Raw genomic sequence first — 65873 nt, forward strand, 5'->3', positions numbered from 1 at the left:
ATCAGAAGTAGAAGGGGTCTTAAAGACCTTGTTCCCTGACCCTTTCCCAGAGAGGGGATGGTCTTGGCCTGTGGTCACACAGTGAATGGCAGCTGAACCCTCCCCACTTGGTCTGAGTCCCAAGAGCAGGAATGGGCCACCTAACCAATGTCACCTCTGGTTCTCCCCACTCTCCCTCACCCGCCAACACTCTGCCCCTGGGGCCACCCTGCAGTCATACGGGAGGTGAGCAGCTCCCGGAGTCTGGGGAGAACTCCACCCTGCCCCTCTCCAAAGAAACTGGACCACAACTCCTTCATGCGAGGCCAAGCCTGGCAGGCGGGATACTTTCTAGGGATGCTTCCAGATGTAACCAGGAGTGAAATCTCCTTTTGTGCTTTACACACTGGAGTGTTTCAGTGGGGTGCGGTGTAAACACAACAGCTTTTACTGTAGTGAGAGCAAAATGCTTCAATAATTTATATTGTTATAATGTTAATCTTATATACTGCAACAATTATGAAAAGGTTCAGACAGATAAATAAGAAAAAAAATGGACAGTTAATATGATCTTAAGAGAGGCAACAACAGCATGATAACTTTAGGAGGAAAGCTAGTTCCTTTTTGAGTCTACAAGTGCATGTAATAATTTAAATGACAGGACGAAAAAATAGATTCCATCCTAATTGTGATTTTTTAGGACTGTTTGTTCGACTAGCATTTAAAGCCTTAGTCTAAATAGTATTTAAGTTTTGTTTATTTAAGGCCATTTAGGTGATGATTAAAAGGAGAAAGCCAACTTCGTCACCTCCAAATTTCACAAGAAGAAAATCCAACATCAGACATCCACATTCGTGATAATCATCATCAATCCAGGTGTAACAAAGAACACGGAGAAAATCAGAAGTGACTGGGGGAAATGCTGAGGTTCGGGGTTGTCTGTGGCTCCCCTGGTCTCTGTGGAAGGTGTCTCTGGAGAGGGCACCTGTGCCGTGGGTGGCCTAGGAAGCACCTAGCAATGAGAACTTACTGGTTGCACATGCTGAAGTTAAGCTTTCCTATTTGATTACTTCCTTTGCAATCAAGGCCAGAGAGCCCTTGTGGGCCAGCATGGGCCTACACAGAGCAGGCACCTGCCCACTGTCTGCTGAATTCACTAATTCAACAAGTATCTATTGAGCAACTACTATATGCTACTCTATGTTCTGTGCTAGGTTCCAGGCAGGCAGGGGACTTCAAAGCAGAGTCCTGCTCTCAGGAAGCCCACAGTCCACTGTGATGGGGTGGGGCTGGGGGCAGACCATCCCTGAAGAAACACAAAGGGTGACTTTTGCTCAATGCTAAGTGCCAGGAAGACCACAAGAGGTTGCCTGGAGAGGGAGTCAGGGCAGGCCTTGCTGAGGACGGAACATCTCTCCTGATGCCCAAGCAAGAAGCCAAGGCTGACCCTGAGGCATTTGGGGATGGTGTTCCAGAGAGAGGGAAAGGCCTGGAGGTGGGACCAAGCCGAGCAGTTTGAGGAACAAGAAGGCCTGTGAGGCCCAGCAACGTGCTCAGGGGCGCAGGCTGAGGTCAGGCCAAGCGGGGCTTCCTCCTGCAGGCCTTGGAGGCCGCGATGGAGTTTCCGGATTTTATTTTAGATCCCATCAACGGGGGGCGCCATCTTCTCCCCTTTAGGATGGCAAACGAGGCCCAGAGACCGCCAGCGTCCCACCCGAGGCCACACAGCGGGTCAGAGCCCCGCCGCAGGCTACCGGGGCGACTGCGCCGGCGGCCGGCCTCGCGTTCTAACGGCTCCTCTCCCTTCAACCCTCTCCCCGCGGACGGAAGCGGGCGGGGCGGGGCGGAGCCGGGCCTCGAGCTCGGCCTCCCGCCCCCGCGCCCCGACTGGGCCGCGCTCGGGTCCGCCCCTCCTTCTCGGTGACGCGGCCGGGGGGCTGGCTCCGGGCGCGGCGGTCTTGGCGGCGGCGGCGGAGCGAGCGCAGAGCGGCGCCACCATGGGGGCCCAGCTGAGCACGGTAGGCGGGGAGGGGACGCCGGCTGCCGCGGGCCCGGGGCGTCGCTGCGGACCGGCGGGCGCCGGACCCCCGTCTCGGGCAGCGCCGACTGCGCCCGGCCGCTAGGGGCGGGGGGGCCGGGTTTGGACGCGGGGCGCAGGACCCCACCCGGCCCCGCCCCACCCCACCCCGCCCGCCCGCCCGCCCGCCCGCCGCGCCCGCCGCGCCCCGGTGGTCCCCGTGCGGCCGTGATTCACGCCCGGGCCTCTGCCCCCGGGCCCAGCCCTCCCGGCCGAGGGGCGTCACCCGGAGGCGGGCGGCCACGCGTTCGGGGCGCCCCGCCCGCCGCCGCCGCCGCCGCCGCCGCCGCCCCCCCCCTCAGCCCGGCGGCCGAGGAGTGCGGATGTGTGCGCGAGTGCTGAGCGAGTGCGGGCGTGAACGTGGCCGGTGCCCCCGCGTGTGAGTTAGTGTGAGTGCGACTGAACACGTGTGAAGTGTGAAGGAGGGAGCGCGTATGTGTGAGTGTGAGTTTGTGAGGGCGTGTGTGTGACCGGGTGTGTGGGTGTGACGTGTGCGTGTGCAGGAGTGTGTATGGGGGTGAGTGACAGTGAAAGTGAGCAGGTGTGCGGGAGTGTGACCGTGAGTACCTGCGAGTGTGTGCGTGTGGAGTGTGTGTGTGCGTGTGGAGTGGGTGTGAGTTGTGTGTGTGTGCGTGTGGAGTGTGTGTGAGTTGTGTGTGCGCGCGTGGAGTGTGCACGTGGAGTGAGTGTGCATCTGGAGTGAGTGTGTGAGTGTGTGTGCGCGCGCGTGGGTGAGTGTGTACGTGTGGAATGAGTGGGTGAGTGTGTGTGCGCACGCACGTGCAGTGTTGCTGGATCGCAGAGTTTTTACCGACAACAGCCCCTGAACCCTCTTGTGGGCTGCAAGCTAGGCTCTGGTCTCTCTTAACCCAGCAAACTTGAGAGGCCCCAGCCGTTGGCCCCATTTTACAGATGAAGAAATGCCACTCAGACTTGGCCACGGGCCGGGCTGGCGGAGTCTGAACTTGTGGAGCTGCAAAGTCCATTGTCATGCTGTCACTTTGGTTCGGCCCAGGGCCGCCCTCCCTCGCCCTCGGGCCTTTTGGATTTCTCAGAAGCCACAGTGGTGGTGCGTGGCTTGCGCTCCACGTTGAGGCTGTGGCCAGAGGGCGGTCCCCACCCACACACGCGGGTGCCTGCCTGGGCGCTGGCTGGGGGCACTTGGGGAGGGCTGCCACTGGGAGGATTTGGCCCAGAACCTCTTGCCTGGCGTCCTCCTCCACCTCCTCCCTCTGGCTCTGTGGGGCTCCCCCTTGGGGACTCGGCAGAAGGCCTCTTGGCCTGGGTGTTGGCTTGTGAATGTGTGGCCCAGCCCAGGACTCTGGGTGACGTTCAGTCCAGGGGGCAGCTTTGCCCAGGGCAAGCCTGGGGGCATCACCCCAGCTCAGCGTACGTCCTGACTGTGTTCCCAGAAATCCCCTTCCTCCCTCACTGCTCAGCCTCCAGACTGGAACCCAGACCCCCGCCCCTGCTGTTTTCCCACAGTGCTTCTCACCTTCTAGCCCTGTTGGTTAGGTTTGTCTCTGTGTCCCCAGGATATGGCTGCTCAGTGTTTTTGCCGAGTAGCCAAGGACTCCTTGTAGCCCCTCTATGAGGGGCAGAGCCCCGTCTGAGCGTCAGGAGACCTTCACCAACTCCTAAGCCTCCTCTATCCAAAGGGTGGCAGGATTGCCCTTTCCTCGTGGGCCCTGCCGGGGTCCCCACTTGAGCCCAAATACCTGGAGCAGACCCCAGGCAGGCCCTCCTGGCACAGCGGCTCCACGCCGTCTGCGGGAGGCCAGCCCGGGCTCTGGGCACCAGGCGTCTTATCTGAGACGTGCAGGCCCTGAGAGAGGCCTCCTCCCACACACCGGAAGGGGGGACGTCGAGGGGTTGGCACTTGAACCTGCCAGCCACCTGGGGGTATGTTGGGGGCTTAGCCTGCCATCCCCGACTCTGGCTCCCCTTCCCCCAGCACAGTTGTGAGTGCTCAGTGGACCCTGACAGGCCGCCACCACAGGTAGAGTCCAAGGCTTTTCCCCTGCCCCTGGCAGCTCTGTGCCTAGTCCGTGGTCCAGACCCCCAGCCCCTGGGAAGCAGGGCTGGGTCTCCCCTGTGGAGGGCAGCTCCACTGGCCACCTGCCCCTCCTCCTGGGTTCCCTTTCCCAGAAGCGCCGAGCCAGGAGCCCCTCGCTGCAGAGCTTCCTGCACTCCCTCCCACTTGCTCCTACTTCCCGAGAAGGGGGCCATGAGGGAGGTGGACACGCAGATCCCAGCCGGACAGCTGGAGGGCAGGCAGCAGGCAGGTAAGCCTCAGCACAGGGGCCTGGCACCTGGGGAGGAACGGGCCTGCCAGCTGGGGGGTCCTGGCAGGTCCCTTTGCCCACCCAGACCTGACCTGGGTAGAGTGGATGGCAGGGTCCCGGTGGGGAGTTCCAGGGGGTGAGCAGCTGGCTGGGTGCCACACGGGGGTAGTAGGGCTACCCAGCCCCTCGGCTGCGGTGGGTGAGCTGGGGGCTCCCTGGAGACATCCTGGGACTCTGGCACCCTGTTTCCCTCTCCCCTTCCTGTGTTATCAGAGGTGGGGAAAGGCAGGTGGTGGGTTCCCTGGTGGGCACAGTGTGGCACCAGGTCAAGGCCTGGAGAAGCAGCTGTCCCCTAGCTCCCCTGGGGAGCTGGGGTGACGTGCTCTGTGTGTGTGTGTGTGTGTGTGTGTGTGAGCAGCAGAGCTGAGGAGGAGCTGGGTGGGACCTTGGCTTTGGCCGCCTGCCTCCTGTTTACTCTGCCCACTGCTTGCAGGGGTGGGAGTGGTGCCTTGGACGGGAAACAGGGCATCGCAACCCCTTGTGAGTCTGGTAAAGCCTCCAGTTTTCCAGAGCCGAAGCTTCGCCTTTCCATGGCACCCTTTTCTCTGCCCACGTCCATCTCCCACACTGGCTTGAGCTCCCCAGGGACGGGGTCCCCTGACCTGTGTCTGCCGCATCCCACACGGGCCCTGGCAGCTGTGCCCACTGGGGTTTGTGACCTGAAGGACTGACTGACAGTTAGGGTCGGCTCACAGCTGCCTCCCAGAGAGGAATTTGTACAAAGTGCACCCTTGCTCTCTCAGTGGCCAGACTGTCCGCAGATGCAGAGGGACCGTGCAGGGCTGGGGCTCAGTGCACGGACCGAGCTGGATGCCAGCTCTCACCCTGCCTCAGTGTCCTCACTGAAGTGGAGTGGCCATAGCGCCCGCGTCCCGGGCCCAAGGACTGTGTGAGATACGAGAGTGTCGCGTCTGGGCACGGGGACTGGAAGGAAGGCCGCTCACATTATCCACCGCTCACTGGCACAGCTCCTTCCAGCAGCGGCTCCAGTCCCACCACACCTCCGGGAGGTAGGTGTGCCCAGCAGGTGTGGAAACAGCCAGGAATTCAGGATCCAACCCCTCAGCCCTGTGCTCCATGGAGGGCCGAGCCCAGCCCTCCCCCTGGAGGCATCTGGTCTCTTGTCCTGGTTGCTGAAACTTTCAGACAAAGTAAGAAAAGTCAGAGAGAGACTGCAGTGCAGGGGCTTGTTCTTGTCCCTTCGAGAATTTATCCACGAATATTTACTGAGTGTCTCTGCTCTGAGTGCTAGAGGTGAGACACCAGGTCCCCCGCCTCCCTGGGTCTGCCATCGTGCATTGTCTGTGACCTCACGTGGGGGACCTGGCCCAGCCCTTTGAGCCCAGGGCTGGCATCCAGGGAACACGAAGCTGGCGCCTGGGATCTGCAAGTTCTGTGTAAGGGCCAAGGCCAGTGTTGAGGACTCATCTTCAGAACTGTTGACAAATGAGTCTTTTTCATGGCTCAGCATGTAACCATGGGCTGGCATTTGGGGCAGGTGAGAGATTTGGGGTGAGCGACAGAACATTGGGAACCGAAGCCCAGACTCCACCCTGGGCTTCCCTGAGCCACAGTTTCCTCGTTTGTCAAATGAAAAATGCAGTTGGCCTGTCTCCCAGTGCTGTGGGTCAGTGAGGAAATGGAAGGGAAGGTGCTTTGCAGGCTGTGAAGCGAGCTACAGGCCCGGGGGTCTTAGTTATTAAACTTGGCTGAGCACTTAAACGGCTGTGCTGGAGGGGAAATAAAACTCCAGAGAACATAATAACCAAACATAACTCCACCTGGGCTCTTAATGTCATTTAAGTTTGTTTCCAGGACTCCCAACAATGGTGATTTCCTGCAAATGTAACTTCACTCAACTTTTTCCCTAAACAATGTTCTCCATGGATATGGCCTCCCTGATTGATGTGGGAGAGTCCTGGAGCAGAGGGACCATCAGAGTCGCCCTCATCCCCGTGGAGTTTGCAGAGGTTGGGCGGGGGCTCCGGAAGTCCGCTGAGGGCTTGCTTAGCTAGAGGGTAAGAGTTGAGCTGGGCTCTGGAAGTGGAATAGGAGTGGTTGGATGAGGGAAGAGAAAGGGCATTCAGGGCAGAAGGGAGAGTGTGCAAAGGCCTAAGGCAAGAAAGGCTTGTGACTGGATAGTGGGGACCTTGGGTGTTGGCAGTGGGGAGCCGTGGTGGGTGTTTGGGGGTGGCGGAGCAGCCTGTTAGTCTGGGCAGCTGGGGCCTCACTGCGGGAGCCAGGAGATTGGACTGCTGGAGCAAGGGGATTTGGGCTGTGGGCTCCAGGGCATCTGTCCTGGGAGATGGCTTGGGAAGAGCCACACTTTGGGCTATACAGGCCTGGGTTGCGTGGCCACGGGCGAGTCACTTAACCTCTCTGAGAAATGGGTGTGGGTCCTCTGAGGATTGGCTTTCCTTATCTGTAACTTGATGACAATCACAGTACCTATAGCCTAGGATTGAAGTGAGGATTATGCCAGAGAATTCACGTCCCATTCTTGGAGCAGTGCCAGCTCGGGGACACTGGCCAGTTTTGCTCCATGCATGGCCTTTTGCAGCCTCGATTCCTCCCCAGCCCCAGGTGGGACTGTCCTCGTGAACTTGAGGAAGATGGAGCATGGAGAGGTGAAGATTCTTTCCTGGAGTCCTGAGCTGGGTCTCAAACCCAAGTCTCCTGACCCCAGAGTCCAGGGCTGCCAACGGGCCTTAAATGCAACCCAGGGTGGGTGAAATACCACTTGGTGGCCAGGACCTGGTAGGTACTGGTTAAGTGGGCAGGTGGCCAGAGACCCTTTGTGTGGCCCTGTGCCGGCCGGAGGGGTGCGCTGGGGCCAGCTCCCTCAGGCCTTCTATTTAGACCCATTGGTTACAGACCAGGGGCCCCGTGGGGCGAGACCGTGGCTGCAGCCAGCCTGGAGGCTCTGCCTGCGGGAGAGGCACGGTGTTCTGAGCCCAACAAAAGGCCTGTAACCAAAGCTGCAGCTGGGCATCTTGAAGCAGCTGGGCCGGTTTGGGGAGCAGGGCCAGGCCCCGTGTGGGATCTTGGTGCCTCTGCCCTTCCTTCATTTGGGTATTCCATCTCCTGGGTGATGGTGTCCCCATGAGGGTGGTAGAAAAACCTGTGTGCGTGCCCACATTCCCCAGGTTATAGACCCTTCGGTGACCTCAGCCCCCCATCTCATCTCATATCCCAGCTCCCCTGGGCTGTTGGCCAGGCGGTGGCCCTCACCTTCCTTCTACAGCCAAGAATACCGAGGCTCAGAGAGGCCTCAAGTACTCAGCCAGAGTGTCCTCCCCAGTTGATAGAGTAGGGGGTTCTGGCAGGGCTTCCGGGAAGGGAGGGAGCAGTGAGGCTGGGCCTTGAGAGGTGAGGATCTTCTCACCTGACCCTCCATAGGGCAGGGGCCCATTCCAGGTCTGTTCTCTGCAGAACATGCTACCTCAAGAGGCCTGCAAAGGAAGCAGAGAGGCCTCCATGCAAGCAAGGAATTTGACTCTGAGCTTCCTGGCAGCCAAGGCAAAAAGGGGAATTTGTAGTGTTATGATAAGAAGAATACACACGGTCATCTGGTGTGAGAACTAAAGTCAGGGAGGTACACTAGGGAGGGTGAGTGAACAAGCTGTGAAACAATTTTCTTGAGAACCAGTATTTTGGGAGAACTTTAGGTTGTTGACCCCACTATGTGAACCACTAGTGTGGACTCCCTTCTTCACTTTTTATTTTGAAATCATTTCAGACTTACAGTAAAGTTGAAAGAATGTATAAAGAGCCCTTATATACTCTTCACTAAGATATACCAGATATTAACATTTGCTATATTTACTTTATTGTGTGTGTGTGTATTTTAAACTATTTGAGAGTAAACAACAGATATGATGGTTCTTTGCCCCTAAATACTTCAGCATCTATCTCCTAAGAACGAGGACATTCTTTTGCGTAATCACAGGACGATGATCAAATCAGGAATGTAACACTGATACAGTGCTGTTGTCTAATCTATGGGCCTTCATGCATATGCTACCTTTTGTCTCAGGATTGTGTTTTACAACTGTTTTTTTTTTCCCCCCCCGTGGCCCAGAATCAAATTCAGAACCACACATTGTATTCAGTTGTTCTGTCTCTTTGGCCTCTGTACAGTAAGTCCCCTACAAGTTGCAAACTTTCAAAGGTGTGAACGTGTGAGTGAAAGACGTCAACGTGAGGTGTGAGTGAGATTGCAACTTGCCCTCCGTCTCCTATTGCTGGCGATCCCTCAGCTCTACCATCTCCCTCCTCCAGTCAGTAGCTCTTCTTGCCTGTTCACTCGATGCCAGCCCCTGTATGCTAGCTGTTGTATTGTACTACTGAACTTTTCAAGGTACTGTACTGCAAGAATTAAAATGTTTTCTTTATTTTTTGTTTGTTTTTTGTGTATTATTTGTGTGAAAATTATTATAAACCTATTACAGTACAGCTGATTGTGTTAGTCGGGTCCCTAGGCTAACTTTGCTGGACTTAACGAACAAATTGGACTTAACGAACGTGCTCTCAGAACAGAACTCGTTCACATGTAGGGGACTTACTGTATTTGTTTCCTACGGCTGCATATAAATTACCACAAACTAGGTAGCATAAAACAGTGGAAATTCATTCTTGCATAGTCTGGAGGCCAGAAGTCTGAAATCAAGGTAGTGGCAGGGCATGCTCTCTGGAGGCCATGGGGAGGGTTCTTCCTCCTCGTCCTGCTTCTGGTGGCTTCCAGCAGTCCTTGGCCTCCTTGGCGTGTCACCACATCACTCCAGTCTCTGTCTTCACACAACCTTCTCCTCTGAGTCTTCTCCTCTGTCTTAGAAGGACACTTGTCATGGGATCTGGGGCCCACCGGGGGGATCCAAGAGGATCTCATCTCAAGATCCTTAGTTTAATTACACGTGCAAAAACCCTTTTCTATCCCCAGGATCTGGGTGGACATGCGTTTTAGGGGAGCACCCTCCAACCCACCAGAGCCTCCTTTAATCTGGACCCGTTCCTCGGCCTTCGTTTCTCATGGCTTTGACTTTTTTTTTTTTTTTTGCTGTACGTGGGCCTCTCACCGTTGTGGCCTCTCCCGTTGCGGAGCACAGGCTCCGGACGCGCAGGCTTAGCGGCCATGGCTCACGGGCCCAGCCGCTCCGCGGCATGTGCGATCTTCCCGGACTGGGGCTCGAACCCGTGTCCCCTGCATCGGCAGGCGGACTCTCAACCACTGTGCCACCAGGGAAGCCCTGGCTTTGACATTTTTGAAGAGTGGTGCCAGTTATCGCGGAGAAAAGCCCTTGGTGTTTCCTTGTGTTAGAGGCAGGTTGTGTGCTCCTGAAGGAAGGCACAGAGCCGTGCTGGGCCCTTCTTGCTTCGTGTCAGGAGGTGCACGGTGTCAGCTGGCCCCTTTCCTGTGCTGCTCCCTGGTTAGGGTGGGGTCTGCCAGGTTCTCCACTGTAGGGTTGGTCTGAGGGGTCTTGAGGCCGTTGTTGTTTTCTTCCTGAGTCTCACTTGTGGTCCAGATAGTGGAGGCTGCCCAGGACTTGACTTCCGGATGGCCAAGGGTAGCTGCTGCACACAGATACCCAGTGAGGTCAAGTGCCTGCTGGGGGACGGCCTGGGTTAGCCATTTTCCATGGCTGATCTCCATCTTCACAGCCAGACGGTGTAGCTTATGACCCCCATTTCACAGGTGGAGAAACAGGGCAGAGAGGCTAAGTGCTTTTCCCAGGGACAAAAATAGCTAGAAAGAGCAGCAGGCTGGTTGTCTTTCTTTGCAAGGGTGTCCTCTCCAGGTAAACCTAAGCAGTTTTATTTGGCCATGGGATTTGGGTTTTCTCTGTTTTTAAAAAATCCAAACTGCCTCTAGGGTCTTTGTGAGGCTGCGATATGGGGGGCAGGGGGCTGGCAAGGAAGAGGTTCTCAGAGCCGCGCAAGAGGGTGAGTGATGATGAGGGTGAGGCCTGATGTTTAAGAGTGTGACTGGGGAGGCAGGTGGACTCAGGTTTGAGTTGCAGCTCCCCACCTGCCTGCTGTGTGACTGTGGGTGAGTTGCTTCACCTCTCTGAGCTGTTTCCTCATCTGTAAAGTGGTGGTGATGACAGTGCCTACTTCATAGGGTTGTCATGCGGTTAACCCCTGTGCAGGACTCTGCATGATGCTGAGCAGTAGACTCTCAGAGCTTCAGGGGACCTTGCAGATCACCTGGTCCAGTTCATTTCAGAGAGGGGAAGGGACTTGTCCAGAGTCACACAGCCAGCAAGGAGCAGAGTTTCCTAGTGTCTGGCTCAGTGCCTCGGCTGCCCCTCGCACCTGAAGGCAGAACCCCAGAGCTCAGGGGTTTGTCTGTTTGTCTAAATAGAGCTAGCACTTGACATCACTTAATAGGGCCAGGGAAACTGACTAGAGGGAGGGAGGGAGGGAGGGAGCACAGATACACAGTGCTCAAGATTAAGCGCAGGTACTTGGGAACTTTATGCTGAGCTTCCTGGCAGCCAAAGTGAAAAGGGCTACATGCTCAGTTATGTAGCTTTCTTTGTCCCCATTCCTCAGGGAAAATGGAGCTTTCCCAACCACTCAGTAACACAGTGATAGGTTTCATGAGTCTGATTTTTGTAACTTCTCCCAGCTGGCACCAAAATGGAGCTGGGGTTCCCTGGATGAACATGATGGGGAGAGGGCGTTCCTGGTAGGGGAGAGGCCCGGAGGTGTGTTTGGAGGAAGGGCAGGGGGCAGGCTGACCTCGTGGGTGTGTCCTGTCGTTTCAGTTGGGCCACGTGGTCCTCTCCCCAGTCTGGTTCCTGTATAGCCTGCTCATGAAGCTGTTCCAGCGCTCCACCCCAGCCATCACCCTCGAGAACCCGGACATCAAGTACCCGCTGCGGCTGATTGACAAGGAGGTCAGTGTGGGGCCTGAGGGGGGTCGTGGGACATGGGCACCTCTCTGTCCTTGTCAGCATCACAGCATTTCACAGGCATCTACTATGTGCTCAGGGCGCGGCCCCTTGTGAAGTAGGTCCCATTATCTGCCCGTTTTACAGATGGGGAAAGCAAGGTGGTCCCTTTCTAAGGCTACCAGTAAGCGACAGAGGGGTTTGAACTCAGGTCTTTGCCCACAGAGCTGGTTCTTTGAACCACACTCACTGTTCCCCAGAAGGTCAGAGTGGGAGGGATCCCGTAAGGACTCTTGGGTCCAAGTAACCATTTAATGGCTGTGAAAACAGAGGACAAGAGGGGAGTAACTGAGGTCACACTGTGAGTTAGGGGCAGGACCAGGACTCAGGCCCAGGCCTCGTAGTCATCCCAGCTGCCTCCCATCCCAGTGCCCCTTCCTTAAAGATAAGGTTTCCTCCCCTCCTCCTTCCCCGCCCGCAGGGTCACCCACTCAGGGCCCCTAGAGTCTTTTGCATCTGTCAGATTCCCTTCCTGATCTCGTGATCTCATGGGCGGGGCAGCTCCATCTGCTCCTCCCACAGGCTTGCTCCTGCCCTCCCCACTTGATGCTTTTCCTTTTCAAACCTCTGATTGTCATTTAAAACCATCCTCTCCCTCCTTTGCCCAGCCGCCCACCCTGTAAAGCTGTTTCCCTCCTTACTCTCTCTCATCAGAGCCCCTCCCATGTGCTATTTCTGGCCACCGCAGCTGCCTCAGGAGGGGTGTGACAGGGAAAACTGAGTCATGGGGCAGAGAAAGTCAGTCACTTGCCCGAAGCCTGAGTCCTGGGCTCTAGTCTGCACCCGGGCTCCACATGAGAGCTGGGGCTCCTGTGACTGTACTTGTACCAGGATTTCATAGAAGTTGAAAACCAGAGAGAGGCAAAACGAAAAGAAAAAGAAAAAAAAATGACTGCTTCCCAGATGAGACCACACTTAATCCTCTCAATATATCTTATACACAATTTTTTCTTACTAAAATGAAATAACAATGTTTTAGAAGCTTTTTCTTTTATAAAGTTCTTTTTCTTTGTTGTTTTTTAATTCCCAAAGTAATGTATGATTTATATGTGCTCGCTATAAAAATTTTACTTTTATAAAATAAAAGCACATGTTTATATGTGCTCTGTTCGTGAGGTGTGAATGTTCCCCTCCCCCATAACCCCTTTGCAGAGGGTCCCCTTCACGGGTCACCGTGAGCCTTTCTGGTAGTACATTCCTGTGTACATGATGTGTGGAGGTTCAGGTGTGTGTATACTTAGTTTCTCTTTTTTAATAACCTGAGTTTTTACCCAGCTGTACAATATGGACACCTTTACACGTCTAACCCAAAGTTGATTCATTATTTTTGACAACCGTCTGGTATTTTATCACAAGGATGTCACACAGTGGACCCTCCAGGCCCCTTTGATTGAGCAGGAGACACACGTGCTAGCAGTTACCCTCCCCCATTGTAGCCTAGTGGTGGGTCAGCAGGTGGGCCTGCTCTTGATACTTTTGCCGTGGCCCAGGGAGGGGTCCCGGCTGTCGGCCCTTCCCCTCTCTGAACGGGACTGGACCAGGTGATCAGCAAGGTTGCCCGCAGCTCTGAGAGTCTACTGCTTGGGTCATCACGGCCAGCACCGTGCCGAGCCCTCACACACGTTAGCCTCATGACTTTTGCTGTGCTGGGCTAGTAATCATCAGTGTCTTTCTCTCATTTCTGTTCTGCCTCCAAAAACATCTGGCATGTGGGTTTCTGACCTTGAGCCCCAGGACCAGTTGATAATCCTGGGATCCACTTGCAGGAGGCCCTGGGGCTCCGTTTGCAGCTTCAGGCCTGGACTGGGGGGCAGAGAGGCCCACTGGCCGCCAACAAGCACTGCATCCTAAGTGGTGGCTGGGCACCGTCTCTCCTGAGATCCAGGCCACCTGCCTTGGCTCACACGCTTCAGTGATGCTTAGAGTGACGCTCTGTCCCTTTGGAGAGGTCTGGCGTCTCCCCTCCAGGTGGTAATACTGTCCATCACTGGACCTTGCCTCGTGTGGGCGTGAACATGTGCTGGACAGCTAGCTGCCTGCCCTCCAAACGGCCCCTCGACACCCACCATCCTGCTGCACTTGGTGCAGGGGAGACCTCACAGGGGCCTTCCGGAGCCCAGGTCGGAGTCCGGGCACTGGGTTCGGTTCCCAGCTCTGACACAGCTCACTGTGGGATGCTCGCCTCCCTGGCCCCAGTCAAGACTGGGCTCCTTCCTCAGCCCAGCCTCGCTCTTAAGCATCCTCTGCCCCACCCTGGAGGGGGAATGGCCTTCACCCATTGATCACACCCTGGGTGCACACCCTGTCTTGGCCATGGCCAGCCCCAGTGACCTCCTGGGCAGCAAGGCTGCCATGCCTCCTGCCCTCTGCAGCCCAGCCACGATCATGCTGTCCCGCTTCTCGGCAGGGGGCTGGGGGGGGTGCTTTTAGTGTAGTGGCTTCCAGAGCCCCTCTCTTTTTTTTTTTTTTTTTTTTTTTTGCGGTACGCGGGCCTCTCACTGTTGTGGCCTCTCCCGTTGCGGAGCACAGGCTCCGGACGCGCAGGCTCAGCGGCCATGGCTCATGGGCCCAGCCGCTCCGCGGCATGTGGGATCCTCCCGGACCGGGGCACGAACCCGTGTCCCCTGCATCGGCAGGCGGACTCTCAACCATTGCACCACCAGGGAAGCCCTAGAGCCCCTCTCTTGAGTCCCAGGCCTGGGCACGTGGGGCCTTGTCTCAGCTCTGCCCCACTTTGCTGGCCCAGTCCCTGAGCTGTTTCTGCCACCCCAGGACATTTCTCAAGCTGTGGCGGAGGTGGATACTTTCCTCCTGTCCCTGGAATTTCCTGGGCTGTCTGGCAGCCTCCCTTTGGGATCTTTTTTTTTAAAGCACAGGCTCTAGGCGCACAGGCTTCAGTAGTTGTGGCACAAGGGCTCAGTAGTTGTGGCTCATGGTTTCTAGAACGCAGGCTCAGTAGTTGTGGTGCACAGGCTTAGTTGCTCCACGGCATGTGGGATCTTCCCGGACCAGGGCTCGAACCTGTGTCCCCTGCATTGGCAGGCGGATTCTTAACCACTGCACCACCAGGAAAGTCCATCCCTTTGGGATCTTGAGCTCACTCCCTGCTCTGACCACCTTGCCCTGTGGCCCTGGGTGGGTCACTGCCCTTCTCTGGGCCAGTGAGAGCAGAGGTGCACCCAGTGTGTGCCTGACCTCTGTGCCCTTGCACACACGTGTGCAGGTTGTATGTCCACATGTCAGTGTCACTTCTCTCAATGACACTCCGGTGCTGGGGAGGGGTGGGCACTCTGAGTCCGGAGGCGCCTCTGCCCTGGGTGCCGTCCAGCAGCTCACGCCTCGTTGCAGGTCATCAGCCATGATACCCGCCGGTTCCGCTTTGCTCTGCCGTCGCCCCAGCACATCCTGGGCCTCCCCGTCGGTGAGTGTGGCCCCAACCCAGCGCACGTGGAGCTGGTGCTGGGACAGAGAGGTGGGGACTTTGCATTTCAGTTAGTGCAGGGAAGGCTTCAGGGAGGAGGTGACAGCCACCCTGGGCCTTCAAGGGTGAGTGTCAGAATAAGAGGCCAGTTGCCTCAGTGTCCCCGGCAGTGACACGAGCACGAGCAAAGGCAAAGAGATGGGACATGATGGGAGTCCCTGGGGGTGGCGAAGGGAGCAGTGGGAGCCGAGGTCAGGCTAGGCTTTGAATGCTGGACGGGGTGCGGTGAAGTGGGCTGGCAAGACCCAGGGGGCCCTGCAGGGGTCGTCAGCCCACACTCACCCCTGCTGTCCTGCAGGCCAGCACATCTACCTCTCGGCTCGGATCGATGGCAACCTAGTCATTCGGCCCTACACGCCCGTCTCCAGCGATGACGACAAGGGCTTTGTGGACCTGGTCATCAAGGTGAGGTCTTAGGGCCACAGCTGCTTGGGGCGGGGTGACCACCTCACAGCCAAGGCCCCACAGTCTGATCTCTGAGGGCCCTGTGCGCGCTGTGCCTGGTTTCCGAGTGAATAGCAGATCATAGTTCTTAGCACAAGCCAAGCTTTGGGGTCTCGCAGAGGGCAGGGGCTTGTGGAGGGCTCACCCTCCTGCGCTCAGACTGGCAAAGCCCGGTGAGCTGGGCGCCTGCTCATCCCCTGGGAAGTGTCCCACGAGCCCGCCAAGGGTGCAGTACGAGGAGCTCACGGGACCGTGTCCGGGAGCCAGGGTGAGGGGCTTTCTGGGGTCCGTCACTGGTCGGGGGCTGGGTGTGCGCTGTGGGAAGGTGTAGCCATTAGAAGCAACAGACCAGAGAGACAGAGAACAACCAGCAAGGATCTTAAAAAACAAGATGCTGAACAGAAGGAGAAAGGACAACTAGAGCCCGGTACATTTTTATGAAAATTAGAAACACAAACTTTCCAGCAGTGATGCATGTTCTCTGATGACACACCCAAAAGTGTGAACCAGCCCAGGCTGGTGAGCTGGGTGTTAGAGACCCTCCCTAGTCAAGGCCCAAACCTCCACGGCCGCCCTGGCTCAGCACCCGCCGGGGACCAGGCTCGCTCTCTCAACTCCACTGTGCAGGCCCCAGGGCCCCCTCACTGGGCCCTTGGGCAGGGGGACAGGAGCAGAGACCCCCGCTGGGCCTCAGCTTCAGCCCTGGCTCTTACAGGGTCCTGGGCTGGGCGCTGTGTCTGTGAGGGCAGGAGGGGAGCTGGGCCTGTCAGTCCTGGCTCCGGCCTGGATCTCCTCTTCGCTTGGTGTCATTTAGACCCCGTGCTGGGTGCCCAGGCCCACCCGGCCTCGGTATCTTGTCTTTGGCTGGAGAGTGGACACTGAACAGGTGGTCACACAGAGGTCAGTGTTTGTTGAGGGGACAAGCACAAGAGACTGAGCACCTAGAATGGGCACCAGAGCTGGAGCAGGGGTGGGGTGATGAGAGCTGCCCCCCTGAGCAGGCAACAGTGGGGCCGGATCTGGCGGCTGGGGAGGCGGCAGCCAGGTGGAGACAGAGGAAAAGGACCTTCCAGGTGCATAAGCCCTGAGGTCAGGAGGAGGCTTGAGGACTTGAGGGACCGGAAAGGGAGAGGTCAGCAGGGCCAGGCAGATCCTTGGAGGCCCTGGTAGTCTGGGGCTTTGTCTGGAAGGAAAGGGAAGGTGGTGAGAGTTCAAGCATCTGTTCTTGCTGAAGTCACTCGAGCCAGATGTGGAGAAGGTGTTGGGGGGATTCAAGTAGAGATGGAATACTCACCAGGACCAGGCCCTTCCTGGCTTGGAGACCTCACTGGCCCCCTTGGCCCTGGCTGAAGGTCAGGGCCCCAGCCTGGCACGCAGTGGGCTCTGCCCACGCTCCCTCCACTCTCCCTGCCCCGCACCCCAGACACACAGACACATCCCGTGTGCTGTAGCCGCAAGCTCTTCTCCCCACCCCACCCCTGAGGCCCCAAGCCCTATTAGACCCCCTGGCCTTTGCCCACGCTGTCCCTCCCCCACTGCCTCTCCCCCTTCTCTGCTCTTCACTCCTGCTTGCCCTTCAAGGCCCAGCAGAAATGCCCCCTGGTGCAGCCATCCCGGCCCTGGAGCTCCTCCTCTGTCTGCCTATCTCTCTGTACGAGGGTTGTAGCACATCCCTTTTTCCAAAGCTGAAATCCCAAAGGGCACAGGGAAGGAAATTGTTCCAAGAGTGATGTTTTTATGGCAGCACGAAGTGGAAGGAATTGAACATTCACCAGGAGGGCCTGGTGAGCCGGCTTCCCCGAGCCTTTGCTGAGCTGACAGCCATGGGGATCTCCTGCCAGGGTTGGGGGGTGGGGGTCACAGAGATGCTTCCTGGCAGAACATTATGCAGCAGGCCCTCGGGTCGCTGCCTTGGACGCCAGGCTGATGCTTTGCCCTCCAAGGGGATGTTATGGGGAGGGCAGACCACTACGGGGGACGAGACACAGACGGGTGAGTTTTGATGGGTGGAAGGGGCATTGTGTGAGAAGGCCACACACGGCCGCAGAAGACCCCAGAAGAGTGTCTTTCCGCTGTGGCCCAGAGCTCACCCCGGCAGCCCTGGGAACGGGGAGCTGAGGACTGTGGGTGTCTTGCAGATTTACTTCAAAGACACCCACCCCAAGTTTCCCGCTGGAGGGAAGATGTCCCAGTACCTGGAAAGCATGAAGATTGGAGACACCATTGAGTTCCGAGGCCCAAATGGGCTGCTGGTCTACCAGGGCAAAGGTGATCCGGGTTGGACTCCCTGAGGACCCAGTGGGGGCGGTGGATGCTGGGTGCAGGTCCCGACTGCTGCTGTCTGGATGGGTGACTCTCGCAGGGCAAGCCATCTCCTCTCTGGGGCCTCCGTTTTCCTGGCTGTTAGGAATTAAGGTGGCCAGCACAGGGGTTGCAGACCAGCTGCCTCTGGGGGCCACATGCGGCCCACAGACCAGCTTTGTTTGGCTGAAAACAAACAAAGGGGAGGGTTGAGCTGGAACGCCCCTGATTCTCCAGCCTCCCTGCTCCCCAGCCATCCTCGTGCCCCTCTTTGCATTTGATCTGGTCCCGATCCCGCCTTCCCATCCCCCTCACCCTGACTGGCTGGGGGCTATGGTGGCCACCGCACCTGAACCCCTGAGGTGGGGGCAGCTTCTCCAGCCCTTCCGACCCCCAAGCGCAGCATGTCTGAGAGCTGGGCCTCACCCCTTCTCCTCTCCCCAGGAAAGTTTGCCATCCGTCCAGACAAGAAATCCGACCCTGTCATCACAACGGTGAAGTCTGTGGGCATGATTGCAGGAGGAACGGGTATGTGGACCTGGAGCCCCTCACTGAGTCCCTAGCGGGCGGATGTCGTGGTTCAGGGCCAGGGTGTGGGACGTGGCACAGATTACAAGTGACTGGGAGCTTCCCAAGGTCAGAGACCCGGACCCAGTTGTCCTGACAGCTCTCTGGGCATCTGCCTGGTACTGGGCCTGTGCATATGCAGCAGGCGCTCATGCGGTGTGTGGGGGGTGGCTGTGTTGCAGGCATCACCCCAATGCTGCAGGTGATCCGTGCCATCATGAAGGACCCGGATGATCAGACCGTGTGCCACCTGCTCTTTGCCAACCAGGTCAGTGGGTGGTCCTGAGGTCTGCAAACCCGACTCCTGCTGAGAGGGGGCGAGGCCTAGCAGGCACTGCTCAGGGGTCTGCATGGCTTTGTGGAGATGCTCAGGGAGGCTGAAATGTGAGGGGTGCTCTGAACGCTCTGCACAGCAGCCCTTGCAGGGGCTGGTGGGGTCAGGCTTTTCAGTGCGGAGCTCAGAGCGTCCGACCCGAGTGGGGCTGCTTTGGTGGAGGGGTGAGGCACCTGGAGCGCCCACACCCCGAGATTCACTCCTCTGGCTGCTTCCTGGGAACCTCAGGGTTCCCTTCACTGCACACAGAGTTTGGAACCCACCAGTGAAGTGGGAGGAGCCTGAAGGGCCGTTTTCACAGATGATGTGCCAAGGTCCCCTCTGCGCGAGGTCGCTGAGCTGGGGGAGTTGAGACAGGGTTTGGACCTGGGCTCCCTGGCTCCTGAATGCATGTCTTCCTCCCCACACCTGCTGCCTGCCCGCCCCGGCCTGCTCTGTGGCCTTGGACAAGTCACTCTCCCTTTCTGGGCTTTGCTCCCTCACTGTGGAATGAGCTGATGAAGCCAGGTCATCACAAGGGTCTTTCTAGGTTCAGTGTTTCATGACTGAATATTTGGACCTTATAGTGATGCCCCTTTTGGGGGAAGCTAAGACGAGGCACCCCCCGCCTGTGTGGGGGCTATGCCCAGGCCCCCTGCGCCTCTCAGATGTGGTTCAGGTCAGTTTTCCCCTGGGTCCATCTGGCCCAGGCTCTGCCCCGTGTCATCTGTGAGGACACCGAGCCTGGAGGCGGGGGTGCCGGGCTGAGGTCCCCGGGCTGAGGTCTCACCCAGCTGCAGAAAACTGCTCTGAGGCCAACTGAGGTGGCCTTGACTAGGGGTGGGTGGAAACAGCCAGAAATTCCAAGCTGGCTGGTGGGGTTGAGAGGGTGGGCGGCGTCCAGCTTGGTAGTGCTGGGGCAGTCTCTGTGGAGACCGTCAGCCCTCTGTCGCCTGGACGGGCATCTTTGTGCCCGTTAGCAGGGGCGGTGGATTCTGTATCTCTCTCTGCATTTTAGTCAGTGCAATGTCACAAGTCATGTAGCCTCTGAAGTTCCACTCCTCACCGGTGAGGGAGGAGAGTGAAGAATGCAACTAAGTATCATATGAAAATCGTTCTGACTTCAAGGTCCCTCTGAAGGGTCTCGGGGACCCCAGGGGTCCGCAGGCCACACTGTGGGAACTGCTGCTTTGCTCCAGTTGAGTCGTTGCCCCTCCCTCCCCCGTCCTCAGTGACCTCCGTGCTCGGCTTGGACGGGGGCCACAGCCCCTCCATTTCCCCATCCGTAATGTAGGGTAATGGGGGGCCCACCTCTTGGGACGGTTGTGAGGGCTGAGATGGCCTTGGATAGGAGTGTTTAACGTTGCAGACATGTGCATTCTTCCTGGAGTGACCGAGTGATGGGGGTGGAGGCTGGTGGGGAGGCAGGTTGAGGACGGAATCCTGAGTCCAGGGGAGGCCGGGGCTCTGCCCCCAGCCTCAGCCTAAGGGAAGTACGACTTCTCAGAAGGGCATTAGGGAGTGTTAATAAACAACGGGGCGACCTGGTTCTTGGACAGGGAGACTGATATTCTGAAGGTGTTGGTTCTTCATAAAGTAATACTCGAAGTCCCAGTTGGGATATTTTCTCCCCTTTAATATGACAAAATTATGCAATATGGCCTGGAAGACAAAGTACACATGCACAGCCAAGAAAGTTTTGAAAAAGAAGAGTGACAAGGAAGAACTTAGCGCACTGGATATTAAAACATACTGAAAAGTGTCAGTGATAAAAACAGCATGGTTCTGGAGCCACACGTGAGACTTGGGCTTACTGGACATAACTGCATTTCTGGATAGCACAACAGGAAATCTAGACTGTGCTGGGACATGCTGGAACATGTGGCTAGTTACACTTAAATTAATTAAGATTGAACAAAATTAAAAACTTGCTTTCCCAGTCTCAATAGCCACATTTCATTGGTTCCATAGCCACATGTGGCCAGTGGTTACCCTGCTGGATAACACAGATCTATTGTAGAACATTCCCATCATTGTAGAAAACTCTGTTGAACAGCCCTGGTCTAGAAACAGACCCAAGTGTAGGTGAGACTTTGTATCTGATGCAGGTGGCATACCAAACCTGAAAAGAGAAAGGAAAAGGAGTGTTGAGTTAGTTGCTATGCACTTGGAAAAAATGAAGTAGATCCCTACCTTACCTTATACAAAAATGAAGTTTAGGTTAAAAATATACATGTAAAAAACTGAAGCTTTAAAAGTAGAAGGTGAGCATTTTTACAGGAAGTATTGATGAATGAGTGAACAAGGATGGTCAGTCTAAGCAAGACACCAGGGAGAGCCCGTCAAGGAGAAGATTGATGGAACCATCTGCTTAAAAATGAAAAGCTCCCCTGGGGAAAAACACAAACTATAAATAAGGTAGAAAGATAAGTAACTGGGGATGAGACGTATAATGCATCACCAATGAAAATTAATATCCTTCATATAAAAAGTTTTTACAAACTAATAAGATATTACTAGACCAGTGACAAACTTACTTATTAATAATAAAAAATAAAACATAAGCTTTACTTTCCATTAATCTGATTGCCAAAGCTTAAAGGATCATTACCCAGTGCTGGTAGAGGCATAGGGAGATGGATTCTCCTGGGCACACTGCTGGTGTGCACCTCGGTGTAACCTGCCTGGGGATTGTAAAGCAGCTGCTTGTGTTGAACGCCCTAACCATGTGGAATTTTCTACCCTGAACTCCACTCCCTCAAGTTTATCCTCAGGAACAGGGCAGTGAGGGTGGTCAGAGAGGCATTGTTCATAAAGAGGAAGCTCAGAGACGCAAGAGGGAAGAGATATGGGAACATATGTATATGTATAACTGATTCATTTTGTTATACAGCAGAAACTAACACACCATTGTAAAGCAATTATACTCCAATAAAGATGTTAAAAAAAAAAAAAAGAGGAAAAGAGGATGCTCAGAACGATCTCCACGCCTTTCCTGTCATCTGCCTCACCCAGCCTGGGGCTCAGTAGAGGTTTGTGAGCCAGTGACCTTTTCTGATCGACAGAGCTCTTTGGCCCCCAGTTTCACAACAGTCTTATGAGATCAGTCACGCCACCCACTGGCCTGAGGAGCCCTGTCTGTCTGTGAGTGACCTGCAAACATACAGGGCAAAGTCTGTGGTTAGGAATGGAAAGAGGGGCTGTTTCGGGAGCAGATTGCTGATGCTCCCTGGGGGTCTGAGAAGGCTTCCTGGAGGAGGTGACAAGCTGAACTCTACAGGGCCACGTGGGGCTGGCTAAATGAAATCAGTGGGGATGGAAAGTGGGGAGCTGCAGGCCAAGCAGAGGGACTGGCGTGGGCAAGGCTGCGGAGGGACAGGTGTGATCTGGGGAAGTAGTATCTGTATTTCCTAGGCTGTGGATGTACAAGCTGAGACGCCAGAACATAGAAAGACTTGGACTTTCCCTGGAAGCTTTGCCAAGTGTGCGGCCCATGGGTGGGCAGGATGACGAGGGTCTCCAAAGGCAGTCCCTGTCACTGTCCCTCCTGACCGCTGGGTCCTGTGCCCCCGCAGACGGAGAAGGACATCCTGCTGCGGCCTGAGCTGGAGGAACTGAGGAACGAACATTCTGCGCGCTTCAAGCTCTGGTACACGGTGGACAAAGCCCCTGAAGGTGAGAGTGCCCAGGCGGGTGGGCTGGGTGGAGGTGCCGGCCCACCCTCGCCTGGCGGAGCCCTCTGCCATTGTGGAGGCTTCTGCTTGCATGGTCTCCTTTGGTGCTCACTGTGGCCCTGTGAGAGGAAGGTGATGAGGAAAGAGGGATTAGAGAGGCAACGTGAGTGCCCCACAGCACACAGTGAGAAAACCCCAGAGCTAGGGCTTGAATCCACACCCGCCGCCTCCAGAGCCCCACACCTTCCCCTGCCTGCCCTGCTCTCAGCTGGACAAAGAAGGCTGGCGTTCTCCCCTTGGGCTGGGGCTCACTGTGGGGCGGGTCTCCAGGGCCAGTGCTGGGGGTGAGGGTGAGTGTTCCCACGTTGCAGTGTCTACCCTGTAAGGCACTTTACACCCATTTTCTCTCTAGTCATCAGCCCTGGAGTGTGGGCTGGGCTGATGTACAGTTACCTTCATTCTACTTATCCAGGTGTTTAAGCTGTTTGCCAAGGTCACATAGGAGGCGGTGAATGAGGGCTGCCCCTAAAACCTGAAACAAGGTTGCCCTCTGGGAACTAAACTGTACTCCATTCTCCTGCCTTAGGTAGATGTGGTTACAAAAAATATCTTAACTTCTTCTCTGTTGTAAGAAGAGCAGCAGCTGAGGCTTCTTGGTAGATAACACCGGTGATGTTTGGCTTCAGGGTTAGGAGACTATAGGGAGTGGTGGGGACTGTGGTGAATTGGAGAGCATCTGCCTGTGCAGAGGGGCAGCCCCCTCCCAGCTGCGTGCATGCCTGCTGTGCAGGAGTACCACCCTGGAGGCCAGCCTTTCCATTTTTCAGGGGAAGCTGGGGCCCTGCACTTCCATGGGAAATTTTTAAATATTAGAAACTGGACATTTTCAAAGCACCCACGTGGGCACCAGCTTGCTGCCACACTGCCCTTGCTTTGCCTCCTGCTCCTCACACAGCCACCCGGTTCCCTGGGACTTAACCACCACAGTGTGGGGAACAGGCCACCCTCTGCTTCCCCCAGAAGTGAGCAGGTAGGCTCTGGGGGTACCCATCTCAAGAGGGTCCATCCCTGAGAGAGGAGCCACCCTCCTGGGTTGACCGAATCAGATCCTGGGCCCCCTGGTGGATCCATGGACCCGACAGTCTTGTTCTGGGGCCTCTGGCTGGACCAGCTGTCCTGGGCCCACCCGTGTCTCAGCGGGTCTCCTCCTGGTCGGACCCCTCACTCTGTGTGTTCCTGAAACCAGCCTGGCCCAAGCTGATGTTCTAGTAGGGGAGGATGAACAGGAAACAGGTTTATTAGTAAATTATAAAGTACAGTGGCAGGTGATTAGTGAGACCCAGGAAAGACAAAGTAGAGTCATAGAGAGTGGAGGTTGGACAGGAGGCAATGGTTCTGGGAGTCTGAGCTTCCAGTAAAGAAAGGAATTTTTTTTTTTTTTTTTTTTTTGTGGTACGGGGGCCTCTCACTGCTGTGGCCTCTCCCGTTGTGGAGCACAGGCTCCGGACGCACAGGCTCAGTGGCCATGGCTCACGGGCCCAGCCGCTCTGTGGCATGTGGGATCTTCCCGGACCGGGGCATGAACCCGCGTCCCCTGCATCGGCAGGCGGACTCTCAACCACTGTGCCACCCGGGAAGCCCAAGAAAGGAATATTTATCTTGCACCCATGTCTCATTCAAAAGGGGGAAATGAAAGCTGGTTTAGCTCCCTTCTGGTTGCATGTTCTAGAGTGTGGTCAGGTAGGCTCATTGGCCACGATGGGCGTGTCCTTGCAGGGGCCTCTACCCCTGTTGCCTGCACAGGGCCTGGCCGCAGGAGGGGTGGGCACTGCCCTCTGGTGGTGACACCTGGCAACGCCTATACCGAAGTGCCTCCTGGGGACAGTTTTAAGAGTAACCAGTTACTGGCCAAGGAGAAATACAGTTGGGTAGTCTCCCGGTATTTTACACTTAGTTTATTATTACCCTGACCACAGTTCGAGAGTAGTTAGGGTATTGCGATAACATTAGGTATAAGCTGAAAAGGGTAGACGCTGAGAAGGAAAATGGTACCAGGCCAGCAGGCAGTTGTGGAGCTAAGCAAAAGAACAGGGGAGAGGGGCCAGCTGACTCTGTTTCCCCTACAGTCACCTTCAATATACATGTAAAGAAAAATACACTGTCTAAAAACGTCCTTGTGAAATTGAGATGTGTCTTACATACCTGTACATTCATTACACTAGCAAATATGGTTTAGTCCCATGCAGTTTTTTTCAAAGTAATTTTAGATCTGTTAATAAAATATCTACCTACCTATGTCCCGCCTTGTTCCAGAGGGATTTTAGGCACCTTACAAAGACTCATAGAGTGAGTCAGAGTGGTATAAATGGAAAGTGGGAGTGAAAGAAAAACAAGGGCAGGGCCATAAAATGGAGTTGGGAATGAGGTTTGTACAGAAGCATGGACTGTGGTGCACACTTGCTGTGGGTGGCCATGTATATATCACTCTGAGCTTTCCAGCAGCCAAAGTGAAAAGGGAGATGGGGTCGGTTACTCAGCTCAGTGTCCATGAGGTAAAGAATACCCCATTGCTCAGCACAGCAGACTCTTCCTCATCCCAAGACCAGCTGGGACTGGCTTGGCCCCTCGCAAGGGACCCCCCCCATGGAGTGTACATGATGTGACGCAGAGAGCATTGTCTGCCGTGATGGGGGAGGACGGCCCTGAGCGCAGATGTGGAAGCCAAGGCATAGATCGGAGCCAGAGCGGAGCCGGGCTGGGTGCCGCCTCCTCCCCTTCTCCTCGGGCCCCAGTCATCAGAGCCCCATTCTCCTGGCAGAGCCCTGCCAGCCTGCCGTCCCCGTGGGCCCGCCATGCGCCTGGAACTGGCTGGTTCCCCTCCCTGAGCAGCCCCTGCTGGCAGGTCAGTCCTGAGGGCCCGGGTGGGACTAGAGCCCTGCCAGCCTCGGGGCACCAGGTTCTCGCCACGGGCACCAGCAATGACTTGTAGGAATAAAAGGTGGCTCTGGATCTCAGGTGAAACCTGGAGACACACTGCCCATGTGCGTGCGCAAGACAGGGAGGCCAGCAGGACCTAGAGGAGCTGTTGCTGCCACGAGCGTCCTGCATCTGGAGCTTCAGCCTGGGTCCTGGCCTTGCTGTTTTCAGGCTCACCGATTGCTTATTTGGGACGCATTCCTTTACTCATTATTTATTGAGTAACTACTGTGTGGGGGGCTGTCTGGGCACTGGGACCACAGCTGTGGACCAGACAGCTCCTCGTGGACCGACATGCAGTAGAGGGAAGAGTCAGACAGTGGGCACAGGGCCGGTAGGTAGCATGGAGGGTGGTGGGGTAGGAAATGTCACCCTGACCAGCCTGGCGCTGGCTGGGGGACCTCTGGGACCTGGGGCTAACGTCCCAGCTCTGTCCATGCTTCTTTGTGTGACCTGGGACAACGCAACTCTGGGTCCTCTTCGCCTCAGTTTCCACATCTGTAAAACGGGATCAGTAACCCCTGCCCTGTCCGCCCACAGGGCGGTTCTGAGGGCCACATGAAAGGCCAGTGGAAGTGCAATGCTTTGCACGCTGTGAAGCGTGGTGGGGGAATGTTGATGGGCTTCCTTTGTGGTACAGGTGAGCCAGGCTTGGGGGCAGGGGTCAGGGTAAGGGTTTACTTGGCTCAGCCTCTTCATTCTTCAGTGTTTGCGGAAAGAAGGGAGGAATTCATGGCACAGGAACTTTGTCACACAGGAGAGGGTGCTGGGCGGGTGGGCAGTCGGCAGTTGGTCACACGGCCGTCCTCGGGCTCACCTGGTCTCCCACCCCGCAGCCTGGGACTACAGCCAGGGCTTCGTGAACGAGGAGATGATCCGGGACCACCTTCCGCCCCCAGAGGAGGAGCCGCTGGTGCTGATGTGCGGACCCCCGCCCATGATCCAGTACGCCTGCCTGCCCAACCTGGACCGCGTGGGCCACCCCAAGGAGCGCTGCTTCGCCTTCTGATGGGCGGGCCCTGGCCACTGGCTCCGCCCCGCACTCACCCTGTCGCCCTGTCCGTACCCACCCCTCCTGCTGTCCTTTGTTAACACCTCTCTCCCCCACGTCTCCTGCTGCAGCCTGGTTCAGCCTGGCCTGCCCGTGCCTGGGAGGTCACCCCGCTGGGCTGGCCCCCGAGGGGCCCCTTTGGAAGCAGGGCTCTGTTACAGGTGGCCACTGTTGGCCACCTTTAGGGCAGATTTCTGTCCGGGCCTCACTGGAGATGTCCCCCTCTCCCCCCAACCCCCCCCCCCCACAAAACACACACACTACTGGGCCGAGGCTGCCAGCACCATGCTGCCCACCCTCCCCAGAGCATACCACACTCTGGAAATAAACATAAATATACGGGCAGCCCATAGCTGCAGGTGCCAGGCCCCTACCCACTGCCTGCTTCAGGGCCACAGTCAGGTCTCGGCACCTGACACTACATGACAGGTAACACCAAAAAGTCCTCTTGACGGGGCTGCTGGGGTGAGAGGCTGCCCCGACCCCAGGGTACAGCAGGCCCGGCTAGCAGGGAGTTGGGCTCCCCCTGGGGCTGGACTAGGAGGGGGCTGGCCAAGGGCCCTTCCATCCGGCACACGGGCCCTCCCGGAGCCTTCGCATTTCCCCAAAACACCAAAAAGTTCAGGCAGCTTTGGGAGTTCCAAGCAGTTGACCTCTGATCGACCAGCTTGGGGTCCCGGGCCGCCAGTCCTGATGGGAGAGCTAAGATGATGTGTTTATCCCTCTGTCCCAGACCCCCTCCTGCTGCCCTCACCCCAGGTGGGGGAGATTTTGAGCAGAGCTTCTTGTCTGAGGGACATTCTCAGTGGCCTCGACGTTGCCTTTAGACCACAGCGTGTCATCCTCTTGCATATCGGCTTTTCAGAGTCATTTATAAGCAAACATAACGTTGAAGTAAAACTTTGCTAATCTGAACACTTTTGCAGCTCCTGGAGGCTCTGTGACCTGCGTCATTGTGGGGGAGGGAGGGGGAGAGGAAGGGGCTGTGTAGGGCCTGGCATTTATTTCTGATGTTTGTTTGTGTTTGTAGTAGAAAATTTGGGGACTTCCCTGGCAGTCCAGTGGTTAGGACTCCGTGCTTCCGCGGGGAACTAAGATCCCACAAGCTAATGTGGTGCAGCCAAAAAAAAAAAAAAAAAAAAAAACTTGGGAGAGTTCAGAAGAGTATACACAGGGAAAAAAATGCCGGAATCTAGAGGCCAACACTTAGAACTTGGATGAAACCACATCATCCACTGTGTGGCCTCTGCTTTCCTCCTAATGTCAGATGTGCTTTCCCCCTGTGGTCAGAAACTCACCATAGACCCAGATGGATCATGCTTTTTTTATGTAGCAAATCCCTGTTGTTGGACAGTTAGGCTGTTTCCAGTTTGAGGATTTTATAAAAGTGGCCATGTTCACCCTCCTTTTTTTAAAAAATTTATTTTAAATTTATTTATTTTTGGCTGCATTGGGTCTTCGTTGCTGCTTGCGGGTTTTCTCTAGTGGCGAGCGGGGGCTACTCTTTGTCATGGTGCACGGGCTTCATGTTGCGGTGGCTTCTCGTCGTGGAGCACAGGCTCTAGGCACGCAGTCTCAGTAGTTGTGGCTCGCGGGCTCTAGGGCGCGGGCTCAGTAGTCGTGGCGCACGGGCTTAGTTGCTCCGTGGCATGTGGGCTCTTCCCAGACCAGGGCTCGAACCTGTGTCCCCTGCACTGGCAGGCAGATTCTTAAGCACTGCGCCAGCAGGGCAGTCCTTCACCCTCCTTTCTTATGACTTTTTTTAGGGTAGATTCCTGGGAATAGATGGAGTGTGGACAGTGGGTCCAACTTTTAACCCTCCCCTCACACCCAGCTTTATTCACATCATCTCAGCCATGTTAAAAGGTGTCCCCAGTCCCAACTTTGGACAACCCCGTGTGTCCCCGGTGTTTTCCTTTTTACTCTGTCCTCCGGAGAGCCCTGAGAGAAGTAGAAGTCAGTAGCACCTATTTCCGATGGAGAGACTGAGGCTCAGGGCAGTGAATGGCTTTCAGGGTGGAGGTCGGGCCTGAGGCAAGGCAGGTGTCGCCCTGTCCTGGGGAAGCTACAGGTGAGGAAGGGAGTGCCTTCATTCATTCAAGCACTGTGCCAGGGCCAGGGCCAGGGCCAAGGCTGCTCCACACACACCCTTCCCTGCTCCTGGGTTGTTCGCGAGAAAGATACTAAACAAGTAACAGGTGATGGGAAATGCCAAGATGGAAGTTAAAGACGGGACAGTGTGGGGCTTCCCTGGTGGCACACTGGTTAAGAATCCACCTGCCAGGGCTTCCCTGGTGGCGCAGTGGTTGAGAGTCCGCCTGCCAATGCAGGGGACGCGGGTTCGTGCCCCGGTCTGGGAAGATACCACATGCCACGGAGCGGCTGGGCCCGTGAGCCATGGCCGCTGAGCCTGCGCGTCCGGAGCCTGTGTTCCGCAGCGGGAGAGGCCACAACAGTGAGAGGCCCCTGTACCGCAAAAAAAAAAAAAAAAAAAAAATCCACCTGCCAATGCAGGGGACACGGGTTCAAGGCCTGGTCTGGGAAGATCCCACATGCCTCAGAGCAACTAAGCCTGTGCTCCACAACTACTGAGCCTGCGCTCTAGAGTCTGCGAGCCACAACTGCTGAGCCCACGTGCCTAGAGCCTGTGCTCCACAAGAGAAGCCACCGCAATGAGAAGCCTGCACACCGCAATGAAGAGCAGCCCCCGCTCACTGCAACTAGAGAAAGTCCCTGTGCAGCAACAAAGACCCAACGCAACCAAAAGTAAAAATTAAATTAAAAAAAAAAAAAGACGGGACAGTGTGGGAATGAGGGCTGTTCTTAGAGTTGGGCAGCAGGAACCCCCTCTGAGGAGGTGACCTTTGTGCTGCGATGTGAAGGGAGGAGCTGGCCCAGCTGGGGTAGGTGTTCAAGGCAGAACAGCAAGTGTGAAGGCCTTGTGGCTAGAACAAGCTTGTGGAAGAAACTTCCAGAAACAGATCAAGGAAGGCAGGTGGCTGAGGGGACAGTGAGGATGAGACAGACTGGAGAGGGAGGCAGGACTAGAGGGGTACTCCAGCGGGAGTGACCAGCAAGTGCAGAGGCCCTGGACACAGGGCCAGTGTGGCTGGAGTGGAGTGGGGAAGAGGAGAAGACGGAGGAGTTCACAGGAGGCCTCGGGGCCGGGGAGCCACTTTCCCCTCTCATCTCTCACCTTCCATTCTGTCTCTGGCCCTCAAACATCCTGGAGCAGGGCTGGGACTCCTCAGTGGGCAGGGGAAGGACTCAGCCTGGGCCTCTCAGGCCCTGATGGCTCTTCTCCACACCTACTGTCTGCTGAGGACTCTGGTGAGCACTTGACACACATTAGGTCTCCTGGTGCCAGTCCCCATCTGGAGGATAAGAAAACAGGCCTGGGGGTTGAGACTTGCTGCACACTGCCTGAATCCACAAGAGGCTGTCTGCTGAAGCTGGGAAGAAGGGCATAAATTGGACCTGGTCCCTACCCTCTTATAAGTCTGTCTCCCCACCTGTAAAATGGGTGAGTGAATAGGCCAGTGATTCTCCACCCTCTCAGACGTGACACCATTTAAAAACATTTATAACAGGCGCTTTACGCTCCTGAAGTGAAGTCACCGCTGATATCACCTACCTATACAGAATTTTAAATCAACACAAAGGGGACTTCCCTGGTGGTCCAGCGGTTAAGAATCTGCCTTCCAATGCAGAAGACGCAGGTTTGATCCCTGGTCAGGGAACTAAAATCGCACATGCCGCGGGGCAACTAACCCTGCGTACTCTAGAGCCTGTGTGCTACTGACCCCACGCACTCTGGAGCCCGCGCTCCACAAATGGAGAGGAAGCCCTGAGCGCCACAACGAAGAGCCTACACATCACAACTAAGACCCAACGCAGCCGAATAAATAAATGAATATTAAAAACAAAAACGCAAAACTCCAACTTACATTATAAAAGCAAAAAAGGAAATAACTACATAAAATGCACATTTCAGCATGTAAATGCTGGTGGCCCCAAGGCCCGTAGACGGAAGCATCAGGAGTCTGCATGGACGCAGGGTCCCTGCACTGGCGCAGCCCCTAATGCCGCCCGCCTTCCCCGCTCTGCCGACAGGGGTGCGGTTTTCCCAGGCGGGTCACAACTGTTGGTTAGTCTCCAAATAAGGCGGGACCCAGTTCCTTTGGCTACAGCGCAGGTGCGTTGCTGGCAATTCCATATTTGTTTAGTTTACACCGGGAAAAAAGTCCTGCGTGTTCATACAAGAAATGGAGCGAAACCCAGGATCAAAGAATCGTAACCGGCCCCTCCGCGCCGGGAATGTCCCGAGCGTTGGGAGATCCGGCGGGACGTCCCATCCCGTCCCCGCCTCCACGTGACCGGATCCCTGCCGTTCCGACACCCAAAGACGATCCCCGAAGTTCCGAAACGCTTCTGGAGGAGGGCCGTTCCGCAAACAGTCACAGCATTACATGACATCAATGACCCTACACTACTGTGGTAGTTTAAGGAATTATTTAAGCGCTATTTTTACACTGCGCTTTCTTCGCGTGGAGGCGCGAAAGGGCCTTAACTCTCGCGGCCCTGCTCCTTTCCTATTCCTGCGCACCTGCCTCTCCTCCGCTGTGCAGCCGGCCAAGGTTTGGTTCCTGGTTTCCGCCTTCCTTCCCGGGACCTCTCGGAGAGAGGAGTTAATGGTCCTGTTTCACGGCTGAGAAAAGGAGGGCCAGCCAGCAGCCAATCACGGCTGGGCAGGCGGGGACCTGGATTTTTCTCCTCTGGTGCCCAATCTTCACCAGCTCTTCTCTCCACGGACCTTCCTTCTGATACCAGATTTTCATCTGCGGTGTGATCTGTCGAGAGCACATAACTCCACTCAACCGTTGTACTTACAGCAATGATTCATAGGGCACTTAATCTTTGTTCGGCACTGGTCTAAAGGCGTTGCACGTTTAGTCTTTGTTTTCTGTTTCTGTTTTTCTGCTGTTGGTGGTGTTTCGGCCACACCGCGCTGCATGCGGAGGTCTTACTTACGCGATCAAGGATCTAACCCCGGGCCCGCTGCAGCAGAACCGCGCCGTCCTCACCACCGGACCGCCAGGGAATTCCGTTTCCTGCTGTTGTTGTATTTTTCATTCATTGGTTCGACATACTGAACCTCCCACCAGAATCAGTACTGGAGACTGAGATTACACTTAAAAAAAAAAAAAAAAAAAACCACAATCGGAACACTTGCGACCTAGGTTTTATGTGCCCCCTCGTGCAGATCAGGAGGACAACGGTCAGGCTGACAAAAACACTTGGTTGTAAGCGTTCTACTGCCCAGAAGTGTGAGCCGTGGTATATAAGCACCGCAGTATAAGCTACATAACGAGGCTCCTGTGTGCTGGACGTTGTCTTCCCCGAACCATCAACTGGTAACAACCCCAATCAACGCAACTAGTAAGCCCGAAATAACTGACTGTATTTTCTAAACCCAAGCTTAACCATCCTACGGGTTAACAGTCCCGAACAAGAACGTAAGGTTTTGACCACCCCGTTAATTGACAATAGCGACTACACGCAATTCCTTGATTCTCTTTTAATTTTTCTCAGTTACGTTAACCACTGAATTCTGCTTTTTAGATGCACGGGGTACGGGCAGATCGCAACTCCCAGGCATCCCGCAAAGTAGGCGGGTCACCGTAGGGGCAACCTTTACCCGCTCAAAAATTCGTCTCACATTTGCAGTGAGGATTCGGGCGTCACCCCGAATCGTTATTTTCCTTACTCATAAGTTTAAGGCATAAACGGTTTTAACGTTTACTTCCTAGGTAATGAATCCCATTCTCATTAGTCCTACGGTGAGTGTCAAAGTTGACCGTCGAACCGAGAACCTCTTTCCTTTGAAGATTGTCTTACTCATTTAATTCTTTTCTGTTGCTTTTTCATTTTATTTGCTCGTCTTGAGAAAGAGGGAACGGTAGGGCTACGACCCGCCGTATGCAGATAAGCAGCGGACGTCGCAAAGGCTCACGGGGAGAGCCCCGCCTCTTCCGGTCCTTGCTCGGTTTGATCTGTCGCGAGACTTCGTCAGCCGAACGCCGGAAGCCGCTAGTTCCTCCGTAGCGGCCGAAGGGGCGGGCTCCAGGGCTGAGGGACGATAAGCTGCTCGCGGCTGGCGCGGCGGTGCAAGATGGCGGACATCTCCCTGGACGAGCTCATCCGGAAGCGAGGGGCTGCGGCGAAGGGGCGGTAAGCGGCCTTTTCTCCTTTCGGGGTTCACGGCCCGAGTCTTAGCGGGGCTCGGGGCGGAGAAGGGAACGGTCTGGGCGCGACGCGGAGGGCCGTCTGCGCCCGCCCCCTGCCACAGCCGCGCTCCCCATTGGCCCGGCCGCCGCCGCCGCCGCGGGCCCGGCCGCCCGGCTGCCCACTGGCTGCAGGCGCCGTCGCTCCGGCGGGCCGGGGGGAGGCCGGTGGCACCGCTGACGGCGGAGGGGCCGGACTGCGGGGCTTGTGGGGGCGGCCCGACTGCGGGGCTTGTGGGAGCGGCCCGAGGGGCGCCCCGCGGGGGGCGGAGCTGCGGTTGCTGAGGGGACGCGCTGTCCGCGGCCCGGAGGGTCTCAACGGCGCAGCCCCTCGTCTGAGGAGCCGGGCGCTGCTCCACGGTCTCAGCGCGGCCTCAGAGTTAGGATGACTGGAGTTGCGCGGGCAAGTGACTTGCTCAGACTCTGCCGGTCTGTTAGTGTCGAAGCCGAGACCTACACCCAGACCTTTAATTTCCAAGTCTTGCGCCTGGTTCTCCTCTAACACTCGACTTCCTTTGTGCGGCATTTCAGGTTCTCTAAGCGCTTTGCTGCCCAGGCGGTCTTTGCTCTTTTCGCAATCCTGTTGGCCCGCTCTTAATGTTTTCCCCGTTTTCCAGATGAGGAGCTGGAGGCGGAGTGACTTGCCCGAAGCCACGGAGAGCTGAGATCGGTGCCGAGTGCACTTTATGAGCTGGCTGAGTTGGCCTCAGGCTTGGGCAGAAAAACAGTTGGGACGGGGCTGGAGGCCGGCCGTTTCTCGATCGTTCGCAGAGAAGACCGTTCTGTATCTGGGTGAGGAGTCGCGGGGATGGTTCGCAGTTAGGTGCTCCGGACTTCCTGTGGACCCTCAAATGTTGTTAGTCATTTCCAGCCTTTATGCGCTCCAGTTCACCTGTATGAAAGAGTGGGAACTTCGGCCAGTAGTTTTCCAGCACGCGTTAAATTAGTTCAGATGTCCTTGTAAACATCCGGGCTGTAAAGGTAGATGTAGTTTTCTCAGATAGTCATTCACTCAGCAGACGTGAATTTATTAACACTGCCTGCGTGCCTGTGCCTAGAAAATGGATTCTTTTACTCTCTGAAAGGTATCCCCCAAGCCTCACCTCTGCACACATAGCCACTGCGCCCGCCACCACGGAATTCACCAGCCAGCACTTCATCTGGCTTCTGGTTCATGACAGGCACCCAGCATTAATTTTCTCTACCATTACGTGTGAGTAGTTCTCTCCTAGGTCTTCCCTCTAGTAGCTGGTGTGGAAATTGGTGCTGGGTCCTCGGGCCACTTCTAAGCCCGTCCAGGTTTCACAGGTTTGCTGGACAGTTGCTGAATGAGCCAGCTTCCCAGGACCTGCGCTTCCTGCAGTCACTCCCCTCAGTTCCTGACTGCAGGCAGTCTGTACTTCTTTGGTGTTTATGTGTGCAGAGTCTTGTGTTGGGCATTGGGTGGGCATGCAGGGAAGGGAGGATATGTGGACCCCTGGGAAGAGCAAAGACTGTGCAGCCAGGCAGACCTCGTCCCTTGGCAAGGCCCATTGTTGGGTCTGTGCCTCCCTGGCCAGGTGACTTATGAGCTGGGCAGTTTCCTCATTTGTAGTAATGGTTCCTGGTAGGTGGTTGAGAGAATTAAATGAGAATGTAAGAATGTATATTTTAAAGTTTGTACCAGATAGTAAAGGTTTAGCAAATGACTTTAAAGGAGTAGAAGCCCAAATCCCTTCCCCCAGGGGACATAATAGCTAAGCATTGGGGTCCTAGAGTCAGACTGCCAAGTTTCAATCCCTGCTTCTCCCACTTTCCATATGATCTTATGAAAGTTACTTATCCACTTTATGCCTCTCTTCCCTTATCTATAAAACATGGATAATATTCACTTCCTTAGGTGTTGTCAGGACTAAGTCAATCAGTGTATCTAAAGTACATCAAAAAACATCTGATGGGTACTGAGTGCCCAATAGATGTTAGTTATCATCATCGTTAATGAAGGCTTTTAAGTACAGAAGTAACATCCAGTCTTCAGTGTGAGAATATTGCTTTGCTTTTATGTGAAGATTGGATTGGGGGAAGTGCAGGCCAAGAGACCATGTAGAAGAAACTGGACTGCATGCTGTGTTTGGGTTAAACCTGCTGGAAACTCCATTTTTAGTTTGCTTGCACAGCCAGCAAAGGGAAAAACTAGATGGGGTGGGGAGGGAGTCCCCATCAAGAACTGAAAGGTCTGAACAAATTTCAGTGAACAAATGTCATTTCCTACAGTAAACAAATGGCTATTTTACATGCTTTCTAGAAGAAATCACCTTACTGGAAACTTTGGTTTAATGTAGCATGGATGTCCCAGGAAGAACTTTGTGCTTAATAATTTAGGAAGAAAGAACCTATGACCGTCTCAGAAAACTTCTTTCCTCTTCTTAGTGGAAATAGCAAAGGAATGAGCCCGTGGAAGTGTGGATAACCCCTTTTCACAGGTCATGGAATGCGCTTGTTCTTCACAGGTCGTGGAATGTGCTTGTTCTTCAGAGCAGCCATTCTGTTTTGTGTTCATCGCATCGTGTAAGTCAAGAAAGGTGTCATTATCATCGTTATTACCTGGCCCCCAGTTAATCATCAAAAGGTTCCTTGGTTAATATGAAATTAGAGAAAGAGGGGAGTGGTGTTATGGTACTTGATCCAGGCCATGGTGAGGTGCTCTCCTTCCCCACGCACAGCACATCTCTAGTGGCTCCAGTTGTTCAAGACCCATAGATGAGTCTTTCCAGGGCAGCACTGGGCACCAGCTGCAGCATGGGCCTGCCCCTCTTGTCCATTTCTTCCTTTAGATGTGAGAGTATCACTGATTTGGTTAGTCAAGTCACCCCGTCTTTGGTTTGCTCGGTTCACCCCTCACGGGATAGCTATCTGTCACTCCCTCCATGTAGTTAGATGAAGGTGACACGGCAGCCTTAGTGGGGAAGTTGGGCCTTGAGTGTGCTGGAGGTGAGCAGCTCTGGGCCAGATGCGTATGTGAGAGTCCTTGGAGCCGTGGGGAGAGGAGGTTAGGGAACTTCCGAGTTCAGGCCAGGGCTCTGGTCCTGGTACTCACTGCTGGTTTTCTTATTGAAATAAGATAAGGGAAATTAGATCTAAAACAAAGAAGAGGGAAATGAGTTGTTACATTAGCTTGGAAGGGAAGAATTAAAATTTAAAATGAAACATCTGCACAAGACTCTCTTGGAGGGTAAAGGGATCGTGTCTTGTTTTTCCTTGTGTCTCTAAAGCACATAGTTCAGAATTGACCCTCAGTAATTGTTAGAACTAAACTGTGTTTTCTCCCTAAGATGACCTCAACACACACGTTCTAACCCAGAGACCCCCATGGATTAAAATCCACTTTAGAATAGTCCAGGGTCCCCCTTGTGGGCCCAAATCCTTTGGACTGGACATCTGTCCAGAGCCAGCTGCCACTCTGCTCTCCACAGGTAGGTCCAAGAGAGTGAGGCATTCCTAGCCTCAGACAGACCCTCCCTGGTCATGTGTATGCCAGGCTCCAGCAGGGGACTGGGGGAGGGGCACAGGCTCCAGAGGGCACCTCTCGCCCACACCACTCTTCCTAGGACTTGGTGGCGTGCCTGGGGAGTGTCTGGAAGCAGTGTACAGTTGCACTGTTTCAGGTGTGATGGGGCCAGGCAGTTAAGAGACTTGCTCAAAACCTCCCTCTCTCCCCCTCCCGAACATTTACTGAGGCCAGAAGTGCAGAATGTGTTTCGGGAACATCAGGTAGTCTGCCGTGGGAGGTGAGGCTGCAGGCAGTGGGGGCCAGACTAATGGTTCCACTGAGGGGTTGGGCTTTGTTAGGGAACTCCTAGCAGTTCTTGGAGCAGGAGGGTAACATAACTGCTTCTATGTTTTAGAGACCTGCTTCTAGCAGGAGTGTTTATTTGAAACATTCCTGATGACTAATGCCTGCCATATAAGCAGTACTGCTGCCTGCTGGGATGAATGGCTGTCTTTTCATGCAGGGAAAGGAGCAATGATTATAAAAAGCCTGAACACTGAAACCCCCTAAAGCTGCTTATGAAAGGAGTTGAAAGAACTGGTGTAACCAGGGAACTGAATACATGGAATTGAGGGAAAGTAGCTTACTCGTGCTCTTATGTCCACAGCTGTATCACCTCCCTCCCCAAAATATACCTTTTGTGCTGTTCAAATAGATAAAAATACCAGCACGGGACATCTTGGTGGTCTTCCTTGCTAGACAAGCAGTATGGTGTGTGGGTCTCTGGTGAGTACACTGTCTGCCAGCCTCAGTGTGTGTGCTCACCCTCTCGTCGCTAGAGGGTACGCTATATCCCTGGATGTGACTGGAGTCCTAATTTTTTCCATAGCTTGGGGACAGTATTCACCCTTCCTTAACTCCTCGAGTCCTGTTCTTTATTTTTGACCCATGCTTGATTTATTGGTATTTTAACTAGGTATAGTGAAGTTCAAATCCAACTTTCACCGTTATAGCTCTGTTATTTGGGATAGTTACTCTCCTTGAATCTCAGTTTCCTCATCTGTAAAAGGTGGGTAATAACCTAATTCTCAGAGTTGTGAGGGTTAAAGGAGGTGGGTCAAAATTTATGGATCTGTAGTAAGTGCTCAAAACTGTTAGTTGAGAGTGCCTTCTTTGTAAAATCTTTCATAAACCCTAGTAGCCAATTGCCCCCTGTGTGGCCATGGCAGACATTGCTTATCAACCGTAGACTTCTGTGAATTCTCAATGCAACACTTCAAACAGCCATTACAAATTATCAGAGAAGGGAAATTGTTGAGGAATATGAATAAATTAAGGTTGCAGAAGCCTAATCTCGCCTGCCCCTCCTTCTGCAAAGGTTTACTGTTCAGACCCAATTGGAATGAACCAGAAAACTTTTGAATCTGCCCCTTTCTTCATTCTCTGTTCAAGGATATGAATTTTGTTTTCAAGAATCTCATTGTTGGGACTTGCCTGGTGGCGCAGTGGTTAAGAATCCGCCTGCCAATGCAGGGAACACGGGTTCGAGCCCTGGTCCGGGAAGATCCCACATGCTGTGGCGCAACTAAGCCCGTGCACCACAACTACTGAGCCTGCACTCTAGAGCCCGTGAGCCACAACTACTGAGCCCACGTGCCACAACTACTGAAGCCCACGCTCTGCAACTAGAGAAAGCCCGCGCGCAGCAACAAGGACCCAACGCAGTCAAAAACAAATTTTTTTTAAAAAAAGATAAGCTGATAATTCTACATCCATTTAAAAAAGAATCTCATTGTTCCTTTAATTGTTCAAAATAGTTGCTTTCAGTAGCTTTTTCTTTTTTTCTTTTTTTTTCTTGGCAATAATGTTTAATTGCTTGAATGACTGGTGAAATTGGGTAACTTGACTTTTTGAAAGCATAATTATGCCATTGGGTCTAGATTTGCCCAATTTTATGGTATTGTAAGATCATGGTGTATCACACGATGAGATCATCCCACCTCCTGTAGTTAAAAATATCAGGAGCCTTTGGTAGGGGTACCCCGGTGATGGGAGGAGGTGGGATTTGGAGAAGAGAGATGAAGATAGGAAATCTTCATTCAGGAGGCCAGGCATAAGTTTGGGTTAGGATGTGTCTGACCTCCACTGTGTGGTGGACCTGGTCATCAATGAAGTATTCCACTGTCAGTGTGTATGCAGCCTGGTTCCCTTTGTAATGTCCACTCAGTCGGAGACCAGCTGCTTTCTCTTCCGGGAGGCCTTTCCTGAAGCTCCTGCAGCTCGGCAAGGTCCTTGTGGGTCCCACTTTTGGAGTAAGGGCCAGAGTGGCCCTGTGCCATGGCTGTGTGGGTGCCCCTCTCTCAGCTGGGAGAGCGATTGGTGGCCAGGATCCTAGCAGAGCACTGGACCAGTTGGTGAGGGCTGGGTGGAGGACTGGCCTTGCAGGGGCAGTCTAGGAGAAGCCCTTCCAGGGCAGCCACCCCTTCTCCCGTCTTACCTCCCCTGGGGCTTGGAGTAGGAAAGAGAGAAGCTTGGAATCTGTTATAATGGAAAGAGTCTGGAGTCTGGGGTCCAGTCCCAGCCATGCCACTAGCTCTTTGATTTGGTTTCTCCTCTGTAAAATGGAAGTGATGGCAGGTAATCTCAGAGATTGTGAGCCTAAAAGGAGAATGTAAGTTCGTAGCCCTGTAGGGTCCCTGACATAGCTGTTTGAGCCTTTGTCATTCCCCTGGGGCAGTGTTGACACAGGGGAGGAGCTGTAGGATGTACCCCTTGGGAAGCTCTTAATCCTGTGGATGATGCAGGCTTGTAAACAAATCATCGTGATGCTGCGTGGTAAGTGCTTTAATAGAAGCTTTGTTCAGTGCTTTGAGGGCTCCAAGGAGAGAGCCTTCAGCTGTGGAAGTTACATGGGAGAAGTGAAGGAATGCTCTTGAGGGTGGGGAAGTGGGGAAAACTGAAACGCCTCCTTAGCTCCCCGCTCCCCCTCTGCGAGAGCAGAGAAGCTACAAGCTGTGGGCTGTAGGGGGCGCTATCCACATTTGGTCTGCCTTTTGACACTACTCTTTCCAGAAACCCTGGGCTACCTCTAAGCCCTCCCACGGCGCCACAGACTTTGTTTTGTTTTTAACATCTTTATTGGAGTGTTATTGCTTTACAATGTTCTGTTTCTGCTGTACAACAAAACTATACATATACATTTATCCCCATATCCCCTCTCTCTTGTGTCTCCCTCCCTCCCACCCTCCCTATCCCACCCCTCTAGGTGGTCACAAAGCACCGAGCTGATCTCCCTGTGCTTTGCGGCTGCCTCCCACTAACTGTCTATTTTACATTTGGTAGTGTATATATGTCCATGCCACTCTCTCACTTTGTCCCAGCTTACCTTTCCCCCTCCTGGTGTCCTCAAGTCCATTCTCTACATCTGCGTCTTTATTCCTGTCCTGCCCCTAGGTTCATCAGTACCATTTTTTTTTTTAGATTCCATATATATGTGTTAGCATACGGTATTTGTTTTTCTCTTTCTGACTTACTTCACTCTGTATGACAGACTCTAGGTCCATCCACCTCACTACAAATAACTCAATTTCGGTTTTTGGGTTTTTTTAACATATATAAATTTATTTATTTTTGGCTGCATTGGTTCTTCGTTACTGCATGCGGGCTTTCTCTAGTTGCGGCGAGCTGGGGCTACTCTTCATTGCAATGTGCGTGCTTCTCATTGCGGTGGCTTCTCTTGTTGCGGAGCACAGGTTCTACGCTCGCAGCTTCAGTAGTTGTGGCACGCGGGCTTCAGTAGTTGTGGCTCGTGGGCTCTAGAGTGCAGGCTCAGTAGTTGTGGCGCACGGGCTTAGTTGCTCCATGGCATGTGGGATCTTCCCGGACTAGGGATCGAATCAGTATCCCTTGCATTGGCAGGCAGATTCTTAACCACTGTGCCACCAGGGAAGTCCACTCAGTCTCCCAGAGTCTCTGCATGAGAAAATAGATCAGGGATGGGCAAGCAGTCCCACCTACCCACCTTAAACCTAATCTGATTGATTCTGTAAATGACTCCTTCCACTCTCTCTTCCACGTGTTTTTGTTGTTGTTGTTTTTAAATATTTATTTATTTATTTATTTGGTTGCTCCAGGTCCTAGTTGTGGTGTGCGGGATCTTCGTTGATGCGTGTGAGATCCTTCTTTAGTTGTGGCCTGTGGGATCTTTTTTTTAGTTGTGGCATGTGAGATCTAGTTCCCTGACCAGGGATCAAACCTGGACCCCCTGCATTGGAAGTGCGGAGTCTTAACCACTGGACCACCAGGGAAGTCCCTTCCAACTGTTTTTTGTATAAACCCACCGGAAAGTACTTAAATCCTAATTTGCCATTTTTCAAAGAAAAATGACATTATGCATCACTGCCTTAGGTCTGGCTCTGGCATAGTAGTGGCAGCAGGTGTTTTTCCACTATGCTTGGAATAACAAGATGAAGGTCCAGGTTTTCTTTTACTGGTGCCAGGAAGACTCACCTTTGGTTGCACTCCTGCTGTTAGCAGAGGAGCTGGTGGACAGTCTCACTCCAGCTGGCTGAGGAAGAAGGAGGCAGTAGGAGAACCCAGTGGCTTGCCCACTATGAAGGATGCCTCCTGGGAGGCCTGCGCAGTGATGTGGGACGTGGTATAGGAACTTGTTTATTCAGTAGTTTTACCTTCTAACTCCAGGTCAGAGATTTTCAACACTGCTGTTCTCCAGGATCACCTGTCGAGTGATAAATGCATATGCCCAGGCCTTCACCCAGATTTTGGACTCAGTAGCTCTGGGGTGGGGTTGAGAGAGCTGTATTTTTTTGTTTGTTAGTTTTCTTTTCTTTTTTTTAGAGCTATCTATATTTTTAAGAAGCTCCTTAGATGTTTCTGATACTGAGCCAGGGCTCAGCAACACTTACAAAGCACGGGGCAGTGAATCAGGAATGAGCCCCATCCGCCACTTCCCTCCCAGTCCAGGGTAGGGAGAGAAAGGAAGAGCACAAAGGATAATAGACACAAAGGAGGGCTGTCCTGGGAGAATCAGAGCGGGTTTCCCAAAGAGGAGGCGTAGGAGTTGGTGTCCCCAGGCAGGGCGCCTGCCGCAGGACTTTGTGTGGCTGGAAGCCTTATGGTGGGGTGGGCAGAAGCCCACAGATCCCAGAGAGGACTTCCAGGATTGGACTAGAAGCGTCTTCTGTTTCCTTGCAAGCCATTAGAAGAGCCAGCGAAGGAGCCCCAGAAGAGAATGGGACTTGTTTTATGGAGTTTCATTCCTTTCCAGTTTTAACAGTTTCTGGATTGACATTTTTATTGTTGCAGACTGTGATAAGTATATATTTGGTCTTTGTCCTGGCACACAGTTTCTAAAACCCTTGGAATTTCCTGAGTGATAAGGGTGATAGGAGCATCTTTGTTATAATGAGGCAGCTCTTGGTGGGCCCCTAGAGAGCTTCAGGACAGGGGCTGGTCACCAGAAAGATCTAGGCATGATTAGCCTGTTGGAACTTGCAGCTCCACCCCACTCCCCACCCTGGACCTCCAGGGAGAAAAGAGGGGCTAGAGATTGAGCTTATCATCAGTAGCCAGTGATTTGATCAATTACGGTAATGGAACCTCCATAGAAACCCGTGTACAATTGAGTTTGGAGAAACTTTGGGTTGGTGAACACATCCATGTGCCAGGAGGGTGGTGTTGCCATACCCTTTCCCTGTACTTTGCCTTACACATCTCTTCTGTTCGGCTGTTCTTGAATTGTATCCTTTGTAATAAACTGGTAATAATAAGTAAACTGTTTTCCTCAGTCCTATGAGCTATTCTAGCAAATTATGTAACTTGAGGGGGGGTCGTGTGAACCCTCTATTTATAGCTCATCAATCAGATGAACAGGAAGCCCGGGACTTGGAATTGACCTCTGACTTGAGGGCAGTCTTGTGAGACTGAGCCTTTAACCTGTGGAGTCTGTGCCACCTCTAGGTAGTTAGTGTCAGAATTGAGCTGTCAGACACCCAGTTGGTGTCTAGAGACTTAGAGAATTAGTTGGCGTGAGGAAAAAAACCTACACATTTGGAGTCAGAGTGTTGTGAATAGAAACAGTTCAGAGTGATTATTTTTCTTTCTACCAAGTCTTTATATCTTAGTCTGTTAGTCCTCTGGCTCCAAGCCAGACCCATGTGTTGGCTTTCTTGGTCCCAGCCCAGTGGGGGTATCTGTCTGCCCTGGAGGCAGGAGGCTGCCAGAGGCCAGCTGGGCACCCTTTGTTAATCACTTAAGCTCTCTAAGCCTGTTTCTTCTACTGTAAAATGGGCATAATACTGCCCGCTTCACAGGGCGCTGAGAGTGCTGATTGAGAGCAAGGATGTGGAAGCACTTTGGAAACTGAAGTTGCTCTTCAGGTGTGTGGGGTTTTGATACCTGGGAGATATTTTATGTGGTATTGTTTGGAGGTGTCTATCATAGTGTCTAAAACACCTGGTGTGGGGAGCAAAAACAGTCTTACCTAGTGATAGAAACCAGCAGGCCCTCCTTCCTAACTTTGTTTACAATGCAGAGTTAAAAGTCATAAAACTACGAAAGAAGTCTCTATTAATTGTTTCCTCTGACAGGGAGCAGCTTTCTGGTTTCTCCAGGACTTCCTTTGTTTCCAGTATTACCATGGCTCTACTTCCACAGCCTGCTGTTGATATCCAGATCCTCTTAATGTTGCAGTTTTTATTTGCAGGCTCAATGCCAGACCAGGAGTTGGAGGTGTCCGATCTCGTGTTGGGATCCAACAGAGCCTTCTCGGTCAGCCAGCACGCACAGCCACCTTCCAGCAGAGATTTGATGCTCGGCAGAAGATTGGCCTCTCAGATGCCCGGCTCAAGCTGGGAGTCAAGGATGCCCGGGAAAAGCTTTTGCAGAAAGATGCCCGGTTCCGGATCAAAGGGAAAGTGCAAGATGCCAGAGAGATGCTGAATTCCCGCAAGCAGCAGAGCACGGTGCCCCAGAAGCCCCACCAGGTGGCTGATGCCCGGGAGAAGATCAGCTTGAAGCGGAATTCCCCTGCTTCCTTCTTGAGCCCACCCATCGGGACAGTGACCCCTGCTCTGAAGCTCACTAAAACCATCCAGGTAGGTTATGGCTCCTGTCACAAATTCCTGGAAACCAGTAACAGCTGTAGTTTCATGCAGGGACCAAGGACCAGGAGTGTTTAGGCAAAATGACAGTTCCCCCAGCTGTTTGTATAGTAACCATATGAGGAAGGCAAGATATCATCTCACTTTTCTGTAAAAGAAAAGGGTGGAGGTAGTCCAGAGAAATTAAGTGATTTTCTAAGTGAGATAGTAATAGAGGGAAGTGAGAGGAAAGGACAAAACATTGGCTGAGCTTGTGCTATGTGGCAGGCACTTAACATTTATTCCTCACTGCAACCATGGATTATTACCCCAGTTTTATAAAAGAAGAATCTAAGTCTCAGAGATGTGAGTAATTGTGCACAGTTACACAGCCGGTCAGTGGGAGGGCGGACCAGGATCGAAGCCCAGTCAGATCTGGCTCTTAGCGCAAGGTCTTGGCCACCTGCACAGCCGCTGTCCCAAAGGGAATGGAAACAATATCATTTCACCTTCTCAGCAACTTTGGTAAAAGGAACAGCAGCAGCAGTGAACATTTATTAAGCCAGGTTCATTGAGCCCTGCAAATGCGTTGTCACGTGATCTCTGGGATGATGAGTCTTCCTGTCGCTTTCCTGCTTTGGGCATAAGGCGGTCTTGTAGGGCCTTTTACCACAGACCAAAACTGAGTGCCCACCATATTTTAAGTTAAGTGATCCTCTACTCATATAGAGAACACATGCAGGCCCTGTGGGATGAATTGTGACCACTGGGTATTTCTAGGTTCCACAGCAGAAGGCCATGGCACCAACTCATGCCCATCCTGCTGGAATGAAGATCAACGTCGTCAATAACCACCAGGCCAAACAGGTGGACTGTGTGTGTGTGTGTGTATACACACGTGTGTGGTTTTGTTTGTTTAAATTTTTTAATATTTATTTATTTTGCCTGTGCTGGGTCTTAGTTGTGGCATGCATGCAGGATCTAGCTTTCTGACCAGGGATCAAACCCAGGCCCCCTGCATTGGGAGCACGGAGTCTTACCCACTGGACCGCCAGGGAAGTCCCCCACACTTGTGTGTTTTGATGTGGCCTTCCAAGTGGATTAACTGAGGCCTGGCCCAAGGTTCCAATTTGAAGAGTTGGAGGAGGGATTGGTTACATTTGACACTTTTTGCAGTGTATGAGTTTTAAAAAGAAATTTCTTCAATGCATAGGGAGAGAGAGGCAAATTGAAAGGTTTTTTTTTTTTTTTTTTTTAAATAAAAGTAGTATGTAGCTTATACAGAAAATTTGCAAAACAGAGAAAGGTTAAGGAGGGGGAAAAGTCCTCACGCTCTGGCTCTCTATAGCCAGCCCCTGTTGAAATTCTGCCCTGGTTCCTTCCTGTGTTGTGTGTCTGTGTGTGTGTGTGTGTGTGTGTGTGTGTGTGATTATTATTTATTTAATGCATAGTAATAGTTGTGATTATGTTATTATCCAGTTTCATGTTGTTTGTTTTCACTTTATAACTCAAGCGTTTTTGTTTCACATTTACTGTAAACATTTTAATAACTGCTTGATCCATTGAGTTGACATTCGAGTTTATTTCAACCATTTTCCTGTAATTTTCACTGTTAGAAATCCTTCTATGAACATCTTGGAGGAAAAAAGCTCTTTCTCGAGTTTGGGTTTATTTCTATAGGCCAGATTGCCTGGCACAGACTTTGTAAGCCAAAGGATATAAACAGACATTTTAGGGGCCTTTGATAGGTATCTACAAGGTACCCACTTGTAGAAAGGTACTTCTGATGTAACTGGAATTGCAGCACTTTCATTGGGCCCTTGGGGGCAGGGGGCAGCCTGCCAGGACTTGAGCCCCAGTCTCCCAGACCAGTTTCCCACGCACCCCCCCTGCACCCACTTCTCCCCCCACCTCACTTACTCCAGCCCTCAGCTCCCTGTTGTCCTTACTCCAGATGTCTGTTGAGAGCCTGCATACCACGTTAGCTTATATTTCTTTATTTTCAGAATTTATATGACCTGGATGAAGATGATGATGTTATAGCTCCCATTCCTAGTAAACAGATGAAATTTGCAGCCTCAGGCAGCTTTCTCCACCACGTGGTATGACATCTTACTTTCTTCCTACACTCTGGGTGTGTCTGATCAGGTTCACAGGAGAGGTGGTGGAGAGTAGGGCCTTTCAATTCAGAAATATTTCTTCATTTGGGTCATGAGATTATCGGAACCAGAACTAGTTCAACCCCTGGCTTTTATAAATGCTGAAACCAGCGGCGTGTCCACTGACTTGTTCAAGATCCCACAGATAGTGAAGTGCAGAGCTGCAGCTCCCAATTGCTGTGTCTGAGTCACTGCAGGGGAAATATGAGTGATCCCACAGGACAGAATCACATTTTATTTCCTTTGTGGCAGGACATTCTGCCTGGTCCCCTTCCTTCCATGGTCAGCAGCTCTGCCTCCATTCTTGAGTCTGGATTCCCTTGGTTAGTGTGTTAGCAAGAATAAACTGAGCCTTGCCTGAAGGCTCCACCAGGTGCAGCGTGCATGCGGGGAAAGCTTGATGAACTAGGATGCTGATGCAGAGAAGGAAAGAGAGTAGTTTCTCGGAATATCAGGGACCTCTGAACATCATGCTCAGCTCAGTGCATGCGGCCAAATTACACATAGGGAGGCAAGTGGGTGCCCAAGCTAAGTGCCTTTGTTTGGTCTTCAGAGACCCAGAGACTCAGTTTTGGTCACTGCACTGAATATGTGGACTAATTTCCTGGTTACCATTGAAGCTCTTAATGTGATGTGTGAAGCTGAATGATGCCAGTTTGTTACAAAGGGGCTGGGCCTTTCCTAACTCAGTTAGTGGCTAACCCTAATTGGAAAAACCCCTGTGTTTATATTAACTTATTTAAGACTTCATTTCCTCCCCACCCTGTGAGATGGGTACTGTTATTACCCCTATTTCACGGATGAGGAATCAGGCACAGAGAGGTGAACGAAATCTGCTCAGCTTGTAAGTGGTGGATCGAGGACTTAAGCCCGAGCGGTCTGGCTCCCAGGCGATGTGTTTAACCACTACACTCACCGGCTCTTGAGACTCAGAAAACAGCTTGAGAAATGTGGGATGCAGCATGAATCTAGGTTCTCCTGGATTGGGAGAAGCTGGTGAATTGACCCTGTCCCATCATCTGCCTGTCTGGCTGCTGCATTCCTCCTTTTTCCTAAATTGACAAGACCACCTGCCACTTCTGCCTCATGCATTTTTTTTTCCTCAGACACATTAAAACCAGGGAGTTCACTGGTTTATATTTCCAAGGGATCACATGTGCAGTTAGGGGTAACGGGAGGGAGCGAGGGAGCTGTTTCTGCTGGTTTGCACATGCTGACTCTTGCAGCACGTCCCTGACAGTCTGGGAGCTGAGGAGGCGGGGCTACCCATGGTTCCTCTGTGCAGAACAGGGACCAAAAAGCTGGGAGTCCAGGCCTTCTTAAGAGTGAGTTCCTGGGCTTCCCTGGTGGCGCAGTGGTTGAGAGCCTGCCTGCCGATGCAGGGGACACCGGTTCGTGCCCCGGTCCGGGAAGATCCCACATGCCGTGGAGCGGCTGGGCCCGTGAGCCATGGCCGCTGAGCCTGCGCGTCTGGAGCCTGTGCTCCACAGCGGGAGAGGCCACAACGGTGAGAGGCCTGCGTACCGCAAAAAAAAAAAAAAAAAAAAAAAGAGTGAGTTCCTATTCCCAGCCAGCCCATCGTGATAGAAGCGTATCTAGGAGTGAACTTGACCCCAAGCTTTTGGCCTCTAACTCCAAATTGCAGGGTTTTTATAAAGTCTAAATGGTATGGGTGAGCCTATGGCTCCTGTTCAGGACTGCGTGGAAGCTTCTTGGAAAGGGCTTCCCACACTGGAAAGTGGCTTCTGTGAACACACGTGCAGGCCGTTTTTCTCTCCTCCTGCCGCTTCCCTGGCAGCTGGCACCTTTCTGGCTTTAGATCGATAATGGAACTGGGAGGTGGGAGGCCTTGAGATACTGGGGGTTGTCAGCCCCCTGGGGTGTCTGGGTCCCTGGCTTTTCAGATTCCTCTCTTCCTCTTTGTTTAGGCTGGGGTGAGCAGTTCCAAGCTTTCCATGTCCAAGGCCCTTCCTCTCACCAAAGTGGTTCAGAATGATGCATACACAGCTCCTGCTCTCCCCTCCTCTGTTCGAACAAAAGCCTTGACCAGCATGTCCCGGACGTTAGTGAACAAGGAGGATCCCCCCAAAGAGCTGCCGCCTGCTGAGGTGAGGAGAGGAAGTGACCGCACTAGTTGAGAGTTAGACTGTGCTGGGTGGGGGCGGTGTGCTGCGTGCATCCCGTTGGGTCCTCATTGGGCCCCTGCCCTCAGAGAGCTCAAGGGCAAATAGGGAAAACAGAGCTGCAGACAGCACTGTGCCTGGTGATACAACAGAGGGCTGCCAGGAGCACTGAGGAAAGAGCATCTAATTCAACTGGACAGATACGGGAAGGCTTTAAAGAGAAAGTGCCCTCTGAGCCGGACGGGTCTTGAAACATGAATGGCATTCCAGGCGGAGGCTCGGGCCTGAAAGGGCCTGGCGTATTTGGGAAATGATGAGAGGTTCCATTCCCTAGCATAGGGTGATGGGGGCATGATTAGAGGGGCCCAGTTGTGACAGGCTCTCCATGGGGGTTTCCTCTGGGCCTTCCTGGTCGTTTGCCTGAAGTGAGCTCTGCTGTTCACTGACTTCCGGTAACGTTCTTTTGTCTGTGGCAGCCTGTCCTCAGCCCTTTGGAAGGCACCAAGATGACCGTGAATAATCTGCACCCTCGAGTCACCGAGGAGGACATTGTTGTAAGTACTGTGGCCCGCCAGAATTTCAGATCTCAAGCCACTTCTGTTTCAAGGGTCCCCAAGAGCACCCCCCGGTTAGCTGATCCTCTAAGAGGACTCACAGGACTAAGCACAGAGTTGTATCAGGGCTTAAGATTCATTACAGGATACAAAGCAGAATCAACAGAGGGAAAATGTTCGTGGGGCAAAGGCTGGAGGAAAGCAGACTCAAACTTCTGGAGTCCTCTCCCATTGGAGTCACACAGGATACACTTTATTCCCCCAGCAGTTGGTTGTAATGACATGTGTGAAACCAGGGAAGCTCATTAGAGACTCAGTGCCCAGGGATTTTATCAGGGACGAGTCATGTAGGCATCCTCTGCCTAACACCAAAGTTCCAGACTCAGAAGGAAAGCAAGTGTTTAGCATAAACCACGTTGTCGGCACAAACAGTCTAGGCTCTGTGCGCCACTCCTATCGGTTAGGGTGACGGGAGCCCTCCCAGAATCCAAGTTCCCAGGTGGCAGCTGAGGGCCAGCCTTGGAAGCAGACCTTCCAAAGGAGGGCAGTCAGGCCAGGTATGTGAACCCTTTTCCTCACAGCTTCTAAACCAGAGCCAGGGGAATTCCCTGGTGGTTCAGTGGTTAGGACTTGGCACTTTCACTAATGGGGCCTGGGTTCAATCCCTGGTCGGGGAACTAAGATCCTGTAAGCCATGCAGTGTGCCCCCCCCCCCAAAAAAAAAACTAAAACAAAGAAAACAGAGCCAGGTGCCCAACCTAAATCTCAGGGCCACAGAATTGTGCTAGAATGGGATCATTTAGTCCCACTGTGCAAGATCCAGTGGTTCATATTTTCCTGAGTCTTTGGAATTTCTTCCTCCTTCAGGGGTTTTCATGATAGCTCCAAAGTAAAAGGAATGAGATGGAGTGGTGTTACCTGGTGGTTGGCCCCTCTGGATTGCCCTTCTGGTCCATCCTGTCCCACCCTTGGCAGTCATGGGCAAAACCCAATTCAGGTACCTAGTGAAGGGTGGCCCAGAGTTAGCCAGGACTTTTCAACCTCATTTTCATTCAGGCACCAATAAGACTGTTAAAGAATCCAGGTGCCCTTTTTACTCAACTGTTAGATCACAGAATGAATGCAGCTGGACTCCACCCTCTCCCTGCAGCTGAGTCCCAGGTTCTATAACAGCCCACACTGGCTGCCACGTTTGTTAATGGTTTTAATTGTGAAACATGAGTGCTGGGTGATCACTTTGTGAACAGTGCACATGAGAATGGAAATCGTTGCCTACTTTGTATTAAGACTTGACAAATTAGAAAGAAAGCAATTTTTTCCTGATTATAAAAGTAATAATAGCTTTTATTTATTGAGTTAATTATAGCTATTATTATTTATATACTTACTGTGTGGCAGGCATTTTGTATGCAGGATCTTTGAAATTACAGAGGAATGAAAAACGAATTACCTGTAATGATTACTACTCATAGTAAACTGCCAATAATCATAGTGAACTGCCAATAATAGTCATCCTCACCTCTTTTCTACCCAAATAGGTAATGTTAAAAGAAAAACTAATAGACTTAGAATCACACTTAGTATTCAGTTCCATATCTTGGTTTTGATATGTAGCATTTTCCCTTTTATCATTAGAAACAAATCATTTCAGCAACCTTTTCGTAAATCTTCTTTTTGTCCCCATAACCACCTTGTGAAGGCAGTTGCAGGTGAAGAAATGGCTTGGGTGCTAGTCAGCCTTTGCAGTCTGTATCCATATTGGGTTCCCTCTCTGGCCTCAGTCTGTGAAATGAGGAGGGATTGGAGTTGGAATAAATGATGATGATGACATAGGTGTACAAAGCACTGCCTGAAAATGATCTCAATTGAAACCCCTCAATCTAGCCAAACCAGGATGATTGGTCGCCCTGCATAGAACTCCAGAATTTGTGTTTCTAACTGATTCCCAGGTGATATATTAGCCACTGTCTTTGATGAGCCTATATGTCTGTCCATTCTCATTACAGACACTCTTGACAGAAATTCTGTATTCCATAACTATTATCCTTGTTGAGGAAGTGGGCACCGAGGCAGGAGGACTTCGGGGGTGACTTGGAGTCACAGGTACTCCAAGGCTTGTAAGCGCAGGCTCAGTTCTCACTGCCAGAACAGCTTTTCCCCTCATCTGGCCCCAGATTGAGGCCTGTGGATGTCCCAGGACCACCTCAAATGGAGCCTCCCTGAGATCTTAGCTGCTGGGCATGTTCAGTCAGAGCGTGGCCACCAGTCAACCCAGAGCCCTGTCTGGAGTGTGTGAATGGCAGGCTGGGAGGGTAACTGCCCAAAATTCTCCCCCAACCCTAACTAACCCCTCTTGTTCTTCACAGGAGCTTTTTTGTGTTTGTGGAGCCCTGAAGCGAGCTCGGCTGGTCCATCCTGGGGTAGCAGAGGTGGTCTTTGTGAAGAAGGACGATGCCATCACTGCATATAAGAAGTATAACAACCGGTGTCTGGATGGTAAGTCAGGGAGAAAGCAGCCACGTCACCTTGCTGCTCCTCACTGCTCACAGCAGGCCTTCATCTGAGATGGGTGGGTGGACCTCCTGGTGCATTAGACCCTCCGGGGCCACCTGTGTACTAAGAGCAAGCAGAGATGTTATGTTTTTAATTGAAGTATAGTTCATTTACAATGTTAGTTTCAGATGTACAGCACAGTGATCCAGAGATAGATACATACACACACACACACACATTCTTTTTCAGATTGTTTTCCCATATAGGTCATTACAAAATATTGAGTATAGTGCTATACAGTAGATCCTTGTTGGTTATCTCAGCCTCTGCTTTTTTATTGGATTATTTAATCCGTTCACATTTTATGTGGCTTTCTTTTGCATTATATGAAAATCTAGTGCAGCATTTTAGTTCTTTTAGTGATTTTTTTCCACTATATTTTTTGAGTCACTTTCTTAATGGTTGCTCAAGGGTTTACGGTATACATTGTGGGTTATCAGAATCTATTTCAGGTTAGTATTAACACAGTTGCAGTGAGATTTAGAAATATCACTCCTATAGGGCTGTATTCCCTCCTCCCCTTTTTTTGTGCTGTTATTGTTACACTTATCACATGCTATATAAAGTGGGAATCCAGTACTTGTAAGGTTAATCCTTCATGGACAAAGTAGAAATCTGAACATACACTTTGAACCTTTTTTTCACTTAATTTTATACCGTAAGCATTTTCCCTTACTACTTGCTTCACAAACAAGTTTGGCTTGCTTCATGCTGAGTCCACTTTTTCCCTTACTTTGATTCTGATCTCCTCCTGCATGGAGCTAGCTCTGTTGCCACTTGGCTTCTTGGTGCCATCATTGGCAAGGTTTCATGGACCTCATAACCCTGGGGTTTCCTTAGTCTTTGGGCTTTGCCGAAACCTGACAGCCCCATCCCTAGCTGTGCAGCCAGAGCTGCCAGTGGTGTATGCTTTGACTCCTGGTAATGAACATGGCAGTCCCTGTCCTTTGTGTGAGGAGCTGCAGTCCCGTGGCAGAGCCTTTTCTTCTTTGGTTTTTCAGGGCAGCCAATGAAATGCAACCTCCACATGAATGGGAATGTTATCACCTCAGACCAGCCCATCCTGCTGTAAGTTCCAAAGGTGGGGTGCTGGGGACCAAGTGGAGCTTTTCCGCTTGCTTACCCTGCATGATCATCTCTCTGTTCTGAGGGGTAAAGTGCCTGTATCACAGCTCCGTTCCATTTCCTCTGCTCTGATAGCAGGCAGCCAATTAGGAAGCTTAAATTTGTACAAAGTGGCTTGTCACATCATTTCTGCAGGGGATTGACCCCACAGGGGCTAACATTAAGACCTCGTTTCCAGCCTTATAATTTAGAAACACCTGAGAAGAAAGTGACGAGCAGGCCAGTTGTGTCCCTCTTTGCACAACTGTGTGTGCATTGTCCAGGTGAGCGGAAAACCCTGCCTCCTCATGATTGACTCTGGGGGACAGTGCTGGATGCTACCCCTTGTTTTGTTACATATCCAGGCATACATTGCCTGCTCCAGGACTGAGAACTTTTTGAAGCCTGAGATGGAGAAAATGTCTAGACTGACATTCAGAAGGAAGTCCTATTGTAGACAAGGATACACAGACCCAGGGAGAATGTTAGCCTTGCTGAGGTGGGAGGGGTAGTGTGGGGCAGGCCTGAAATAGACTCTGAAATACCGAACGACGGCACTTTGAACCCTGGATATTGCGTTGTGTGACTTACATAAGTTTCTTAAACTGTGTTCCAGGATTAAGTTGTATTCTGAAAAATGTGCGTTTTATGACCTAGTGAGTTTGGGAACCACTGGGCTAAACCCAGTTAAATCTACAAGACTTCTCAGAATGTGTAATATGCCGATGTGTGTTTGACCATCCCTGAGGGACATGCAGTGTTTCCTAAACTTAAAACCCCAGATCATAGCAGACTGCATCTCACTTTTCTCATCAGCAAATTTAAAAAATGATAGGTTTGCTATAAGAAATGGAGTAAAAGGGTACGGAAAGCATTATGTTTGGTGCCCAGCTTTTGAGAGATCCTCAGCTAACGGTGGGACCGCTCTCTACCTAAGGGAAACCCACAAGGACTTTGACTTTGCTCTCTACAGACGGCTGAGCGACAGCCCCTCAGTGAAAAAGGAGAGTGAGCTGCCTCGCAGGGTGAATTCTGCCGCCTCATCCAACCCTCCTGCCGAAGTGGACCCTGACACCATCCTGAAGGCACTTTTCAAGTCCTCAGGGGCCTCTGTGACCACACAGCCCACAGAATTCAAAATCAAACTTTGAGCGGGGGAGCGAGACAGCCAGAAGTGGGGGCAGAGGAGGGTGGCTCTGTTCCCAAAACAAAGATTGTGACCTATGGGCCATTGGACTGGAGGCCCCTGAGCATGGGAAGGGTCGCCGGGGGTAGAGAGCTTCCTCACTGGATGGTACCCGCCTTTCTGTGTTGTGTTCTACCCTGTGCTCTTCTCTGTTAACATTTCCTGTAGTACGTTTCTTCTCTCTCCACCTCATCACCAAGGTAAGCTTGTGTTGCTCAGAGTGTCTCCCCCTAAACTCAGCCCTAAATTTTTTTTTTTTTAATCTGGAAATGGTGCCATGAATTCTCTGGGTGGCCTTCCTGAGGCCCAATGGAATGCAGGGCAGGGGCTGTTTGAAGGACACTGCTCTTTCTTCAGGGGTGAGGGTTTGACTCCCGTTTCTCTTTTTTAAGCTTTTCAAAGTGGGGAATTGAAGCCCCTGCCATCCTAATAGGAACCAGGTCAGCTCAAGACCTCTGCCGCTCACTCTCCTGGTCAGTGGAGGTGGCCTAGGTGGGGATCAGGTCACAGGCCCCTTGTCCTCTCACCGCCGTTGGCTCCAGACCAGTGTGGTCTGGAGAGGACCCTGTGGCAAGGGCAGGATGAGACTTGCTCCACTAGGAAGAGTGCACCGCTGGCTCTTGATTTGGGGGACCCGCACTGTCTCGGTCAATCTAGAGTAAATTCTTGAGTTCACACTCCCCTCTTCCCTTGAGTTGTGCTGAGTGCCCCACCCCAGCTCTCTCGGCCTTCTGGGTGTCACTGCTGGGAGGGGCTTGCATCGTTAGCCTCCCATTTCTCACCCAGTACAGCATTGTCACACCCTGGTTTTGGTGCAAATGCCAGCTCTCTGCTAGTTGGGTGTTTCAAAGGGTCTGCCTCCCGTTCTGTGACTCTGTGGGTCTGGGGGGTTATTTGAATAGGAGTGGTTGACTTTTTTCTTCTGGCCTCAGGTACACGAACAGGACAATAGTTAGGGATGCTAAGAGGCGGCATATATCCAGCAGCCACCAGGGGGCACTGCTTCACTATTGTGAGGGACCCATCCATCCCTGACTGGATGGTATTTTCCCGGCAGTCGGGGTAGGGGAGCAGTGGGTGGTGGGGAGGGAGTTGAGAGAGCAAAGCAGCCTTTCCGGGCAAGCCGGGAGTTGTTCCCTCAGTGTGGTTCCAGGCATTTGGGGCAAAACTGTAGAACCTGGGGCAGCCCCAGAATATACCAGCACAGCATTGCTCCAGGGACATTCATTCTCAGTTTCCTGCCTGTCTGTTGGGACTGTAAAGGGAAGCCAGCCTAGCAGAGCTGGCGTGTTTTGAGGCGCGGGATTCTGGCAGGGCTACAAGTCAGTAGCAGGTGGTATGAAAGGCACAAGCCTAGAAAGTATAAAGGGGACCTGAGACACTAAGCATCTCTCATAACCTACTTGGGGCCAGTCCAGTGAAGAAAAACCTGGAAACTCATGTTTCCACAGAGTTAAATCTGTCAAGCAGGGGGGACCCAGGGTTTGAACCGAGCTCAGTCCTCCAGGTCTGAGGTTGCCCAGGCCTGGGAAGTCCAAGGAATCTGCCTGATGGTGCTCCACTTTCCAGTACTTTAAAGAAGGCTGCTTTCGTTCCCTTCTCCCCCTTTGAATGGGTGCAAACTTAGTTCTCTTTAGCAGTTGGAAGACATGCCTCCTTCACTTTCCCCTCCTTGGCCCCAGAGAATGTCCATAAGACACTAGGACCTGGTTTCACAGGTACTGGAGACAGATCACTGCGTGGACTCTGCTTTCGGTAGGGACGGTACGTATCCCGACTGCATGGCTTTATCCTCCTGTCTCCCCTCCAGTACCATGCCAGGCTGCTCTGCGTATCACAGGGTTTCAGTGAGCCCACCTGCAGCCGCCTGGCCATCTGGGCCCTGTCCTCTGGCTGGCCATACGGTACATTGCAGGGCAGAGCCTGTTTGCCCCCCTGTTCTACAGGATGTCATCGTGGGAAACGAGAAGGTGGTAGGCCAATCCTTGTGTCCTTCGCCTCCCACTCCCCTGCATTCCCCATCTGTGTCTCTTTTGTTCAAAAGGAGAGGAAGAGGCATTAAGGGATGGAGGAGACTATGTGTTACCCATTTCTGAATAAACATTTGTTATTCCTACTTTTGAGCTGTCATTTCTTAAAAGATTATGCTAAGAGGCCTCATGGAATTTGGCACAAGGAAACGAGGATTTGCCTCTGCTTTACGGCTCACCAGCTGTGACCTTGTGTCAGCTGTTCCCAGGACTTGCTGAACTGCAGTCTCCACAGCTGAGAGAATGTGAGCATCAGTGTCTTGGAAGCACCTGGCAGAGGAACTCAGTACCTTCTGGGCCTAAAATGCCTCACTGTGTATTAAGCACGGTCAGCTCCAACATAGAGTTAGGTCTGTTCATAGGGAACAGGGGAGCCTTTGCCTTGAAGTTACACTTATGGGTGAAATTTACTTCTTAGATCAACTGTGCATTAGAAAAAAATTATACACACAAAATTTATCGTCTTAACTAATTTTAAGTGTATTAAATACATTCACATTGCTGTACAGCCAATACCACCATCCACCTCCAGAGCTTTTTCATCTTGTAGGAGCTGAAACTCTCCCTTAAGCACCAGCTCCTCATTCCTCTCCTGAGATCCTCCCCTGCCCCTGGCAACTACTATTCTATTTTCTGTCTTAATGATTTTGACTACTCATGTAAGTGGAGTCATACAGTATTTGTTGCCTTGTGACTGGCTAATTTCACTTAGCATAACGTCCTTAAGGTTCATCCATGTTGTAGCACGTGTCAGAATTTCCTTTTTAAGGTTGAGTAATATTCCACTGTATGTATATACCACATTTTGCTTATCCATTCATCTGTTGGACACTTGGGATGCTTCCATGTTTTAGCTGTTGTGAATAATACTATGGACATGGGTGTACAAATATCTCTTCAAAACCTTCAAGACCCTGCTTTCAATTCTTTGGATATATACCCAGAAGTGGAATGCTGGATCATGTGGCAGTTCTATTTTTAATATTTTGAAGAACCACCATTCTGATTTCTACAGTGGCTGCACCATTTTACATTCCTATATGGGAAGATGGGATGGAAGTACTTATCCCTATCCTTTCCACTAAATACAACCCTGGATATTTTATATAAAACAAACATAAGACTGGAAGGTGGAGAGAAGAAAGACTGGCTGGGGACCTTGGGACCCAGTGAATGACTGGCATTGAGTTCCCTGGGTTTTCTTTTTGCTTCTTTTAAGCCAAGCTGGGTCCTGGAGAAGCAGACCAACAACCAAAAAACCCAAGTGAGGACTGGAAAGGGGTTAGCTTAACAAGACGGAAAGAAAACTCTAGTGAAACACCACAGGAGGGACTGCAGCCCCACCTTCACCAGTAAATGCCAAGTTGGGTCCTAGACTTCCAATCCTTGCTAGGCTGTACTGGGGGCACCCCCAAATCTCTGCAGGGGTGGGGTCAAGAGAAGGCCAGATAGGGAGCTGGGACTTTTAAGTTGGTGTCCGTGGAGGCCACGTGAGGAGAAATGGGGCACCCCGGCCCCTCCCAACCAGGGTTTTAGCAGTTGTGGTGGGATGATGGAGCTCACTGCCACCCACACCTGGCAGAAATGAAGCAGTGCCTTTTCATGCCCGTCAGAGGAGGTGTGCTGTAACAAGATTTAAATAAGATCCAGAGTCGTCTTAATACCCAAAATGTCCATGTTTCACTCAAAAGTCACTCATACCAAAGATCAGGAAAATCACACCCTGAAGGAGAAAAGACAATGGACATCAACACCACGATGACAGAGATGTTAGAATTATTGACAAGGATTTAAAAGCAGCCATCATAAATGTGTCGAGCAATTAACACTGCAATTAAGTTATCAAAGAAATAGAAAATGTAAAGAACCGTTTAAAGTCGAAAACTACAGGGCTTCCCTGGTGGTGCAGTGGTTAAGAATCCACCTGCCAATGCAGGGGACACGGGTACGAGCCCTGGTCCGGGAAGATCCCACATGCCACGGAGCAACTAAGCCCGTGCATCACAACTACTGAGCCTGCACCCTAGAGCCCGTGAGCCACCCCTATTGAGCCCATGTGCCACAACTACTGAAGCCTGCGCGCCTAAAGTCTGTGCTCCGCAGCAAGAGAAGCCACCACAATGAGAAGCCTGCACACCGCAACGAAGAGTAGCCCCTGCTCGTGGCAACTAGAGAAACCCCGTGTGCAGCAACGAAGACCCAACACAGCCAAAAATAAATAAAAATTTTAAATGTATTTTTAAAAAATACAGGGAATGCCCTGGAGGTCCAGTGGTTAGGACTTAGCTCTCTCACTGCTGGGGCTGTGGGTTTTATCACTGGTCAGGGAACTAGGATCCCACAAGCTGTGCGGTGCAGCCAAATAAAGTTGAAAAATACAATTACCGCCCCCCCCAAGTGGAGAAGAATCAGTGAACTTGAAGTTAAAACAATAGAAACTACCCAACCTGAACAGCAGAGAAAATAGACTTAAAAAACAATAATGAAGGACTTTGGGGACCTATGGTACTAAAACAAAAAGTCTAAAATCTGTGTCATCAGAGTCCCAGAAGAAAAGTAAGGGTGGGGCTGAAAAGTAATCGAAGAAATAATGGCTGTCAGGAGTTCCCTGGTGGCCTAGTGGTTAGGATTCTGGGCTTTCACTGCCGTGGCCTGAGTTCAATTCCTGGTTGGGGAGCTAAGATCTCACAAGCCATGCAGCATGGCAAAAAAAAAAAAAAAAAAAAACAGAAAGAGAGTGGCTGTAAGCTTCCCAGAAATGGCAAAAGATGAAAACCTGCATGGGACTTCCCTGGAAGTGGTTAAGACTCCACGCTTCCAAGCCAGGGGGCGTGGGTTCGATCTCTGGTCAGGGAATAATATCCCGCATGTCGTGCAGCATGGCCAAAAGATTAAAAAAAGAAAAAATACCCCCTGCAAATTCAGAGAAGCCTAAACAAGGTAAACCTAACGAAATTCACACCAAGACACATCACAGCTAAACTGAAAACTACAGAAAAGAGAATCTCAAAAGCAGCAAAAGAGAAATGATATCTTACCTATAAAGGGACAGGAGATTCCTCATCAGAAACCATGAGGCCAGAAGGAAGTGGCACACTTCAAGTAGTGAAAGAAAATTCTCGTCAACTGAGAATTCTATATCAAGTGAAAAATATCCTTCAAAACGTAGAGGGGACTTAGACATTCTTAGATGTAGGAAAACTAGGAGAATTTGTTGCCAGCAATCCTACCCTAAAAGAATGGCTAGGGCTTCCCTGGTGGCACAGTGGTTGAGAATCTGCCTGCCAATGCAGGGGACACGGGTTCGAGCCCTGGTCCGGGAGGATCCCACATGCCGTGGAGCAGCTAAGCCCGTTGGCCACAACTGCTGAGCCTGTGCTCTAGAGCCCACGCTGCAACTACTGAAGCCCATGAGCCACAACTACTGAGACCACGAGCTACAACTGCTGAAGCCTGCATGCCTAGAGCCCGTACTCCGCAACGGGAGAAGCCACCACAATGAGAAGCCCGCGCACTGCAACAAAGAGTAGCCCCACTCGCGACAACTAGAGAAAGCCCGTGCGCAGCAATGAAGACCCAACACAGCCAAAAATAAATAAATAAATAAATTTATATAAAAAAAAGAATGGCTAAAGAAGAGCTCTGAACATAAAGGAGAAAATGAAGAAAACTTGGAGCATCAAAAAGGACGGAAGAAGGAACAGCAGAAATAGAGAAACTTGGGTAAATATTTTCCTTCTTTTGTGTTTTCTAAATTATGGTTGATGGTTGAAGCAAAAATTATAACATTGATGTTCTCAATGTATGTAAAGGAAATATTAAAAACAATTACTTTATAAATGGGAAAGAACTAAGGGATATCAAGAGAAGGAAGGTTTCTACACTTAGAAATGTCAACAATATTGATAAAATGTCAACAGTATACTGTGGTAACTTATGTGTATTTAATGTAATTCTTAGAACAACTTCTAAAACAAGATAATACACCCCAAAACACTATAGAAAAATCAAAATGGAATTCAAAAAAAAAAATTCAAGTAACCCACAGGAAGGCAGAAAAAAGAAAAGAACAGAAAACAAAAAAGATGGGAGACTCAGTCCCTAACATCACTAATTCTATTAAGTGCAAGTGGTCAAAATATATCTATTGAAAGACAGAGATTGGCAAACTGGATGAAAAAGTGTGACTTAACTACATGCTATCTACAAGAAACTCACTTCAAATATAACTATAAGGTTGAAAGTAAAAGGATAGAAAAATATATCATGCAAACAATCAAAAAAGAAGTAGGTATATTAATATCAGATATATTAGACTTCAGAGCAAAGAAAAGTTACCAGGGACAGAGAGGGACATTATATAATGAAAAAAGGGTCAACCCACCAAGAAGGTACAATCCTAAATATGTATTTACGAAACAACAGAGCTGCAAAACTGATAAAAAAACTGATAGAATTGAAAGAAGAATAGCAAATGCACACTTCCACTGGAGACTTCAACACCTCTCTCTTAACAATAGGTAGAACAACTGGACAGAAAACCAGTAAGGATGTAGAAGAACTTAACAACACTATCAACCAACATGATCCAATCAATATAGAATACTTCACCCAACAAAAGAAGACACATTCTTTTCAATCCATGGAATGTATAAAAAGATAGTCCATATCCTGGCCCATAAAACAAAAGTCAACAAATGTGAAAGAATTGAGACCATACAAGCTCCTTGGTCACAGTGGAATCAATAATCCCTGGGTTAAAGATTGAAAGCTTTCCCTCTAAGATCAAAGGCAAGACAAGGATGTCCACTTTCACCACTTCTATTTAACTTTGTACTGGAGGTTCTAGCCAGGGGTTTCAGTGGTGGCGGGGGGGAAAGCATCAGATTGAAAAGAAAGAAGTAAATTCATCTCTATTTGTAGATGGCATTGTCTTGTATATAGAAAATGCTAAGTAATCCACTAAAAGACAACTAGAACTAATAAACACAGCAAGGTTGCAGGATATTGATACACTTGCAATGAAAAATCTAAAAATCACATTAAGAAAATAAACAATTCCACTTAGCATAGAAACAAAAAGAATAAGCTACTTATACATAAATGTAACAAGTGTTAGAATACTTATACATAAACATAACAAGAGTTAAAATCATAGTGTGAAAACTATAAAACACATTTTTAAAGAATTTAAAGGGACCCTGAGTAGCCAAAACAGTCTTGAAAAAGAATTGAAGGACTCACACTTCCTGATTTCAGAATTTAAGTACAAAGCTATCAAGACAGGGTGGTAATGGGACTTCCCTGGTGGTCCAGTGGTTAAGACTCCACACTACCAATGCAGGGGGCGTAGGTTCGATCCCTAGTCGGGGAACTAAGATCCCACATGCCATGTGGCGTGGCCAAAAAAAAAAAACCCAACTATTAAAGTATAGGGCTTCCCTGGTGGCGCAGGGGTTGAGAGTCCGCCTGCCGATGCAGGGGACACGGGTTCGTGCCCCAGTCTGGGAGGATCCCACATGCCACGGAGCGGCTGGGCCCGTGAGCCATGGCCATTGAGCCTGCGCGTCCGGAGCCTGTGCTCCGCAACGGGAGAGGCCACAACAGTGAGAGGCCCGCGTACCACACACAAAAAAAAAAATTATAGAAAGTCTTGAAAACGAGAGAAAAAAATTTATTTTATTTTAATTTATTTATTTATTTTTGGCTGTGTTGGGTCTTTGTTGCGGTGCACGGGCTTCTCACTGAGGTGGCTTCTCTTGTTGCGGAGCACAGGCTCTAGGCACGCAGGCTCAGTAGTTGTGGCTCACGGGCTCTAGAGCACAGGTTCAGTAGTTGTGACACACGGGCTTAGCTGCTCCGTGGCATGTGGGATCTTCCTGGACCAGGGCTCGAACCCATGTCCCCTGCATTGGCAGGTGGATTCTTAACCACTGAGCCACCAGGGAAGCCCAAGAGAAAATTCTTAAAAAAAAAAAATATGGTACTAGCATAAGAATAGACATATAGATCAATGGAATGCAGTGGAGAGTCCAAAAGTAAGGCTCATATATCCGGTAAATTAGGTTTTTTTTTTGGCTGCGTCCGGTGGCTTGCGGGATTTTAGTTCCCCGACCAGGGGTTGAACCCGTGCCCCATGTAGTGGAAGCGTGGAGTCCTAACCACTGGACCACCAGTGGATTCCCCTGGTCAATCAATTTTTGACAAGGGTGCCAAGACAATTCAGTGAGGAAAAAGAATAGTCTTTTCAACAATGGTGCAGACAACTGGATATCCACACAAAATAAATTTCATCAAAATTTAAAAATTTGTGCTTTAAAGGACACCTTTGACAAAGTGAAAAGACAACTCACAGGGGATAGGAGAAGATGTTTGCAAATCATATATCTGATGAGGGAATTGTATTCAGAAAAGATGAAAAATGAAACTCAGCAATAAAAGGACTGGGACTTCCCTGGAGGTCCAGTGGTTAAGACTCTGTGCTCCCAATTCAGGGGCCCAGGTTTGATCCCTGGTCAGGGAACTATATCCCACGTGCTGCAACCAAGACCCAGCACAGCCAAATAAATAAATATATAGTTAAAAAAAATAAAAATAAAAGGACAAATAACCTCCCAAAATGAGCAAAGGATTTGAAAAGGCATTTCTCAAAAGAAAAAAAAAGATACACAAATGTCCAACAAGCACATGAAAAGATGCTCAACCTCATTAGTCATTAGGGAAATTAAATCAAAATCCAGTAAGATACCACTTCGGTACAGTACTTTCCAGTAAGATACTTCTAATCAAAGATAGATAATAACAAGTCATGGTAAGGATGTGGAGAACTTGGAAACCTCATACATTGCTGGTGGGATTTTAAAATGGGACAGCCACTCTGGAAAACAGTTTAGCTGTTCCTCAAAAAAGTTAAACATAGAGTTACCATATAACCAAGAAATTCCACTCCTAGATATATACCCAACAGAAATTAAAACATGTCTGCACAAAACTTGTACATGAATATTCCTAGCAACATTATTCATAGCAGCCAAAAGTAGGAACACCCATATGTCCATTGACAGATGAATGGATAAAGAAAATGTGGTATATACATACAATGAAATATTATTCAGCCTTAAAAAGACAGGAATTTCTGATACATGCTACAACATTAATTAACCTTGAAATCATGGTAAGTGAAACAAGATGCAAGAGGACCTTATATGAAATACCTAATGTAGTCAAACTCATAGAAACAGAAAGTAGAATAGTGGTTAACAGGGGCTGGGAAGAGGGGAAAGCGGGTACAGACGTTAAATTTGGGACAGTGAGAAAGTTCTGGAGGTGGATAATGGGGACAGTTGCACGACAATGTGAATGTACCAAATGCCACTACATTGTACACTTAAAAGTGATTAAAATGGTAAGTTTTATGTTTATTTTACCACAATTTGATAAAAAGGAATGAAGTACTGATACATGCTGCAACATGGATGAACCTTGAAAAAATTATGCTAAGCAAAGGAAGCCAGTCACAAAAGACCACATATTGGTACGTTTCCATATATATGAAATGTCCAGAATAAACAAGTCCACAGCGACTAGTGGTTACCAGGGGCTGAAGGCAGAAGGAGAAGACTGGGTGGCTGGTAATGGGTATGGGGTTTCTTTTTAGGATTCTCAAAATGTTCTAGAACTAGATAGCAGTGATGGTGGCACAACCTTGTGAATATACTAAAACACACCGAATTACATACTTTGAAACAGCGAGTTTTATGGTATGTGAATTATATCTCAATAAAGCTGCTATGAAAAACGTAGTGACTTAAAACAGCAAGAATAATTTATGTTCTCGGTATTCTGCTACTTGGGCAGGGCTTAGCAGGGATGACTCGTCTCTCTGCCACATGGTGTTAGTGGGGTTCACTCCTACAGCTTCATTCCATCAGTACAGCTGGGGCTAGAACAACTGATACAACTTAATTCACACAACTCAGATGGCAGCCTCCCTCTCTCCATGTGGTCTCTCTCTCTCTCAGAAGTCTAGGTCAAGTTTCTTTATATGGCTAGATCCCAGGAGGTTGGAGGCTATAAGCTTAAATCCTGGGCTTGAAAACCCCAGTATATGACTTCTGTCACAATCTCTTGGTGAAAGCAAGTCACAAGACTGGCCAGATTCAAGTGGGGACATAGCCTCCAGCTCTTGATGAAAGGAGTGGCAGGTATTTACAGGGATGGGAGGAATTGTTGGCAGCCATCTTTAGAAAAAATCTCCCAGAGATCATATGAAGCTGAAAAAATAGGACCTTTGCTTCCAGCAATAAGCAGACGTAAGTTATATGGAAAACCCTCTCCTTACAAAACACCTAGAAACTCTTCATATAACAACCTTCCTTTCATTGCTGTACACCTGTGAAAATCAGGAATATCTCCAGGCACAAAAATGAAGAATCTAGATATTAGAATGTTAAGTTAGCAGTGAAGCTATAGCTACCCTACAGGTATTTGTTGATACAAGGACTTAAATACTGGATTTCAAAGGCTAAAGAGGGAAGAGGAGACAAAGCTATCAGTCTACTCAAGGTGGAGTGTTGGAACTTAGAGCCATGCACTAAATTCCCTAGTGGTGTCTCCTGGGATCACCTACCAAATAAACTACTTGCGCCTGAATCCTTGTCCCAAGGTCTGCTTCTGGGAGAACCCACTCTAGAACAGTTGGTACCAGAAGGGAGACTAAGAAATAGATACTCAGAATTAGATTCTGGAGTTGGAAGACTCAACAGCTAGATGGCAACAAAGATCCAGTTGGTGACAGTAACTGGAGTAGGTATTATGGTGGATTAAAGATAGCTGCAAATTATTTGACACTCTTCCCTTCAAGAGGTGGGGTCTGTGCCCCTCCTGAATCTGAGTAGGCTCTGTAACTGTTTTGACCAGACATGACTCAGCCAGCTTCTGGCCCCAGACTTTGAAAGGTTGGCCACTTCCCCACTTCCTACCCCTGGAACACCCTCTGGCGGCCTTGAGCCACCACGTATGAAGACTCACTACTGAGATCATATATTGGGAAAGCCATGGGTAGGTGCTCTAGCTGACAGTCCCATGTGAGCCCAGCCTTCCAGCCATCCCTGCTAAGATGCCAGACATGTGTGAACCTGACTTGGCCCCTTCAGACCAGACCATATGCAAACTGAATACCACAGAGTGACCTCAGTCAAAGCCATATGGAGCAAAGGAATCACCTGGCCCAAATCCTAACCCACAAAATCATGAGAGATAATAAAACAGCTATTGTTTTGAGCAGTTAAGTTGTGGGGAAATTTGTTATGCAGCAACAGCTAGCTGAAACTTGTGATAACACTTGGCATGCTGAATCTCATAATTACTAAGACTCATCTCTTCTGCCCTGGGATGGGGCACATTGGGGAAGGGGGTACACTGGCTTAGGCAATGTCTCTAACATTTGAGATACATGGGGCAATGGTAATTTATATGGAAAGTGAACTTGATTATTATTAAGTGGCAATGATGTGCTGAGGGAGAAAATAACAGGCTCAGGACAGACATTTATCAATCCATGGCCCAGTGTGAAAGCCAGGAGGCTTCAATATCAGTGTTTAAAGACTCTTGTCTACTGCAGCCTGTACTGGTGAAGGCCCAGAACCTGCCTGAGAAGAGTGGAGTTCTGAAGCAGGCCAAAAAGATGACTCTGCTAAAGCCTGTGCTCCAGTCGTGTGGTCACAGAAGGGAAGGAGTGGGACACTGAAACCTAGCATGGGGACATCTGGTAGATGGGCTTAAGGATCTTGAACCCCAGATTCCCATTAACCCCCTGAGCCAGTAGAAGTGGCCCATTCCCTCTTGCTTAAGAATAGCAGCCTCTTACCTGGAGACCACGCAAAGTACCCCCTGTGATGGTTAATTCTTTTTTTTTTTTTTTTCCCGTGAGGCTTGCGGGACCTCAGTTCCCTGACCTGGGACCAAACCTGGACCCCAGCAATGAAAGCCCAGAATCCCAAACACTAGGCCAGCAGGGAGCTCCCTGTGATCGTCAGTTCTGTCTGTCAGCTTGACAGGGATAAGGGAGCCCAGATAACTGGTAAACAAATTCTTTCTGGGTGTGTCTGTGAGGGTGTGTCCAGTAGAGATAAGCATTTGAATTGGTAGCCTGGATAAGACAAGGCCCTCACCAGTGTGGGTGGGCATCACCTAATCTGTTGGGGGCCCAAACAGAACAAAAAGGCAAAGGAAGGGTAAATTGGCTCCCTTTGCTTGAGCTGGGACATGCATCTTCTTCTGCCCTCAGACATCCGCGCTCCTGGTTCTCAGACCTCCACACACAGACTTAACCAAACTACCGGCTTTCCTGGTTCTCCAGCTTGCAGACAGCCGATCATGGAGCTTCTTGGCCTCCATAATCACATGAGCTATCTATCTATCTATCTATCTATCTCTACATCCTACTGGTTCTGTTTCTCTGGAGAACCCTGACTAATACACCCCCTAAGGTAGAAGCCTTGAAGCAATGCTTTTCCTCCTCAAGATCTGCTCCCCTAAATTCCGTCTTTGCTTCTGGACCAATAATTATGATCGAGTCTTCCCACAGCCCAACTGGGGAAGTCCTGTCCCTGCCATGAGAGAATTGAGATGATTCCCCACACTGGCTGCAGAAACTGGGCGAGATGTGCCAGCAGGAACAAGAACATGTCCAAGGTGGGTCTTGAGGGTTCTGGTGGGAAGAGAGCAGGATATTAGGTTGGGTGAGGGAGAGTTTACAGACATGGAGCCACTCCCCCGAGGCTCAGGATGTGATCTGGCAAGACCCCTGGAGCCAGTCTTGATATGCCACTGAGATGGCTCCTTGAAGTGTGGAAGAAATGGTGGCCCCACTAAATAAGAGGGAGGTAACAGAACGATCTTGACAGGGTATTGAGAAGGGACCAAAAGGCTCAGAGGTGGACGTAAGACCAGAGAACCCAGCTGGCTGCATGCTCAGAGGGCCCACAGGAGCTGCCTTCACTCAAGCACAAGGAATCCACGAGTGAGAAGCACTGACACCCCAGGGGGCTCGGGGGGCTGCCTCTGAGGCCAGAGGGGTGCACAGTACCTTGGAGCTGGGCTCCCAGAGGTCAGTGGGGATGACAGGATTCCAGAGAGCAGAGGTGGTG

General features: G+C 51.3%; 2 protein-coding genes and 1 long non-coding RNA gene across 3 annotated transcripts; 2 read left to right on the forward strand and 1 right to left on the reverse strand.

Moving 5' to 3' along the window:
- Nucleotides 1-1885: 1885 nt before the first annotated feature.
- CYB5R3 (cytochrome b5 reductase 3) lies at nt 1886-27076 on the forward strand. Its single transcript, XM_081250327.1, has 9 exons — nt 1886-1997; nt 11169-11300; nt 14703-14775; nt 15134-15240; nt 17418-17547; nt 18025-18108; nt 18330-18415; nt 22036-22135; nt 25947-27076. The coding sequence occupies exons 1-9, from the start codon at nt 1977-1979 to the stop codon at nt 26117-26119; spliced, it is 906 nt and encodes a 301-aa protein (XP_081106453.1). The 5' UTR covers nt 1886-1976; the 3' UTR covers nt 26120-27076.
- On the reverse strand, nt 20442-25918 carry LOC308625809. The gene is made up of 2 exons (XR_014017151.1): nt 22181-25918; nt 20442-20582 (listed from the first exon to the last, which is right to left on the reverse strand). It is a non-coding gene; the product is annotated as an uncharacterized lncRNA (long non-coding RNA).
- Nucleotides 27077-32239: 5163 nt separating the features above from the next.
- Nucleotides 32240-54809, forward strand: POLDIP3 (DNA polymerase delta interacting protein 3). The gene is made up of 9 exons (XM_081250326.1): nt 32240-32392; nt 42639-43029; nt 43795-43881; nt 45021-45116; nt 47102-47281; nt 47773-47850; nt 50217-50346; nt 51405-51471; nt 52481-54809. The coding sequence occupies exons 1-9, from the start codon at nt 32334-32336 to the stop codon at nt 52656-52658; spliced, it is 1266 nt and encodes a 421-aa protein (XP_081106452.1). The 5' UTR covers nt 32240-32333; the 3' UTR covers nt 52659-54809.
- Nucleotides 54810-65873: the final 11064 nt, after the last annotated feature.

The sequence above is a fragment of the Mesoplodon bidens genome, assembly GCF_964165515.1.
Source record: "Mesoplodon bidens genome assembly, chromosome: 11".
NCBI classification, from domain to species: Eukaryota; Metazoa; Chordata; class Mammalia; order Artiodactyla; family Ziphiidae; genus Mesoplodon; species Mesoplodon bidens.

Bases quoted from the DNA above. Each gene is read 5' to 3' on its own strand.
- POLDIP3 (XM_081250326.1), top strand. From the start codon at position 32,334: ATGGCGGACATCTCCCTGGACGAGCTCATCCGGAAGCGAGGGGCTGCG. The intron at 32,393-42,638 runs GTAAGCGGCCTT...TTTTATTTGCAG, and splicing joins GGGGCTGCGGCGAAGGGGCG to GCTCAATGCCAGACCAGGAG. The intron at 50,347-51,404 runs GTAAGTCAGGGA...TTGGTTTTTCAG, and splicing joins TAACAACCGGTGTCTGGATG to GGCAGCCAATGAAATGCAAC.
- CYB5R3 (XM_081250327.1), top strand. From the start codon at position 1,977: ATGGGGGCCCAGCTGAGCACG. The intron at 1,998-11,168 runs GTAGGCGGGGAG...CTGTCGTTTCAG, and splicing joins TGGGGGCCCAGCTGAGCACG to TTGGGCCACGTGGTCCTCTC. The intron at 22,136-25,946 runs GTGAGAGTGCCC...CCCACCCCGCAG, and splicing joins GGTGGACAAAGCCCCTGAAG to CCTGGGACTACAGCCAGGGC.